A 72,089-nucleotide genomic window follows, 5' to 3' on the forward strand; every position below is an offset into this window, starting at 1 on the left:
TTATCGGTAAACTTAAAATTGTGGAGCATAGAAATCAATGGAATACTTTTAATTGAGACCTTATCATCATCAGCATTAATAACAGGACTTATCACTTTCACCCTGTACTGGCCTCTTTGTTGCGAATCAATTGCCTGAAAAATAATAATAAAAGAAATAAGATGATAAAAATCATAGTTTAGAGATAACTGTTTTGTATTTAAAGCTTTAAGGACGTCCATCGGTAGTTTTACTGTCGCAAATTTAGTTTACCTGGCGATGCAGAGTATTTTCGAAAGTAAAACTATCTATGGACGTCCGCAAAGCTTCAAATACAATACAGTTATCTCTATTTTAATGCAAAACATGTTCATAATTTAATTTCAAGCATTATTTCTGTGTAAAATCTTCATTAAAAAAATTCAGCAAAAAGAACATCTTCTTTGGTCCCTACACTAGGTGACTGACAGAATGTAATAAAATTTTATAAACCGAAGATTTTTAGGTGCAACATGTGGGTTTTTTTGCTTATTGTTGTAGAAATTACATGTCAATACATTCAGCAATTCAAAATGTTGGCTTCCTTAGTTACAGACAAGGAGATAGAGAATTTTACAGAAGGAACAGAGTACAAAGCTAAAGTCCCCTTCAACTTTTTTGGTAGGGGACAAAAAATTAAAAAGTTGAATAATTCAAGCTTTCTAGGATTATACTTTGACTATAATTGCATATCAAATATTCTTAAACTCATTGCCTTTAATATAATTAACATACCAGTTTCATTTGGTGTGCAGTTGTCACATTATTGCCCTCGTTTACATATCTTTTTATAGCCGACTTGATATGGGATGCCTTCCTGTCACATGCGCCCTTCGCCCTTCCCATCCTGAGCCTCACAAAAATTGTAGGATTTTATTTTCTTGCCTAGCTCTTGATGTAAAGTGGCTATGGTCAAGGTACTTTTGTAGCAACCGGCATTATCTGACCATATGTTGACCTTTTTGACAGATGGAATATTTTGAACCACATCGACAAGAATAGCTCCAGTTGTAGCTGCATCTTGAGGGGTTGGTTGTTCAAATATATGCACATGTGTAAGAAATTTCACACTTTCCTCTGATTTTAACATAGTAACAGTAATATGCCAATTAATGACTCTCTTTCCAAACCAATCTGTCTGGCCCTCTCTAAATTTTTGCGGTAAAAATTTCATGGCCCAGTCAGCTACCATGAAAGCCTCATTTTCCCCAAGACAGTTCACAACAGCTTGTCTTGCCTTTTCTTGATTTTTTGATCGAAGGATATGACTTTTCCTTTCATAAATATCAGCTATTGCTTTTCCCACCTACAACAAAAACAAATTTTGAACTTTTGAACATTCTCACAATTATATCTAGAATTTAAACTAGAGGCTCTAAAGAGCCTGTGTCGCTCACTTTGTTCTATGTGCAAGTAGCATATTAAGCAAAGGACACATAATATAGAGGAGATTAGAATTCATGATAAAATGTTATTTTGATAATGATAATAACAAAAAACTGTGAAATTTTCTTAGGATTACCAATTCAGGGGCAGCAACTCAACAACTGGTTGCCTGATTTGTCTTAAAATTTCAGGGCAGTTAGATCTTTGCTTAATGAATAATTTTACTAATATCAAATCTGCTCTAAATGCCTAAATCTCAGATATACTAGCCAAAAACTGCATTTTACACCTATGTACTTTTTTTAGCCGTGCCAGCCATCTTGGTTGGTGGGCTGGGTCATCGGACACATTTTTCAAACTAGATACCCAATGATGATCGTGACCAAGTGTGGTTTAATTTGGCTCAGTAGTTTCGGAGAAGATTTTTGTAAAAGTTTGCGGACGCCAAATAATGGGGCCAGGTGATCTAAAAACCAGAGAAATGTGTGATGTAGGTCAAATTTACATTTTTTGGAAGGATGCTCTCAGACTCTCGATGCTGTTTTTCCTATACCTATACCAAGTCGCATACATGTAACTGTTGTTCATTTAGTACTTGAGAAAAGAACTTGGATATATCTACACTGAAACCAAAAACTATGAGGAATGAAGTTTGATAAGATGTTGTCTCTATTCAGAATGCAAATCACATCTGTATTAGTCACACAGTACCTTATTAATGAAGTAGGACATAACATTTTACCAGAATTTAAATATACCTTAAAGAGCACAGCTTCAGGATTATCTCAGTGTCTTTCAATTGCACTCTTTGAAATAAAAGATAATGTTTCATCAACAAAACTACACTGTTGGCATTCATCAGTATGTGAATGGTCATCACATTTTTGGCAGAAGGGTCCTTTTTCTTCACTCAAAGCATACGAACAACAGTGGTCTGCTATGGATGATGATGTATTTACATGTAGCTGGAAATAAAAAACATAGTTTATTCAATCTTTGGAGTGGCTTCTGAAAAGATATATATATATATATATATATATATATATATATATATATATATATATATATATATATATATATATATATAAAGAATAATGGTTGCTTTGAAGGTCACATTTCTATATACCCCTAAAAACTTTGTTTTGAGGGAGGGGAGATAACAAAAGTACTGTATCAGACCTTTGTTGGCACTTTTTTTTAGAAACATGTGATACCAGAATCCCAAATTAAAAAAATAACCAAAGTAATATGCCTATAAAATATGTAAACATTTGATAAGGCTCTATTAATAACCCAAAGTAGACACAAAACCTGGCATAAATTTTATGGATGGATAACAGACCCATAACTTTATAACAAAGTACAACCACAAAATATTTTGAAGTCGTATGAAAAAGGGAATATAAAAACTTAAATAAAAACCTTATAATCTGTTTTTAAGTAATGCTTTGCTACCACCAAATTATCCAGTGTTTTCTTCTTTTCATCCAAGGTTAAATCTAACTGTTCTACAGTTTCTGTCAGATCTGTAAATGCTCGACTTCCCTCAGAAATATAGTAGTCAAGACCCTCCATAGACTGTCTGACTGAAGCACTGCAGTCGGTCAAAATCTTGTACACAGTACTTGTTCCTGCAAAGGGAATTAAAATTGTTTAAGAAGGAAGGTCTCTTGGCCAAAAAAGAACACCAATCTTTTACAATATTTCACATGAAGTGTATGTATGTAATGAACATGAACATGAAATGAAGCCTGCTTTGTACTAGTCGGACACGCTGAACCCGATCTTTAACTTTCTACCACGCAAGGTAACAGTCCACAGGAAGACATGCCACCCCAAGGCGAGCATGCTACCACCAGACCATCAGGGCGGTTAAAAATAAAATGTTTGTGGACTTTATATTTTAAGGTAATGAAATTGGATTAGCCAGAAACCTCAAATTGTGTTAACAAAATGTCTGCATTACCAGCAAACATACTTAATTCATAAAATTCAAACTGTATAAACAAAATTGTATTCCATATGAAATAAATACATAAAGGCTGAATGTTTTCATCCTCACATAGCTGTGTATACTGCCTGATGATTGTTGCAGGGGCAATACTTCTGATTACATTTGGTGTTTGAATGAGTTCACCAGTTGAAAGCTGTAATGTTTTTTCTCCAATTGGTAAATCTTTGATCAAGTGGTTTGAAGTAATGAAGTCTAAAAAATGGTCAAGCTGTCCATCATTGATTTTTGAACGAGGAATTTTTGATGTTTGTGCAGGAACATCTAAACCAATACGTTGTGCATGCTTCTTAGCAGAATAAAACTTGTAGTGTGATAATCCTGGTATACTGGCACTGACTTCTGCAAAACTGTAATCATTTGTTGCCATTGATAATAACTGTCTCCTCAATGTTGAGGTGTTTGCAACCATGTATGAGCTGACAATAGCATCCAACAAAGAGCCTGTGGTTTTATTTTGTCATTTTCTTGCTCTCCAAATAGAGACTTTTTGATGAACTCAGAATCATCAGGACAAATAGTGTTCAGTAGAGCAGTTATACAAGTATTTGCTTTTGGTAAATATCTTCTTTTTGTTCTCTCACTTGACTTCTCTAAAGATTCAGTTAGACACTTTACAGAGCTTATGTCACATGTTTCCAAGAATTTATTGAATTTTCCAAGTCTATCAATTCTGATAACAGATGCTTCTGTACCCTGACTATCAGTTTCAGAATAACTGGTTGTTTCCTGACTTGATGATATAGAAGCATGTACAGCAAACTGAAAATAAATGTTATTTAAAAAAATATAAATAAAAATTCACAAATTTTATTAATACTGACAAAATAATTTTAATGCTATATTTATTTAATGGGATTTGAAAAACCACTGCTTAAATAACAAATGCATGTTTTTCTCACTATTAAGCTTGTATATAAATTTGAAGTCAATTAATTTACAAATAAAAAAGCTAGAATGTTTACAAATGAAATGCATTAAAAAAAAAACAATCAAGGGTCAATAACTCCTATAAAATAGGAATTTTCCCAAATTTGAACCTGGCCAAAAGATTTGTAGACACTCTAGACAATTATTAGAGTGATCTCAAATGGACGAAATCATTAAACATGTAGTTAGTACATTGAAAGTTCTTGAAATCTTTTAGTCTTTAGCCATGACGACGAGGAGATGCTTCATCTTGTTGTATGGGGCTACGATACGGTCTGTGGCCTTGTAACGTAGCAAAAAATAGTCAGAGTAACATTCAACATATAGACAAATTTTTATATAAACCTATTCAATGGAATCGATTCAAACATCATTTATCAAAAACAATGATGTCAATCCATTAACCTAGACCCAACCAGCGTAAGGCTGTGATTGGGCATACTTTATCGTATCTAGCTTTAATACTGCAAATTTTGATAGAAATGAAATTTTCAATGATACTTACACAATAACCACTAGCAAGTCGATGAGGTCTGAGATTGTACTGTTCTTCATATTGATAGCTACATGTATCACCAAGGTTGTCACTGTTCATCAAACACTGCATAAAAAAAATGTTTACTTATATCAGATGATAACTAATTCTTTAAAAACATAAACCACAGTAAGCTTATCCATTAACAGGCTATCAGGACTCCCTGTTAATTTTACGTTTGTTTTTGTTCATCATATGTCATGTATGTTTTCAACCCTTATAGGAAAATTCAAAAAAAATATTTTGATGAATTTATTTGTACTGAAAAAATGGGACAACACAATTTGCATAATGATATATACAGTATATATATGACTAGAGGTTTTAAAGTACTGAATGAACCCACATATATTCAAGTATAATAATGTTTAAAATTCTGCACTTACTTATTGTACAAATATTGATTGTAATTTGTACACACATAAATTTGAAGTATCATCATTTTTTTTCTCTCAATATATATTAAAAATGCTGAAATATACTGAATGTTAATAGAAACACAACGCTTACATGTACATGTATTTTGCATTGAATAAAAATTCACTGTCAGATCTTCTAACTAAATTTGTCTGTATCTGTAATTTTGCTCACTGACAGTTCAAAATTGATAGAAAAACTAACCAAACCAAATTTTTGTTTAACTTTAATTTAATATTTAATTAATATTTTAATATTTTTTAATAAAAATAAATTGGGAGAATCATTATAAATTCTTTTGGTATTCAGACTTTCAATACCAGAGAAAACTATTTTAATATATTATGATGTTTGATTTACTCCTTTATATGCCAGTAAGACTGATAAAATAAAACCCATTATCAGATAGAGATACCATACATGTACATTGACTCTGAATAAAATAATAACATGTACTAGCATTATAACTTACCTTTTTATTTGCAAAATTTTCAGCCAGGCTACAGGAAGTTGATTGCCCACAATAAAGGGTATTTCTGCATCTTGGACATATTGCTGAAACAAAGAATTAGATACATTTTTAGTATATGCAAATACATTTGTACTGTTAAAATAACTATCCTTCTCTTACATTCAAAACAATTTATTTCCAACTCAATTACCATCTTACTTTTCATGCTTTTGTTTATAATGCTTAAATTTTGTAATATCAAATAATTTATGCAAATTTGAAATAGAATATCCAGGAATAATAGAAATCACTAGCATTCATTGTTTCCAAAATATATTGTAGTTTCTGCTTTTAAAATGAAGGTAAAATATAATGCTCATTTTTTTTTGGGGGGGGGGGATTCTTTTTGATATGAATATTTAAATTATTTTATCAGTAAAGATAAAAAAAAGAATAGATGCATGTAACAACTCTTAACATTATTCATACCTTGATTGTTTTGTTTTATATGTCAGTTTCATTGATGATGATTTTTATGTACATGTACATAAGTTTTTTAATATAAATAAAAACTGGTTCAAACAAAAAAATGTCCTATCACCTTGTACATTGTATATACATGTAGGAAGTAGCCCGCCCCTCCCCCTTCTTAATACATAGCTGTGATTCTGTAATGCCCATTTGCCGAACATTTTCTGTTTTAAAAAACATGGGCATTTCTATACATATTGTAGTAAGGGACGACATCAAAAGATCGATGTAGGATAAAAAAAAAACTTAAATCAAATACATTTGAAGTTTGGGGGTCGATGGTGGGAGGTTAAACTTCTGCAAGTTTTGTATATCTAAAATCGATTTTTACATAGATATCCCTATTGTTCAATCAATTTTTCCCACATTAAGTTAAGAGGGAAAAAGGGGGGGGGGGTCAGTGAAAAAACTATGTGAACTAAGTTTTTTATCCTTCATTGTCCCCAAGTTGGTTACTAAATATAGATAACAAATTATGTGATACTCAGTTATAAAAAAAATCATTTTAATTATTTTACTTACGAGTTCCAACTGGAACTATGATTCCTGTTCTAGCATGAATCTCTTTCATTTTTCCAAAGATACATTTCTGTCTGCCTTTACCCCATACCATCCTCCATATATTTTATTGTCCTTTTGTGAGACGAAATTATATCAGGTATCCCACATATCTTTGATTTACAGCCTGTTTTGTTTTTATTCAAAAACCTGTGAAAATGTTCACTGCACACTTGACACTTCTATGTTAGATCACTTGGCAGTAGACCAGCCTCAGATAGAATAATAGACTGCAATTCTGATGACAAAGAAGTCAGTGGGGAATTTTCACCTATGCATTCACATATCTGTGAGCTTTTAAAGCTTTAGAAGGACATGATTATTTACAGGCCATACTGTTTTAACACCCTGACTGTTGATCACTGATATCGTCTGACAAGTTTCTCCCATTTGTGTGTACTTCATGTGTACACCATGTGTGCTTTTATATCAGAAGAGTTCTATCATGGGAGATAACTCTATATTCTCAATAATGAATAATGAAGATTTTCTTAATACTTTTTTAATGACATGCATGAATATCCCATTCAATTTACAAGTTTATTTGGTTTTTTATATAATATAGATTATATTGAGGTCAGATAATACTTTGAAATCAGTGTGGAAAGGAATGAAAACATCTACAGATTTTAAGGATCTATAGATCCACTAAATTCTTTAAAAAGTAGAAAACCTTGATAAATCTGCATATTGGCTGATTAAAACTTTTGAAAACATTAAAATAAGCTTGGAGAAAACTTTTCATGACATTAAGCAGTCTACAAACAAAAATTTAACAAAATTCTAATTACCTGTATTTTTACCTGAAAAGTCATGTTTCCATGGCAACAACAGGGTGACACATTATGATTATGGAGTGACAAATATTTTTTTTTTTGAAAATTGAGACATAAAATGTATTGAGGTCAAAGGAGTAGGGGCAATAAGGCCCTTATTTGGCCCAAAAATTACTGCAAATTTAAAAGTTATCATACATACTTTTAAATTACTGAAAAGTATCTCAGGTAGAAGGTAATCGGAAAAACAAAATAATTTTGGACATTGAACAAGTTACCATGGCAACAAATCATGCCTTAATTTGCATATTTTGTAAAATTGTGTGATTTTCCATGTTTTTCATCAAATTTTCAAGTATATTTTCGATTGGAAAAGTATGTGCGCACCGAGGAAACAACTTTATATTTGGTGAGATTTTGTCAATAGTAATAATAAAGCTTCAGTTAAATTATTTTGTTGTTTCTTGGCTGCGCACGATGTTTCCACAACAGAAATAAAGATAGAAAACTGCATAAATTCTGAATTTTCATCGTTTTTGTGAAAACAGTACATATTATGACGTAATTGTGACGTCATCACATAAGAATCTTAATTTTTTTCATTTATATTTCTTGACCCTATGCATTTGCAAAGATTATGTGCCAATTTGAAAAAGTTATCAAACATTTTATTTTCTTGGGCCAAAACCAGGCCTTAATGCCCCTACTCCTTTGGTGAAATTCTGTATCATGTGATGGCCAGCTCATTTGTATATTTGCAGAGAATTGATATTAATATGTTTGGTTAATGAGTAATACAATGTATCACTTTACACGTAATTCTAAATTTAAGATGGACAAAAACTCCCATTTATTGTATGCGCACCATTTCAACCAAAATATACAAGTCATGTCGCAACTAACAATTTAGGAAAAATTATTTGTCAATATGTCATACGGTATTTGAAAAGAATTGCAAATAAACCAAAATAAAAAATTATGACCTTGACCTTTGACCTTGACCTCATTTTCTTTTTTTTGGACCAAGGACCCTAGGTCTCTATCACTTATTGTTTACCAGTTGGAAATACATATCACTTGAATCAAATGAAAAAGGGGGAATAACTCTCATATGGAGTCTCCGTACAGCCAACCTAATCCTGAAGATGTAACGAGCAATTTGGTAAAATGAATTTGTTGTAATGTTTTACGGTTGTTAAGGAGTAGTGGCCACAAGAAAAACAGTGTTTGGGGAGATAACTCTAAAAACGTAAAGTATTTGGTTACGCAGTTGTCAGTTTTTGAAGCGTATAAACTATACGATATCATCTTCCAAAAATCTAAGCGACAACTTATGAAACAACCATACTTCGCAAGAAAAAAATTTGGCGGAAGAAAAAAAAATAATAATTAAAAACCAATTGTTCAGAGAACAATTGAAGGTCTTTCCACTAGTAAAGATCTATTTTGATATTGAAATATGAAAAATCAGTTTAAAATGTTAGTTCCTATGGCTTTATGATGTATTTATATGAATTTAAAGCAAAGGTCAAAATCTAGAACGTCCTTTTAACCTATGACCTTGACCTCAATTTCAAGGTCACAAACCAAGGACCTTAAATCATAAGACCCAAGGTCTTTAATATGTTTGGTTAATGAGTAATACCACTTTACGCGTAATTCTAAATGTAAGACGGACAAAAACTCCCATTTATTGTATGCGCACCCTTTCAACCAAAATATACAAGTAAGGACATGTCACAACTAACAATTTAGGAAAAAATATTTGTCGAGATGTCATACGGTATTTGAAAATAAGTGAAAATAAGCCAAAATCAAATTTTAGAATATGACCTTGACCTTTGACCTTGACCTTATTTTCATTTTTTTGGACCAAGGATCTCAAATCAAGAGACCCTAGGTCTCTATCACTTATGGTTTACCAGTTAGAAACGCATATCACCTATATCACATACATAAGGGGGAATAACTCTCATATGGAGTCTCTGGATAGCTTCAGTCAAAATTAAAATCCTAATCCTGAAGATGTAACGAGCAATTTGGTAAAATAATTTTGTCGTAATCTTTTACGGTTGCGAAGGAGTAGTGGCCACAAGAAAAACAGTGATTGGGGAGATAACTCTTACAACGTAAAGTATTTTGTTACGCAGTTGTAAATTTTTAAAGCATATAAACTATACGATATCATATTCCAAATATCTAAGCGACAACTTATTAAACAACAATACTACGCAAGAAAAAAATTAGGTGGAAGAAAAAAAAAAATAATAATAATAATAATAATAATTAAAAACCAATTGTTCAGAGAACAATTGAAGGTCTTTCCACTAGTAAAGAGCTATTTTGATATTGAAATATGAAAAATCAGTTTAAAATGTTAGTTCCTATGGCTTTATGATGTATTTATATGAATTTAAAGCAAAGGTCAAAATCTAGAACGTCCTTTTAACCTATGACCTTGACCTCAATTTCAAGGTCACAAACCAAGGACCTTAAATCATAAGACCCAAGGTCTTTAATATGTTTGGTTAATGAGTAATACCACTTTACGCGTAATTCTAAATGTAAGATGGACAAAAACTCCCATTTATTGTATGCGCACTCTTTCAACCAAAATATACAAGTAAGGACATGTCGCAACTAACAATTTAGGAAAAAATATTTGTCGATATGTCATACGGTATTTGAAAATAAGTGAAAATAAGCCAAAATCAAATTTTAGAATATGACCTTGACCTTTGACCTTGACCTTATTTTCATTTTTTTCGACCAAGGACCTCAAATCTGAAGACCCTAGGTCTCTATCACTTATGGTTTACCAGTTAGAAATGCATAATACTTATATCATTTACATAAGGGGAAATAACTCTCATATGGAGTCTCTGGAAAGCTTTGGTCCAAATAAATTGCCTAATCCTGAAGATGTAACGAGCAATTTGGTAAAATAAATTTGTCGTAATCTTTACGGTTGCGAAGGAGTAGTGGCCACAAGAAAAACAGTGTTTGGAGAGATAACTCTTACAACGTAAAGTATTTTGTTACGCGGTTGAAAATTTTTAAAGCGTAATAACTATACGACATCATATTCCAAATATCTAAGCGACATCTTTTGAAACATCAACAATACGCAAGAAAAAATTTAGGCGGAAGAAAAAAAAAAAATAATAATAATAATAATCAGAACAAAAGCAATAGGTCTTTCCACGGAAAGGTGGAAAGACCTAATAATCAGAACAAAACCTATAGGTCTTTCCACGGAAAGGTGGAAAGACCTAATTAAAAACCAATTGTTCAGAGAACAATTGAAGGTCTTTCCACTAGTAAAGATCTATTTTGATATGGAAATATGAAAAATCAGTTTAAAATGTTAATTCGTGGGTATCAATTTTCGTGGTTTGACCAATATTTACATGTTCGTGGGTTTTTAAATTCGTGGATTTTAGTTTTCTAAAAAAAAAAATGAAAAATTGAAGCCTTTAGCATGTTTAGAAACGAGGGTTACAAATAGTCTAGATTGAAGGAAATTGCAAAGTAAACATTGACCCGTGTAAATCGTAGTGATAACACTAATTAACCCATGATAAAGTGATCAACAGATTAAAGACCATCAAAGGTGTTAATTAGACCATTAACATGTCACCTAAAGAAAACAGTAACATAAACAAATGCTATGAATTGCCAAATAATTCTTAGCAAAATCAAGACCAGCATAATTTTTTTATTTCTTATATGTACGAGAACTATGAGGATATAAAATGAACACCTAATCATACTAGCATATCAATACCGGAAATCTGACTTTCATTGATCAAAAACAAAAGTTGTACATTTTAGGTTATTATAGATTAGATGGGTATAATCCTGCATGCGGTTGTAGTTCTGTGACTGCTATTAAAGTATTCTCAGAGTTGGTGCTATTCAATATCTTCTCTTAGACTAGATCATACATGTCATATCAGTAGTCAAACCTACCGATTGGGATCTTTCCAGGTCTTGATTTAGACAATGGTTATTTTATTTCGTTGGACACTTAAATTCGTGGATAAAGTCATCCACGAAAACCACGAAAATTGGTACCCCACGAATAAAAGTACTTTCACAGTATATGTTTAATTAGGTTCTAGCCTTTCAACAATTTACTTTAAGTAACACTCATTTTATTATTGCATTATTACTTTCAGCTAGATCAACCAGAAAGTCATTGCACCCTATTGTTGATTTAGTTTCTTTGGGGAATGAAACTGTGAGACAACTTACATATATAGTGTAAATGTAGCTTCAATATGAACCAATTGATACATTGCTTGATTTGTTTACAAAATTTAGTTTTCAATAGATATATTTGAGTAAATGCAGGACCAACTGATGTATTAAAGAAAAAATACTTAAGGTAACTATGGTGATATTAAATATATGATCAGATTGAGTGATTTAACTACATGGTTTAGGCTATAAAATGAGAATATAAAAAAAGGAGATGTGGTATGATTACCAATGATAAAACTCTTCCATCAAGAGACCAAATGACAGAAATTAACAACTGTAGCCTATAGTAGGTCACCATACAGCCTTAAACAATGCGTACAACCTAAACCACACAAAGAGCTATAAAAGATCCTGGAATGAATTTAAATGTAAAATAATTGAAACAAGAACACTAAAGGTCTTATTTATGTACTAATATGTGACAATTCCAACAACAACCAGTAAATATAGGCTCCTGACTTGGGACAGGCACGTACATACAGAATGTGACGGTATTGAACATGTTAGCTGGCATCCAACCCTCCCCTAACCTGGAACAATGGTGTTTCAGTACAAAAAAAGGAAGTAATAACTATAAAAATTAGTTGAAAATTATTTAAAGTCATAAGAAACGAGTGACCGGTGTAAAAAATGTTCTTCGAATTCTTGAACCAATGCATACATACATCATAAACTTAGTCTTCTCTGCACGTATTTATCATTTTTTTTCGTGTAAATTTCGTATAATCGTCAATTTCTTTTTCAATCGGTCAGTTTTGTTGTGGTAATTAAAGTTCGTGTGTTGAAGCCGAAGTCTAATGATTGTCACCTGTTTGTCAACAATCGACAAACAATCAACAAAAAAAAACAAGGAAATTGAGCACGTGTTTAACATGTAAATTCAGATAATAGTTTATTTTAAGGACATCAATGCGTATTGTGATCACCGGATTTTTACGAAATTGGTCGCTGAGGTCACTTTGTATACGGAAAATATGTCGGGGGAATTGTTTTCTGGAAGAAAGCAATTAGAATAAAATAAACTTCTTTTCAATATGAATAAATAAAAGAATTTTCTTTAGAAAAAAGTATATGTAGATAAGTTTTAAATGAAAACTATCCATTGAGTTATAAAAACACATATGCATTTTTTTTTTATTTGAGGTTTCTTATGACTTTAGGAATATCCTTGTTATAACTATTGACATAATCTCACTAAATATAAAGTTGTCTCTTAGATGCACACATACTTTGCCAATCTCAAATGCAAATCAAATCGTGACAAAAAACAAGGAAAATCAAGAAATTTTAGAAACTTTGTCAAAGTTTATTGCTACTCGTTAAATCTTAAAAAAAAAACATTATTTTCTGAAGATGGTGTAAATTAGCCTAGTTTGGACAAATTTTAAAAAATAGAAGATAACTGTTAAAGAAGTAGGTCCAGTAAGACCCCTCTTTGGCCCCAAAATATGGTAGTTATACAAAATTGTTAACATGTAAACTTTAAGCAATTTATTGGTAAGTAAAATGCTTCTGCTACATAAATATTGGCTGTTTTTGACAATATAATGCACATATTTCGCGGGTACTAGCATCATAAAGTCATGCTCAATTACTGAAATCTTCACAATTTAAGCATTGTAGTTAAATTTCAGACGGTTTCAACTTAAATGAAAGTGGCCGCATTCGTGTTCATTCCTAATATTGTAATGTAAGTTGTATTTGATGATATTACATAACATATATATAAAGGTTGTGGATGAACACGCATGCGACCACTTTCATTGTTGACAAAAACCATCTGAAAAGTGACATTTTTTTTTGGTATATTTGATAGATTTTTCATATTTTAGGTTGAACCGGAGTGTTTTATGATTAAATCAGTTAAAATCTTTCACATAAACCAATCGAGTCAACTGAATTAGACACTTAAGTGTTTAAAAAGTGTTCAAAATCTTTCGTTAGATAAACCTGAATTTTGAAGCCAAAATCGGCCCTAACTGGACCTACTCCTTTGCATTTATAAGTGGATAGACAAAAAATGTTCATGTACATGCATACTATACATCCCTTATCTCTTGAACATTAAAACTAGAAGTTACGAAGTTTAAAAAAAATGTGTTATTATATTTTCAGATCACAATTATGGCAATTTCAACCAGGATGACTGACAGGCAAAAATCAGAACATAATCTGACATGCGGAAAAATGTATATCAGATTTAAAGATCTATCAGCCCTGAAATTTTCAGACGATTTAGAATATTCGTTATTTGATTGCTCCCCCTGAATTTGTAATTTAAAGGTCATCTTGCAGTTCTTAATTACTATCTTGAATATCATAATAGATAGAGATAAACTGTAAAAATCAATAACGTTTAGCAAAGCAAAACCGACAAGTAATTCATCATGACTAAAATCCTATATTGTCAGCTTCTTGGAGCTACTGGCTTTCGAGTCATGTTTTTCATTTTTTGGGGGGAAACAAAAAGGGGGGGGGGGTAGGTTGGTTAAATTCGATATTTTAAAAAATATCCTACTTTTAATTTTATTACTTTGCCAATTAAACAAAAATCACCATAAGGGTATTGTATACTGTTTATTATAATTTTAATCTTATCATATTTGATTTCAAAAATCACAGTAGAGCCAGGTATACGAGACTTGCCCTTAAGAGCCTCGTGTTGTATCATGCTGTAGATATTGACTTAATATTTATTTTAATACACCATGCCATGATACAGATAGCATTTTGTTCCAGTATAATTAAATTTTAACCAGTTGGGGATTATGTATTGCAATGCATAATGCTTTACTCCCAGAATGCTTGTTTTGATGGCAATTTATTATTATTATTTTAAAAAATAAGTAAACAATTGTGTAGAAGAAAGTAATATTTAAATTAAACATTTCTTTCTGCATCACAAACTCAACCATGCAGGCGAAATATAAATTGTGCATATGATTTTTTTTTAAGGAAGACATGTATCATTAAAGTTAAGACTTAAAAATTACATTTAAAGTTATCATGTTTAGTAACATGAGCGTTTTGCATACATGAGTTAAAGGAGATGTGGATAATATATCAATGGGACAGAAGTCCATAAATAAGTTTGTGTTCAGTTGGTTATATTTGTATATTTAACAATGTAATTTTTCATGGTTCAAGTCGTTCAGTTATTCAGTGAGCATACTTCCAACAATATTCCATCATTGCTAGAGCAGTATAACCCATATGTAACACAAAACACAGCCACTTAAGAATAAAAATTCAGCAGTCATAAATCTAAAAAAAAAAAATCCTCATTGTATGTAATAGTCAGAATGAAGCTTCAAATTACACGAACTACACTAATTAATAGATAACATTTCATAACAGCAACTATATTTGTGTATTGAATGTAATGAATGAAAACTCGTTATAAGCAATTATACAATAGTTTACCTGCAAAATTGAATATAGAAAATACATTCCCTTTAGCACTATAAATAAACAAAAATTGCTATCCGCTTGATTGAGAAATTAAAATCAATGACGTAGAATCCCCTTCCAAGTTCATAGATATAACTTTAATCTAACATTTAGATTACAAAATGTAAAACATACGTATTCCCGTAAACACGTGCACATAGAATGAATTAATGATACGACATAAATTAATTGTTATCGTGTTTTGTCTGATTAATATATATTTGTTTTGTTCAACGAAATCAATCAATCAATCAAACTTCTCAATAATCAATTAATCAATCAACCAGAGAGCAAACAAACGAACCAATGGATCAGTCTGTGTTATACGAGGTTCTATATATATTTTTTTATTTCGCTTGTTTCAAGAGACCCTAGATCAAATGTGTTTAATTCGGATATCAGACAGTCGAACAACCAACCAACCAATCAATCAATCAATTAAACTATCGATTAATCAATTGATTAGTCATGTTTCGGAGGGGAACAATCGTTCACAATTATTTGTAACAAATAAGTGTGAACATATTTTATTATTTACATGCAATTTAAGTAATGTACACAAATTCGCATTCATACATTAATACAACTGAATGATTAATAGGATCCGGATGCAAGCTGACAGAGATTCCATATGGTATTGCGATATTTTTTTATAATGAACGCACGAACCAATAGTGATTTAAGAGTATTGAATGTATATGCGCTTAGCAGTATCAAACAATGCATTTAAAATTAAGTACACAAAATATGGTTGATTAGCTATCTTTCAGAAAATAGCATTGAAACTTGTCGTAACGAATTTAGTATACGTTTCCTAAACGAAAGTTGAAAGAAGACTTTCTTTTTGAATTCATGTTTAAAGTTGGATTCATAGACCCCATACATAGCCCTCACTACACGGGATGAAAATTCCCGACTCTCTGAAATGAGGTTTCTCAAATTCCGAGTAGCTGTTTGATGTTTTTGTATATCGTGTTAGCTGAGAAATATTATATATTCTTTGATTATAACGTAACGATATCCACATCAAATCCTGAAAGGGCACCGTAGAATTGGGAACAGTTTTTCGATCCTTGAATGTAGATGACATGGTTGTGCAGATCGTACACAAATCAAAGCTATCCATATAACTCCATTATTGTAATGTTTCCCAAAAAATATGTTAAAAAAATGACACATGCGTTCTAACATTATATCTAAAAATATTGATGCTGACCCAGTCCTGGTAAACAAAATAAAAATCAAAACAATTTTGTGCGTTTATACAAAACTACATGAAATCCAGATATGCATAAATATGTTGAAACTTTTGAAGCTTTATTCTGAAAAAGGACCAAAAAATAGCAAAATTAAACTGTTGTAAGTCCGAACCCTGTAATTAAGAAGCGTTCCCTTGTTGCTATCTATTGTTACGGCAAGAAGCACCTTTCAATTGTAGCCAACAAAAATCACAAATCAATAATAAAATTTAACAAGATTTTTTATACACAAGTTTACAAGAATCACAATCTAGTATGATATTGTTTGTAGAACAAAAAATGCGAATATTAAATGTCTATCGATGTCTAAGATTAACTTTAGTGTCTCTATAAAAATAGTTGTCACGGAAATCTCTAGAACAATGTAGAAAGGAAAGCCTTAGAAAACAGTAGAACGAAAGTTTCTAGAACAATGCAAGAAGTTTGAATGACACATTTTTTATTATGATCATTATTGAATCGTTTTGTAAGTCAAATTAAAAGTTCCAGTCTAGTGCTCCAGTGGTGTATAAACTGCGCAGTTATAAGATTATTTTGTAAACACCTATCAGGCCACACAAAACAAACAAGATACCAATATAAATCAATATAATATTTACAATATCATAACATTATCATATGTGTTTATCCTTTTTATGTTCATAGATTTCCTTCCTTTGAATTGTTTGATATGTCTTCATGTTGATGTATATTAAAGCGGTGGCATGAATCAGATGTAGATACTAAATAGTTCCAAAGATATTCTAGATTACATACACTCCAAGACTCTCTCATCTTGCAATAGCATTAAAACAATTGAATTTTCTACACTTTACACAATTATCCCTCATTCCCAACTAAACGACAAATTGGCAAGACAAGACAAGACAAGACATTTATTCCAACTAAGACACACGTATAGTGCTAAAAGAGGATAACAATTATACATTAATAATTTCATAATATACTTAAACACTTACAAGCAAGACACACAATAAATAAGTGATAGCATGCCATATAGCAGAGATGGTATTACATTGATTCATTCAAAAGAATGGCGAACGTAAATACAAGTATCTTGAACATGTTATATATTTAACCATAATTTCTAAACACTATGCGATACCGTACTTTAAAGTTTTCAAAGCAGTAGGTATATTTTCTTTTCTAAGTTAAAAAAATAAGATATTATTTCGAAATGTTTAATTTTTACAAGAAATGAAATAACATTGAGTAGTTTTATACAAATGATCACATTCAATTTGGCACATTGCGTTGGGTTTAATATTTATGTTATACAGATCCATGTTAAGGACAATGCATTTTTTTCAGGAGTTTTGTTTAGTCTGCCATAAAAATGTTATTCATTAAAAATGAAAACAACACGTTGAAAATGTCATGCGTCTAAAGCGCTTATCTCGATTTACGTTTATCAAGAACTCCCAATGTCTAATATCTGAGAGCCAAGAAACGAAGCAGTTAACCGATCAAAATAGCAAAATCTGTCAAGGTCAACTTAATCTGGGAAGTTGAAACCTTAGTTTATAAAATATTTCAAAATGTATACCCAGCCAATTTTAGAAAGGTATGTTATAAGTAATGTCAGTACCGAAGTTCTTAGTAATGAGATAGTAGTACTGCTGGGACCTGATAGTCCATCAGCAGAGGTATCGGCTCAGTGCTTTTAGAAAATGAAAACAACACGTTATAAATTTCATACGTCCGAAGTGCTCTTCTAAATTTACCTTCATCCTGAATATCTAAAGCCAAATATCGTAAAGCCAGGGATGTATAGAACCGAAACAGTTAAAAGCTGTTCAGCAAAAACAGGACATACAATAGCCAATTCCAAATCAATACCATAGATTAGCCACAGAACTCAATTATTATATGGAAATAATTGTGCCCCTCTTCATGTCAATATGTTTCTTTATTATATGAAGCTGACTTCATACAGGAACTTCTTAGGAAGTAAGCTTGAATTACATCCAGAAATTGACAATAAGAGTCGGTTGAAAACAAAACTTTACGACAAAAGATATGATGCCAGCTTCCCAATTGTGAATTTGTCATTTCTATGTAGCATCATTCGATCAGCGCCTGTAAACGGAGTATATATCTGCCGATTAATACGATATTCCCGGGTTTGTATTTCCTATCATGATTTCAGTGATAGAGGATTGCTGCTCACAAGGAAGCTATTAAACCAAGAGTTCCAAATGGTGAAGTTGAAATCCTCTCTTCGTAAATTTTACGGACGGCATCACGAATTGGTTGACCGTTATGGAATACATTTTTAACCGTTTCACAGATGATATTGGATATGTTCCTTACGTCATAACTGCAATGTCCTTCCCTTTTCACGAATGTGACCTACCGAATTATACTATTTAACAGGTTTGTAATAACATAAGCCACACGACGGGTGCCACATGAGGGTCAGGGTCTGCTTATGCTTCCGGAGCACCTGAGATCACCCTCAGTTTTTGGTAGGGTTTGTGTTGCTCAGTATTTAGATTTCTATGTTGTGTCTTCTGTACTATTATTTGTATGTTTGTCCTTTTATTTTTAGCCATGATGATATCAGTTTATTTATGAGTTTGGCTGTCCCTCTGGTATCTTCCGTTCCTCTGTAATAACTTTTTAAATACATAAATTTAATGCAAAGTTTTAACAAAATATTGTAGTTGCATGTATGTGCCTGTTAACTCTGTATTCACAATGTTCGACTGTTTTTTAATCGGTTTTATTGAAATCTGAGCCAAATCGCAATTAAAAAGATAATTGTTTATACGGTCTATTTTCTTATAAACTTTTGTAATACTGCAGACATAAATAAGGCATATATAACGTATACACATTGCCTGCTGGAATCATCAAGTTGCTTGTTTTGGTATAATGAACTAGTTGCCGGTGATAACACTATCTGGTATTTAGAGCTTGTGATCAATTTTGACATCATTGGATATTTCTTTAAGTAGGACAATGCATTTTCCCGCAAATTATCTTCTCCACGTTTTGCTTCCACTACAGTAATATTTTCAGTATTTGAAGGTATTTTTTTTGGCAGCAAATATTTTGCTTCTTCCTCATTTGTTTCTGCTGATACGCATACCATTAACATGACTCTCTTGTTCTTGTCATCAGTTGAATCGATATATGGGTCATCTCCATTTGACATTTCAATATCTATTTTTTTCCTGTTAAACCACAGATTCATAATATTAAATCGTGTGTATTCGAAGAATATTTGGGTTTTTACTTTTTGCATGATATTTTCCTCTCCTACCAATAAATATTTGTCCGCTATGGGCATAAGCGTTTTCTAAAACAATAAAATATTTTTATCGGTAAGCTCAAAGTTTCATTCAGATACGAGTACTAAATACATGGAATCACAGCAAAATACAAATTTTATATGTTTAAAATAATTAATCAAATCATGTTGTAATAAGGGAATAAGATTAATATACCACCCTTAAAATAAGCTTTAACCTGAATGTGATTGTCAATGTAATAATATGTTGTAGGATTTTGAATCTGTTAAGAGCAACTATCTATTAAGCGATATTTTGAAAGAAGTGTATGTTTTGCACGGCATCGTGTGCATTCTTGTTATTTGTCAAAGTAAAAAGAAAGTAATTGTTCAGAATAAATTGCATACAATTATATCTGTATTACCAGGAATCCTTGCCTTTAGAAAAACACGCGTCCATAAAATCTTAATATCAAATGAAAAAAACGAGTCGCGTCAATGTTCCCTGGAATAGTTTCATCTTAAATTCTGTCGAAGAATGCAGTTTTATAACGTACATGTAGTTAGTAATATAAGAAAAGGCAAGACATAACGAAATCCTTAAAATGTCTGTGCTTATTTCAGTTTGAATTGATTTATCAAGTTCAACATTACTAACTGCACGACATCATTCATCAAGTCGAATGTTAATATTTTATTTTCTTCAAATTCACATGGTTTAGGTTTTTGGTATACGGATAAAGATACAATCTTAATATATGGAGATTTCGTTTATAATGTAGTCGTGTCTCAAGAAAATACTTAAACACATCAAATGTTTGTAATGTGTTTACGTTTTAATATTGAAATGCTACAAAAATATTTCTGAATCCTGGTGATTTGCTATGTAGTGAAACCCTTTATGGTTATCAAAAAAAACCTTTGAATATAAACAATAATTGTATGAATGTCCTTCTGTAGCAAAATTGCTCTTTTTCTTGCTTAGTTTTTAATAGAAATGTATAGCGTTAACTGCAACATTTTCACGTCAATCATTGTCAATTTCACGTACAAAGGTAGAGCTAAGTGAACTTGACAGAAAAGTGGGTTGGATTTTAGTAACAATCAATTAACTATTACAATTGAACAATAAGAGGAAAACAGTAGTTATCATTAAAAGATTTTCGACATTTAAAGAGACTTTAAAATACTGCAGTTTCTTTTTTTTTTTGTTTTATTTTCTTCTGCTTACAGCCCTTGAAGCCAATTTTTTTTTGAAATAGAAGGAGTATGGAGAAAACCTTGTTTTTACAAAATTCAAAACAATACCAGGCAATCAAAGCTATATCCTTTTTTTCTAACTAGTACCCTGCCCTTTGCAAATCCTTGCTAAAACACTGACTAACACGATGCCTTTTTTGGTACTTCTCCATCTTGAGGTCAACATGAGTTCATGCCTTCACAACATTATCATATAAGTTGTGTGGCCTCGGGTGCAGCTTATGGTGCCAATCTCGTGTTCGTTAAAAAGTACTGTTTTTATCTTTATGGCGTAAATGTTGCTTGGTAAATGAAGACAAACTGTTAACATTATTAGTTATCTTGGTGTAATCAGGGGTGTACAGAATTTTACACCGTTGTTGAAAATTCATACACCCTGAGGCGCAGTCGAATGGGTGTATGAATTTTCAACAACGGTGTAAAATTCCGTACACCCCTGATTACACCAAGATAACGAATTTATTTCTTATGAACAATACCTTTACTCATTTTGAAACCAGGACGTAAAATTGTAAAAATGGTAATGAAAAATTTCCAGCGTAATATTATTTCAATGTCCATGTTGCTGCATATTGTCAAACACTTTTTTACTTTATTTTTGGAAAAATTTAGAAAATTTTTGTGTTCTTTTGAGTTTACAAAAAAAAAAAAAAAAAAAAATTTTTTAGTATTTTCTTTTTATTATTTTTTTTCTAATTTTTTTTTCTTTATTTTGTGAAAATTTTATTTTTTAATCTTTTTTTGGCAAAATTTCATTTTTCTTTTAAATTTTGGCAAAATTTTATTTATCCCCGGGTGAACAAGGGTGGGGTGTTATTTACACCGGGGTAGTCAACCAATCAGATTGAAGTATTTTTGCTGCATAAGAAATAATAATATGTATTTGACACTTTAAGCATTTTCATTGAAGAACCAATTTTTCTCATTGTATAATTATGAAATTCTGTACCAATCAAAAACCTTGTTTTTTTCGTTTCCAAACACACATTATTTTCAACATCGATGAATCAACCGGTTGGATTATATAAAATAATTGTATAAGTTGAGTAATGCTTTTAATTGTCGGCTTTATCGTAGGTGTAGCTAGGTTTACGATATATTGTGGCAATAAGATTTCAAAATTTCAAAACCTATCGTTCAGCAATATTTGTTAATGGTAATCATTTATCAATTAATTAATCAAGTACGTATGTAGTTAATGGTATATATTTAATCAGATTTTGTATGAACGTTTTGTTTAAGTTATTCATGCTGAGTAAAACAACAACTACCTCATAACTTTTAGACCAGATCAAACCAGGTACGCTGACTATTAGGTTAAAAGCCACACCTCTATCTACCCACGTACGAACTGCAGCTACAAAACATAAAATGAAGCAAACCTTTAATATTTGATATTTCTTCCGGCTATATTCACCAATATATAGTATGTTCAAGTATGTAAACCATACACAAAATCGGTCTGATATTGCGTTTATTTGATTTTTTTCATGACATGTGTTGTCCTGTGAATGTCTTTACCGTAGTCAATGTTTTAGAATGTTTAGTTTGTATGTCAGTTTTAAATAATTGACTTTTGTATTAAAAGAAATCATATACTTAGATAATACATGACTGTTTAAAATATATGAAATACGTGAGCATTTATATTCACATTTCTACTATATTTATTTATATTTATATATTTGTTTAAATATTATTTGTCATTTTTTTTTGGTCGTTTCGAAAAGTTATTTGTGTTGTATTTTGAACTCTCTACCAATAAACTTGTTTGCATGCAATCGTTTAAAAATTGAGATTTTTATCCAGCACAATCATAGGTTTTGACGTTGTTCACACATTTTCGTTTTGGCTTGTATTATATTTGCCTTCGGGTTTATAAGATTAATGCATCCTATTTAGACTCTAAAAAATTCAATAGTCTATCCTATAAGCCGTTAATTCGATTCAATATGCTTTACCTTATACTATAAGGTAAAGCATATTGAATCGAATTAACATTAAGAGCCATTAATTGTCGAAATCAGGATATGGTGAATTAATTTTTGCACATTTTGTTTGCGATATATAGTTTCATCTAGCAAGTTTATTGTTTGCTGTTTGATCTTTAATTAATTATTAAGATCCATTTTGTTACATCTGTGATCATGTTATTTGCCAATCGCTAATGGCAGTCAACAAACTCAGAAATATGTCAACCTAAGCCCACCACACTCCCCCTTCCCCGTGTCATTTGTATGATCTTCCATTTTTTTCCATTTAAACATCTAAACGCGCCAAAGCCCATAATCGTTTCCATATCAAGCTTATTTTATTTTCTTTTAATGAACGATCATTCATGTTCATATTATAAATAAGTCTGGTCTTTGGATATTGCTTTTTCGTTAACGTATAATCATTTTACTATTTTATTAAAACACAGAAATTCAGTATCATAGATCTTGTTCAAACTCTTAGTGTAACCTAAGTTGCATTGTGGCGTCCGTTTAGCTTTGTCGAATTTAAATTGTGGATATTTAACCATCTCCCTTTCACACAGGTACAGCTCACCAGTGAAACCAATTTCAAGATTTTGTGGGGCATTTAGACTTGTTCCATCGCCATTTGGTGACGTACATATGTGGTTGAGGGCTCAAATTAATCATTGCATCAATCCTCTATCATTATTACTTAATAAACAAGTCGCCCCTTATTGATGTGCAATTTTTCTGTAAAAACATTTATTTTTCTTCGCATTTTGAGGAATATTCTCAAAAAGAAGTGCAAAGAAAACTGCTCTTTTAAGAGGATTTATGACTTTTTTTCAATAACTGTGCAGTGAGTTTTTGAATATTATTAAACTTATAGTTCTAACTTGTACACTAGTTGCAAATGTAATTTTTAGTGTAGCAGCGCAATCACAAACTTGAAATGTGCTAAAAATCTGAAGTCATTTCTTAAAGATATTATAAGAAAAGAGACAACAACCGCTAAAATATTCTGATTTTTTTTTTTGCAAAGTTGAAATAGATGTAACAAAACATGGTTTCGTAAGTGTTGCGGTATGATAAAGTTGAAAACACTTTTGTTTGAATAAAGGAACATGTATAATTCAATGAAAAAAAAAGACATTTCAAAGAGTGAATTTCTCCGAATTCTGCGTAAAAATCATGCATTTGGCAACAACAAATTATCATCTGAACACATGATTCCAAAAAGAAATCAAACTGGGTGAGAATCTTTATATTATTATTATTTTTTTAAATTTCTTCCGTAGAAGTAGACTTAAGTACTTAAATTTCAATAAATTCACTATAATGCCAGAGGCGCAGGGGTACGCTGATCTATCCCAAGGCGCTAAGATTGAGAGTTTGAATCTCACTGCCGGAGTTGGAAAAATAATTTCCTATATTAAATGTAACTTAACTTAACATTCAATTTCAAAAAGAAAACCTACGAAATTTTGTTAAAAGAATGTATGTGCCAAAATAGCGCCCCTCCCTTTTTTACCCCCGTTACTCCATCGGGCTCGTTCAAGGGTGTCCAAGATGAAGCTACAATGGTAAGTCAATGAATTTTCCCTTGTAAAAACAAAGTTGAGGTTGCTGCTTGATTAAAAACGAATTAGACAAATAACTAGAGTCCAAATTTGAAATCGGTCAAAAAGAGCGTCTAAAATCAGTTATTCTGAATGTTATGGACATCTATATTTCAAGGCCTATAGCACGTTATGCGTCTATTTATATCATTTTGAATATTTATATTGCTTTAACAGACTCGAGGCATTGTGTTTCCACCAAAACCTGACCCTATTAACCCACCAATATGTCTCTGCACGACTTTTTGCCAAAGGATTTTGGTTTTTTTTTTTCGTTTTTTTCTCCAACAGTCACGTGACTTTTGGAAATATACCACGTGACCAAAAAATGACGAATTATCTTCAAACTTAATTTTTTGAAATATTTTACCAATTATCTTTGATTTGAGCCCATCATGGCATGTGTATGACCATTGATGCGAATGCAGTATTCATTTAAACCTCGATAATGTCTTTTCGATAAGTAAAGGTCTACAATGCATGAAAGGGAAAGGGTTAATCAGATACCTCTTGTAGGGAGAATGTCGCTTTCTCTGCAGATAAAAACTTTTCTTTTATGGTGCCATAAGTAGTATTTCGGAAGGCAACATTCATTTGTGTTTCTTGTAGCTGTTTAAATTCTGCAACTTTTATTTTAAACGGCCTCTTTTATATAACGGAAAATTAAATTGTGTCTTATTGAAGTTATAAAAAAAATCGGTCTTAGCTTGCTTTTATCTTTTATTGATTAATATCCTTACTAGTGTAATTGCCGAATAACGGATAAGATCTAGGTCCGATTTTAAACTCCTGTATAATAATAGAACGTATCTACAGTATTTACTGTTAAAATGGTGTCTTTCAAATACTGTCTTCTGTTCGTGTATCTTTAGTGATGCTCCAAACCAAAAAAAAAAATATTTTTGAAAAGCCAGAAACCCAGTTAACGATTAAAAAAGCTTTTATAATATCAGAACTGTTGAAATCAAGGTGAGTCAATTCTGTTGAAGCCCCGCCTTGAACAATTGCAGAGAAGATGTCATCATCGGAGTTTATTAGTACAAAGGTATTTACTAAGTAAATGACTAATTCAACTGCACCAAATTTATTTGTATGTTTACTCTTAACTATGTAACCGGATTCCGATAATCAGTAGTTGTCCTTTGATGATGTCGATCATACTGTTATTGATTTCCAATCGTGTTTTTAATATAGATTTACCTTTTGTTTTCCTGTCTTAATGGTGTAACACTAGTATTCTTATTCATATTTCGCCTTCGGTCTCAAGTAATGAATTAGCTTAACTTCTCTATGAGGGGTGAAGCTTACATATAATATCTCTGTTTAAAGAAACAAACTATACCCATAGCTGGCCAGTGACCTTGACCCTAGTATATAAGCACCTGTTCCATAATAACTTGTCATTATTTTTCTAGAGGGGTGAAGTGAACACTTCACTTGAATTCTTTTTAGTTATTTTATTTTTATCTTAAATTTGGGAGAGAGTTACTAAAGTTACATTAACTTGTCTACGATGTACGACAAGTTCTAATGTTATTTTGTTATTTAGAAATAATACTTCCTCAATTGTCTACGATGTATGACAAGTGTTGATGGAAATGAATTTAAAAATTTCCTGTCTACGATGTATGACAAGTGTTCATGGAAATTAATTAAATATTTTATTGTCTACGATGTATGACAATTTTATATATTCATTAAGTTTTTGCCTTAGTACACTACGATGTACGGCACATTTGTTACTTAATTCATACTCCTGTTTGTTAAACAGGTAGATATTTAAAAGTATTTCTATTCACCTGAAGGTCGTGAGTACTCTTCACAATTTACACGTGTTTTACCTGCACAGGTACACATTTTTGTATTACAATGGCTGAATTTGTTTATGCAAGTGTATTGTTTTTGCAAGATGTTTAGAATGATGTTTTAGAAATTAAAGATGATAAATTTAATAGGAAAACAAGAGGTATTTTGAATAAATCCTCTTCTTAAACAGTTATAAAACCTAGTAGTTTTATAAAAGATCATAATGGCATGGCAATTGGAAATAATTGACAAAGCAACAGAACCTGTAAAAAGTAAGTTTTTAAATCTAGTGCTACTTGTATAGCTTCAAAATCTACTTGATTTGTGAATGTTTCTCACGAAAGTGCTGTTGAGTTTTAAGATAGGCATGTATATTGATACATTGACTCATTATTATTAATGTAGTAAAGAACCTGTATGAATCATGAGGTTTGAGACAGTTTTACTGCCTTCAACTCAAGCAGAGTTTGTAGAGAAACCTGCTGCTATATTTGATTTTTGCCATTAGAGGCTTACTTTAATGAAGATTTAGTTCTATATTTTGATCTGAACTACTGAAATGATACTGTGTATGTACCTCCTTTTGGAGTTTGTGCCATGGCTGATGATAGTCCAGTCGGAGTTGAATTTGATTCATCTTTTGATCCTGCATTAAGGTTTTCAGAAGCCTTTAAGGCTTCTATTAGTGAGATTAATGGTCCATTATCTCATCCTGTTTGTTGAACAGTTTAATCATGATTTTGCTTTGAAAATCCCAAAATTGTAAATATTACTACCATGTCAGCAAATATAAAATCAGGAAAATATAAAGTTCATAGAGGTAATACTATCACACTGAGAACTGTGACAATCCTAGTGTGTCGAGGATAAATAAAAAATCGAAATGGCACTGCCTAGACAGGCCCACTCTGTGGTTTCAAAGATGCAGGAAACCCAGAGATACTTTATTAAGGGGTTGATCATCACCCCTATTGTTGAGTTGGCTATTTCTTGTTGTAAAAATGGGCCATTGGATCTTGATAGTACAAGGATTTTATTGTAAAATTCTATTTGTTTGTTTGACCATGGGTTTCTGGTTAGACCCATAGGAGATGCTCAGAAATATTTAGATGATAAAACTTATTTGTAATTCTGTTGTGATAGTTGCTTTATCACGTTTCTAGTTATGATTGCATGAAGCAAACTTAGTGTTTATACAAAGATTCTGAAGCAAATTCTAGATTCCTTGGAAGAGGTTCCAGGTCTAGCAATTAATTTACTCCCAGCTGTTATGGGAAAGGCAATATCAGTTTTTTAACTGCAGAGGCTCTGTTGGTCAACAGGGCGACTATACTAGTAGGCAATTCCCTTCATTGAGAGGGAGAGGGTTTCAAAAAGGGAACAGGGAATCTCGAAGAGGTCACATTTCTCAACCAGTTGCTATATATACAGTATAGATAACTTAAATATTATGATTTGGAAAATGTTACTAATGATCTATTGATATTAGATTTAATAAGAAATGGTTATAAAATTATTTTTAATGATGTACCACAAGGTTCATCATTTTTGAATTAAATACATTTCACCTTTCATAAGGATGAATTAATTTCAGAAGTCCAAAAATTGATAGCTAAGGGAGCTATTTAAGAGGTTGATCGATCAATGGAAAATCAGTTTATTTCCTATATTTTCTTAGTTCCTAAGAAAGATTGGTCTTCAAGGCCTGTATCTATTTGATAAATTCAAACATACTTAGCTTGTTGCTAATCAGCATTTGGAGCAGGACCATTTATCTTTTGTTTAGAATTAAATTTTTAGGATAAATATCTATATATATATATAGAGAGAGCTAACATCTATAGATCACACAGATGCATATTTAAGTTTCATTTATGATTATATCACATTTTCCTGATTCATGTGGAAAAGACATTGATATGATATTTATGTTTTTGTTTTGGATTGGCTTCTGTATCAAGAGTTTTTACTAAGGTTTTAAAACCTGTCTATGTATTTATGAAATAATGTCACTTGAAGTATATACATGCTATAGTTTATACATTGATGATTCTTTTATTATGGATCAGAGTTTAGATGATTGTATTGTGAATACAGAAGAAGTGGTGCAAATGCTTGATAAGCTGTGCTTCGGAAGAAATTTTGAGAAGTTGGTACTCATTTCTTGGAAGCACATTGTTTTCCTTTGTCTCATTATTGATACTGAGCTATTTAAGTTTTTTCTGACAGATGAGAAATGGTAATATTATCTCCCTTGGGAAATTCTTCTTAAATAGAATTGTGTAACTGTATTATAGATGATTTACATCATATATTGGTTTTGTGACGAATGCTTTTAATGCAGTATCTGTGGGAATGTTACATTGCAGAAACATGGCGAGAAATAATGTTGAAACACTGTAGAGTTGTTACAGTATTTATTTTCATCAATACATGTAGGTGAATTTTTTTTTTTAACATTTTAAAATCAGAAATTAGAAATTTGATTTATAGACCCATCCAAATAAGTTTTTGGATTGGACCAGATTCCTCATAAGAAGGATTTGGGATCCAAATTTGAAGAAAATGTTTCTGTTGGTAGATGGAGCGTCTTTAAGAGTATGCGCTCATTTCATATAGATTTCATAGTATTGTTGGCTATATTTTTCTTTTGGAGAAAAAAGTTTTAGTCACAGAGAGTTATTATACAATCAGAAAATACATTTTCAGTAGCTTTTATTATGCAATAGGAGGTAAAACCTCGTTGTCACTTAACATGCTTACTACAAATATTTCATTATTTGGGCTTGGTGTTCAAGAAAGAACATTTTTATCACAGCTCTTTATATTCCTGGTAAGAAAATTTTGATGCTTATCATATGGTTAAAAAATTTACAGATTCAAAAGGATGGCAATTGAAAGAAGATATATTTGTTTTGTTGTTATCACGTTTTCATTTTCAAATCTGTAGAGAATTACTTCGTTGTCTTTTGACCAACAAGCTCCTTTCAGAGATGTTTGTATTTTTCATGGTCAGAATTAAGACCTTATATTTTCCCATCTTTTTCATTGTTGGGGATAATTATAAAGAAAATTATTAGTGATAAAGTTCAGAAGGCTCTTTTGATTATCCTTTTTGGCCTGCTCAGAGTTGGTTTTCTTTGCTAAGACCAATTTTAATTTATTTGCCAGTTAAACTGCTAAGCATAAAAATTAGTAACAATGTTGCATACTGAAGATAATGTCTTTCTGTCAGGAAGAGACTTAATTCAACTGTATATTGTAAAAAATATAAGTGAAACAACACCTGAAGGGTTGATTGTGCAGTAGGGTAAAAACGTGTGTATTATACTCAGAAATCACTTTAATATAAACAGGAGATTTCAGAATTATTTGTAAAATATATTTACACTTCATCTTGGAGACCATGCATCTATAATCAAGCATTATCAATATTTTTTGAGAAATTTCATTATTTGGTGTGTTCAAAGAGAACCAATTCCTTATCACCATCTAAAAAGGATGTTATTGATTATTGAATTTTTTGTAAAACACAAGCTTTTCATATTCAGCATGTTTAATGTGAATTTTCCTTGTTCTATGTTGAAACAGACTTTATCCTTTAAGAAATAGATGTAACTTAATTTGTTTGTTTACTACATGTATTTGTGGAAGGTTGCTTAAACCTGAATCTGCAATTGAAGAGTTAGATACTCTTTCACTTGGGAGATGAATTTAGTGCTATCTTTTTTAAGTTCTTAATATTCATTGGAGAATTTAACATTGAAGACTGTCTTTTATACTTGTGTCTTTATTTGCCTTGACTACAGCTGCCTTAAAGTACTATCTTTATCAGCTGTAGATTTACATTCTATGTTTCTTCATTCAGAGACATGGCACTTTATTTTTTCATATACATGAGTTTTTGAATAATACTAGATCTGTTAGTTAGTTTACCTAACGAGGTGATCAAAGGTTTTGATAAACCAAAACTTTGTGTTGTTAAGACAATGATTTATCATGTTTTGTGTACAAAATAGGTGAGAGAATTCATCTAAGTCTTTTCGTAAAGTTTAGATAGTTAGAGAGAGTTCTAATTTTATCCGAGGTTTTAAGGTTAACTCATTTAGAGGAACCTCTTCATAGGTGCATTTAGCTTCAGAATGTTCTATTAAGGACATTATGGCAACAGTTTTGTCTGGACATATGATCAAACCTTTTACAAGTTCTATAACAGGAAAGTGAATAATATCAGTACTAAAACGCTTTTCTTCAGTTGTAGTTACTGTGATTGTGATTTTTATCCTTTATTAAATGTTGGCATTTATATAAAAATTGTTTTTAGTTTGTGTCTACACTTTAAACAAGCTAATTCATTACTTGAGACCGAAGGCGAAATATGAATAAGAATGTTCCTTCATCCAAGCATATCTTGGATGTGCAGGATGAAGGTCATTCTTAGAATATGAGCCTGAGGCTCGAAAGTAATTAATTCCCACCCTAGGGATTATCAGTCAGACCCACCCTTTTCCACTGGGTTTTATATTTGGTCGACACAAACTTGCTTTAAATTATGACAAGTTATTATGGAACAGGTGCTTATATACTAGGGTCAAGGTCACTGGCCAGCTATGGGTATAGTTTGTTTCTTTAAACAGAGATATTATATGTAAGCTTCACCCCTCATAGAGAAGTTAAGCTAATTCATTACTTTCGAGCCTCAGGCTCATATTCTAAGAATGACCTTCATCCTGCACATCCAAGATATGCTTGGATGAAGGAACATTTTTATAGCTTTAATGGAACACGGTCTAGGAATACCAATAATTGGGGTCAATTTAAGCGAGACAATTTAATCAATTGATAGAAAATCTATACGTTCGTGTACATTTACTCAACCTGTACATGGCTTAAAAACTTGATTAAATCTAACAAACTGACAGATGTTTGGAGAAACTTAAATGAAAGTAAACAGCAATCTACATGGAGAAGAAAAGATAGATCACACGTTAGTAGGATTGGCATGAATTTATGGGGTCAGATTTTGTAGAATTTTGTAAAATCAAACCGGATGTTATTCGGTCTACTGACCACCAAAGTGTATTTCTAAAATTCAAGCCCGGGGTATCAGAAAGGGGCAATATGTATTTGAAAATAAAAAAATCAGTGTTACAGGATTAAGATCACCAAGAACTGGTGAATACTTTGATAGATAAATGTAGTTTCGAAAAGGAAAAAAATGTAGATTAATATGGGAAAGTTTTAAAATCGCGTTCAGGAAAGTAACCACAAATCATTGCAAATTATTGTAAAAGTAAAGCAAAAATAACCAAGGGGCGGAAATATACTTTGAACAAAAACCTGAAACGAAAAAAAATAAATAAGGAACGAGACAAATAAAGATGACAATAAAACAGGAATAGAAATTAATGGTATTGAATAAGAGCTTATTAATATATATATGAAGGAAAATCTAAAGGAGCTCAATTGAGATCTAGAGAAAATGGGTAAAATTTGATAACTCTTACTTCATTGGGTTAGAAAAAAAAACAAGTAAAAAAAATCCGCTAATGGGAGATAATGGGAAAATAATTTTTGATTAAGAGAGACTTTGAAACAAAACAAAAGATTATTATGAAAACTTGTATAATAAAACAAGTTATAATAAAGATTGAACAGAAGAATACATCAGCGATACAACATAAGAAAATCTTAAACTAATATTCGATAGGAAAAGTACAGTGGAGGAATGCACACATCATGCACATAGTATCTTTAAAATAAAATTAAATAAATCTCCAGGTCTTGGTGGACTTACAGTAGAATTTTAGGAATTATCATATTCACAACGTACTAGTATATTAACTTTTATATTTAAAAAAGGGGATCCTATAATTTTGGAAAATTATCGCCCAATCTCTTCTTAATATCGAATCTGTATTATCTATATCGCCATGATCACGGAAATATTATATTGAGCTTATTTTTCAATGATCATACCAAACAGGAACGTATAACAAAGACATTCATTCAAAAATATTTTTAAAAACTCGATTTAGAGCAGTCTTTGTTATAAGTCAACTTAGCGGTGTGCAGATTAGCCAAAATTAAATTGGTCTGGTTCGATAAGAGTTGTTAACATCTCTTTTTCAGGAGACTTAAGAACAGTCCTAGGACCAAGTTGACTAGATTGTGGACCTTTGACTGGTCAGATCAGTCCAAAGGTCTCTCACAGGTTTTCTTTGACCAGTCAAGATGACCTGATGTACAGGTTAAGGAACTTTTTAGGAAGAAAGATAAGAAGTTGCCAATATCTTTTAACTTATAAAGATGATGTTCTCTCACTAAATAATTCAAAATTTGGTAACTATGTTGAACGCATCTATCCCAGCGAACTAGACAAGAAGGATACAACAAATACAAGTAAATCGGCCTCATATCTTGAGTTACATCTAGAAATTGACAATGAGGGTCGGTTAAAAACAGAACTTTACGACAAAAGAGGCGATTTCAGCTTTCCAATTGTGAACTTTCCATTTCTAAGTAGCAAAATAAAGGATATATATCTCCAATTAATACGATATTCCCGTGTTTGTATTTCCTATCATGATTTGTTGCAGTTGAAATCATTCCTTCGGAAATTTTACGGACGCCATCACGAGTTGGTAAACCGTTATGAAATAACCGTTTCACAGATGATATCGGACATGTTCTTTACGTCGTAACTATAACCCCTACTTTTTCATGAATGTGACCTACCGAATTAGACAATTTTCTGGGTTTGTTATAACATAAGCAACATGGCAGATGCCTAATGGGGAGCAGGATCTGCTAACCCTTCCGGAGCACCTGGGATCACCCCTAGTTTTAGGCGGGGTTCGTGTTGTTTATTCTTTAGTTTTCTAGTTGTGTCGTGTGTGTTATTGTTTGTCTGTTTGTCTTTATCATTTTTAGCCATGGTGTTGTCGGTTTGTTTTCAATCTATGAGTTTGACTTTCTCTCTGGTATCTTTCGTCCCTCTTTAAGGATTGTATCTATCTGTATGCAAAATATTGATAGTAACTGATTTTTGATTTTATACATTTATTTACAGTATTGTGATCAAAAGATGTTTTTTTAAATCAATAAATATTTTAAGTCGAACTCTTTCTTTGAAATAAAATGGCATTATAGGTAATTTCGGATTTTGTAGATGGATTAAAATATGGTGGATGGTGTAATGTGTAAGGTGTTACTTCTATGGTGTTATGGCACTGGGTGTATGGTGTAATAGAGAATAGTGCTTTGTGTTGGTTATAAGTTTATAATATCCAAGTACTGTATCGATTGGCAAACTCCAAAGCTTAAACTAATAACACGAATTGAAAACAACTGTCATTTTCCTGAAATTGGTACAGCTATCATTGTGTAAAAATGGTATGATTGCCAATGAGACAGGTCTTCACAAAAGATCAAACGACACAGACACCAACATCTATAAATCACCGTGCAGCTTTAATCAATGAGCAAAGCCAATACGACTTAGTCAGTTATAAAACCCGCCGAATGTTTAACAATTAACAAGCTAGTTGCCAATCATCTACAGTACACAATCGAGATAATTTTAAATAATGTATGGTCTTACCTATTAAGCTTTTGTTATATCTGTGATTGTGTCGAACTTTGGCCTTAGCTACTCGAAACAAACATGCCATGTTTAAACTGAAATATATGACATAGATCGATAATATAATTTCAGCCTACATTTTACAGTAATAAATACACAAAGTTTAAATGATCACTTACAGTTGTACGATTCAATTTTCATAACAAGTTGGAGATACATTGTTCTACAAGTACTAGAATCAATAAAACAAATCTAAGTATTATTAAAAAAAAAACCTATTACACCAGGGCTTTTGTTATCACCAACTAGTCAAAACATTTACTAAATTTCGGTACGAGGACATCATTCTTAAATATAAATCAACATGCAGATATCTTATACATTCAGTTATTTCACATCAAACCATTTATGTTAATATTCTGTTCACCTCAAAAGTCAACAAAACCTTGAAACCGACTTATTACGAAGGTATGTGGTTCAGAAAGAGGGACGAAAAATACCAAAGGGACTGTCAAACTCATAAATCTAAAACAAACTGACAACGCCATTGCTAAAAATGAAAAAGACAAACAGAATACGGTAGTACACATGACACAACATAGAAAACTAAAGAATAAACAACACGAACCCCACCAAAAACTAGAGGTGATCTCAGGTGCTCCGGAAGAGTAAGCAGAATCCTGCTCCACATGTGGCACCCGTCGTGTTGCTTATGTGATTACAAATCCGGTAAATAGTCTAATTCGGTAGGTCACATTCATGAAAGGGAAGGGGATTGTAGTTACGACGTAAGGAACATATCCGATATGAAACTGTTATCAGGACAAGCAAAGATGGCATATGTTGGCTTTAATATTGATTCACTTTAATTTATAGTCTTTACATTGGAAATACACACATTTATTTTAAAACCAGTTGTTGTCATGATACGGGTTACGTTATTATCATTTTTGTTAGGATAATAGGATACTTCACCCCTAACGGTTATTCATATGATAAAGACATACTCTTTCCATCAGGTTAATTGAGGTCTCAGAAGCATTGTTGTGCCTGATCAAACTGGGTCAAGCGGGACGGCTACAGTGCCGGCGATTAGGTGTCAGGATATCTCAGTAGCATGGGTTCGAATCCCGGCGAGGGAAGAACAAAACATTTGCGAAAGCAGATCTAACATTGTTGGGTTGATGTTTAGACAAGTTGTATATACATAGTATACATAGCCATGTATCACCACCAAGATACAGTCACAGAAAATAATTATAATTATATATATATGTATACAACTCGTCTAAACGACCACCTGGGCTTCAAAATAAAGCTGTCGGTGGCCGTGTGATACCTTTCCTTTCCTTTAATGACAATTGAACATAAATTAGCAAAAAATATGAAGCCCAGGTGGTCATGTGGTCTAGCGAGACAGCTACAGTGCAGGCGATTTGGTGTCACGATGTCTCAGTAGCATGGGTTCGAATCCCGGCGAGGGGAGAACAAAAAAAAAATAGCGAAAGTAAAATTTACAGATCTAACATTGTTGGGTTGATGTTTAGACGAGTTGTATATATATATATATATATATATATAGGTGGGATCAAACCCTATTTCATTGTTCCCTCCGTCTACTCATACTCATTAGAGAACACTGTATTGAACATCTTAAAAATTTAACACTTCAATTTGACTCCTTATCTCACGCTTGAAAAAAAGATCTAACAGCAAGCGAATTCGAGAACATCCAAGAGCGCCTGAGAAATATAACCAACACTAAGACCGCGACTCTCTGCTCCAGACAAAATTGCAAATTTCAACGGGATGGTACTTCTTTCCCATCCATTAGTACAAAAGAAAAAAATAATAATAAAACCAAAAACAGACATTTCAGACGTAGACCTTAAGTCCTCAGCAATAAGATCAATACCGTTGTTTTTCTAGCTTTAATTTATTACCAATTTCATGTGGTTACTTCTTGTATTCATAGTAAACAAAGTTGTGTGCACTCGATTATGCTTTCAAGCAACCGTTGCAAGTAACCATTGGAAAAAAGGTTTATAGTTAAGAGTTATTTCCTCCTGAAACTACATAGACCAAAAGAAGCTAAAAAACAAAACAAATTTAAAACCTATATAACTTTTGTTTGCAATAACTTTATATCAATATAAAATGTTTAAGTTTTGTATTTATCTGTAAGTTTTTATAAAACCTAAACAAGCAATATTTTTATTTAAAAATTAACAATATAAATTGACCTTAATTACAAAAGAATAATGACAAAATAAATAAAAAGCCAACACTTTCTGTGGCCAGTTTACGGAATAAAATAAAAATTGAACAGACATAGATAAACTTGTGATATGACATGAACACATCAAACATAGTCCCTGTAACATAAAAAAAACTGTTCTATATAGATACAAGGAGATGTGGTATACGTGCCAATGAAACAAATCTCCATCACAGTCGCAATTTGTAAAAGAAAACCATTCAAAGTCAAAGTACGGCTGATTATCTTGAAATCTTTGATAGACACATAATAACTTCATGAGCGAAAGTGATCAGCAATCCTAACTCATCCGTGGACTTGTTTTTGTAGTAATAGCTGTAAATTTGTAGCAACTTTGAATAGCAGATTGATAAAAAAAATACAGGATCTGCAGTGAAATATGTCGAAAATAGATAGCGTTGTCAGTTGTTCACGTTTGAAAGTTATTGCCTGTTAAGGCTCTTTTAATTGTACGGCAAACTATGGAAGATTGAGAGAAATTAGAAAAGGAAAGTTATCAACAAAAAACAGATTTTAGTCATGAATAGAATTGTTGTTTTTCGAGCCTCTGGTTACTTTTTATTTCGACAATCTGATAGCAAAGATATAATGTGACTTTAAATAATTTAATATGCATAGAGCTATAACTTATATCGTATTCACTTGGCATCCTTCCTTTCTATAAAATAGTGTTTACACTCGAACAAGAAATTTAAAAAAAAATCACTATTGCAATATTATTTTAGAAACATGTCCTTTTTAAAAACAACAGTTCATATATCTATTTCACAGTAAGCAGAGTGAGAAAAATATGCAAACCTAGAGTTAAAGTATTCTAGTTAAGATCGATATATAAACCTGAACAAATTACCTTAGAAACTTTTATCAACCGACGAAAATGGTCCTTAATTTTGAGTCCAGATATGAGTTGTAAATGGTGCTAAAGACATTGTATAGAAATATAGTTTTTTCCCGTAAAACAGTATCAAGTGTTAGAAGATAAAATTGAGAAAGGAAATGGTGAATATGTCAAAGCGACAACCACCCGACCATAGAGCAAACAACAGCCGAAGGCAACCAATGGGTCTTCAATGTAGCGAGAATTCCCGCACCCGTAGGTGTCCTTCAGCTGGCCCCTAAAATATGCATAATAGTACAGTGATAATGGACGTCATACTAAACTCCGAATTATACACAAGAAACTAAAATTTAAAATCATACAAGACTAACAAAGGCCAGAGGCTCCTGACTTGGGACAGGCGCAAAATTGCGGCGGGGTTAAACATGTTTATGAGATCTCAACCCTCCCCCTATACCTCTAGCCAATGTAGAAAAGTAAAACAATAACAATACGCACATTAAAATTCAGTTCAAGAGAAGTCCGAGTCTGATGTCAAAAGATGTAACAAAAGAAAATAAATGAAATGACAATAATACATAAATAACAACAGACTACTAGCAGTTAACTGACATGCCAGCTCCAGACCTCAATTAAACTGATTGAAAGATTATGTCTTCATCATATGAATATCAGGTACAATCCCTCCCGTTAGGGGTTTAGTATCATACTATCATAAAATATATGAGAAGAACATAACCCGTGTCATGCCAACAACTGTTTTTTTTAGAAATAAATGTGTTTAGTTCCGATGCAAAGACCCTATCAGTGAATCAATGTTAAAGCCAAAATATGCAATCTTTAATGACCTGACAACAGTATCGTAACTATATCCCCTTTTAATAAGTCTATTTAAAGGTTTTGTTAGTTTCTGAGGAGAATACTGACATTTTTGTGCTTTATAAAGAATATTTCCATAAAATTTTGGATGTGAAATACCTGAACGTATAAGATGTCTGCATGTTGAGTTATATTTACGAATTATTTCCTTATACCGGTGATAAAATTTAGTAAATGTTTTGACCAGTTTGTGATATCGAAAACCCTGGTGTAATAATTTTTCAGTAATACATAAATTTCTCTCGCTAAAATCTAATACATTGTTACATACACGAGCGAATCGTACAAGTTGAGATATATAAACACCATAAGATGGTGACAAGGGAACGTCACCATCTAAAAATGGATAATTAACAATAGGAAATGAAAAATCATCTCTTTTATCATAAATTTTTGTATTAAGCTTCCCGTTTATGATATAGATATCAAGATCGAGGAAAGGGCAGTGGTCATTGTTATCATTAGCTTTATTTAAAGTAAGTTCTACAGGATAAATTTCTTTAGTATACATACTGAAGTCGTCATTATTTAGAGCCAATATATCATCCAAATATCTAAAAGTATTGTTAAATTTTTGTATCAAATGTTGTTTTGATGGGTCTTTGCTAATTTTAGTCATAAATTGTAACTCATAACAATACAAAAACAGGTCCGCAATAAGTGGTGCACAGTTAGTCCCCATTGGAATTCCAATAACTTGACGATATACGGAATCTCCAAAGCGAACAAAAATGTTATCAAGTAAAAATTCAAGTGCATAAATAGTATCAAAGCATGTCCAATTGACATAGTTCTTTTGTTTATTGCTACTAAAAAATGATCTAAAAGAGTTTGAACATATGTACTCGCATTCCGACTTTTTAAATGCCCAGTTAATTAGGGATGTGAATTTTTTCTTAATAAGAATATGAGGCAAAGTGGTATATAGGGTAGAAAAATCAAAACTTTGAACAGATTCAAAATCACCAATATATGCATGCAATTTATCAAGTACTTCCAACGAGTTTTTGACACTCCAAAAGTAATTAATTCCACTATTTTCAAAGGCCTTATTTGAACAATTTATTATCAGGTTTTTTATTGTACCAAGTGTACTAGTATATACATATTGCATTAGTCCAAATATAGCGTCAAATTATTGCCGTAACCTGTGGATAAAATACGCTGGGATGGAGACTTTTTTTTAGCATTGCTGTGTGATAAAAGGATTAATGGGCAGATATTCAATTTAGTTAGCATTATCCCTCGTAGATTATATAAACCAGTCAACTCACAAGCTCTGTAATTCAGTGGTAGTCGATTGTTTCTGCGTTACATATTTGTTTTTCGTCATATTGTTTTTTAACATAAATCAAACCGACAGTTTTCTCGTTTGAACTGTTTTGCATCTGTCATTTCGTGCCCTTTTATAGCGGACAATGCGGAATAGGTTTTGCTTATCGTTTTAGGCGGTTTGGTGATCTATAGTTGTTAATCTCTATGTGTGTCATTTGGTCTCTTGTGGACTGTTTTCTTATTGGAAATCCTACCATATCTTTCTTTTTATTTTGGTTTTTCATCGACAAAAGAATAAGGAAAACTTATTTTCTAATATATTTTCATTTTACCTTTTAAGAATGTATTTCTAGAAAAAAAAAAGTTGTTGATGAAAAAATATGAGAAGAAAGCCCTTTTAAATTTCTCACGCCATTTAAATATCGAAGGTCTAATCATTAAAAAAAAAGAATTCTGATGTAACGATCGAAATAGATTATTTAATGATAATATCAAATTTCAAAATCATTCAAGAACTAATTATAGTATGAAATGAAATTAACACAATTTCGACACGTTAAAGATTGTAAGCAACACCAATAACACGTGTTTTAGAAATAGGTTGATATATATTATTTTGATTGTTCAATATTCGCATTATCAACCTTTTTCTGTCTATAAGTAACCGAAACAGACACATTACCTATAACACACAGAAACGCAAATCTATATTTAGAATATTAGGGTCCTGTCAACTCAGTTCGTTTAAGGTCTGTTCGATTCATGGTATTGTGCACAACTGAACAATTTCATTAAAATTATATCAACAAAGAGATATAGAAACGTTGAAATCGTTCTCAAATAAAACGCTAAGCTATGTTTTTTTGCTGACATTCATTTCAATTCTTTTAATTTTATCAGCATGAATAAAGTGATCTCGTACATAAAATGATTTCTCCGAAACGGCACCAACCGTTGAGTTACGTACCAACCGTACCTGTTACGTAGGAAATCGGGAAACCTCTAATTGATACGATATTCGCGTGCTTGCATTGCCTAACATGATTTTCTTGAAAGAGGGTTGCTGCTCACAAGGAAGCTATTAAACCAAGAGTTCCAAATGGTGAAGTTGAAATCATCCATTCGTAAATTTTACGGACGCCATCACGAGTTGGTTGACCGTTATGGAATAACCGTTTCTCAAATGATGTCGGATATACTCCTTACGTCGTAACTACAATCCTCTTTCCTTTTATGAATGTGACCTACCAAATTAGACTATTCACCGGATTTGTTATCACATAAGTCACACGACAGGTGCCACATGTGGAGCAGAATCTGCTTACCTTTCCGGAGCACCTGAGATCACTCCTAGCTTTTTGTGGGGTTCGTGTTGCTTATTTTTCAGTTTTCTATGTTATGTCATGTGTTCTATTGTTTGTCTGTTTGTCCTCCTTCATTTTTAGCCAGGTCGATTTGTTTTCGATTTTGAGTTTTTTGAGGTTTTGACTGTTCCTTTGGTATCTTTCGTCCCTATTTTTTAAAACCGTGGTCAGTGGATTCTTACAAAATAATACACTATAGGCACAAAAAACTTACGTCAGAGTAATGAGTCAAATATATCATGTCTGACCTGTTTCTCTATGGCAGCAAAGTGTAAAGGTATCAAATTTATTTAGGCCAGATTAAATTACTTGTTCGCTGGCTCACTCCTAAAAAATCAGTTTTAAAATAAGAGCAGAAAATGCTCCTCTTGATCTCATCAATGTTTCTCGCTTTTTTTCAACCCGCCCCCTCTAGTATAACTGTTAAATTCATTTACATGATGATGTCTTGTGACTCTATCGGAAACAATGTAACGTGTTAGGCCACATCAAAATGTACTGTTTGTTTTCCGTTACATACAAAAACATTTATCAGGTAGGTATGTCGGATCTTTTTTTTTTTTCATTTTAGTTACTTATATTCTTAGTTCTCTTCAATTACTATCATATATTTAAGGTAGGAATTGGTTATCATCAGATATCTCATAAATGGAACAGATCTCTATTCTAAACTTGTATAGTTAATTACTCTGTGACATGCTCAGCTTCCTTCATAGAATGAATTATAAAACAAATCGCGTTTCATCTCTTTTGTGTCACGCTCCTCCCTTCATCTCATTGAAAATATTAAGATATAAGATCCTCATGCTGAAAACAGAAATATTCTGAATTGCCATTTGGCAGTACAATACGTCTTTCCACCATGAGGTTAGAGGGAAACTGTTGATCATTTGGCCATGGGCAACTTGAGATAAAAGACTACACCATTGTGTTCATTTATTTACCACTTGTTACCAAATTAATAACTTAATTAATAGACACAGTGTGGGTAGTTATAAATTGGTACATTCTCTAATTCATATGAAAAAAGGCAAACTGAGGATGAATTTCGAAAAACATGTTTTCGCAAAGATATATATGTATAATGCATTCTATTTTTTTTTTTTTTTAGCAGGTTTGTAATTTTTCTCATTATTGGTTTTTGTGAATTTAACTAGTGGTTGATATTAAAATAATTACCCAACCCTATAACTCATAGCTATATGCATGCTTATACATGCAGGTATCTAAATATTTATGACAAGATCTCAATATTAAGCTTTTCGTGCAGTTTATGTAGTTGTGTAGTAGGCAGATGTTTTAAAACGTCTTTAGGATCTAGAGTTTTAACACTTTACATGCTTTATTGGGTATGCATATGAAACTAATTGCAGATTGACTTGAAATATCCATCGTAAAAGATTGTACGAAACAGTCATACATATATGTATTAGGTGGATAAACACGCTCTAATCAGTCAGTCACTGAAGTTTTAGGGTCCATTGAACATTTTGGGTAGTTAAGGTTATTTTCCGATTTCTTCCCAATTTAAACAGATAAGGTCAAATTTGTGATGGTAAGTCGGGACGAAAATTCCTGTTTTCTTTAGCTTTTTTCTCGTTATATTGCATAAGATAATCTCGACGACGGTTGCAAGATCGAGATAAACTTATCTATGTACACAATTAAAACATTATAATTAGGGCATTGGGCAGATTGAAGGCGGTGTAACCACGATTTCATTGAAGCAGGGTTGAAAATTCAGCTAATTGAAGAACAAAACTTCGCTGACGAATATATTTTAAAATATAATACAATTATGTATATTGTGTATTTGTTAGATAAGGGTTATTGCATATAGGTAGAAGTGGTATAAGTGCCAGTGAGACAACTCTCCAAGTAACAATTTATAAAAGTAAACAATTAAAGGTCAAGGTACGGCCTTCAACAAGGAGCCCTAGCTCACACCGAACAGCAAGCTTAAAGAGCCCCAACATTTACTAGTGTAAAACCATTCAAACGAGAAAAACCAACGGTCTAATCTATATAAAAACGAGAAACATTTACGAACAATAAAAAAAAACAACGACTGAATATCAGATTCCTCACTCAGGAGAGGTGCAAATAATTGCAGGGTGATTAAACGTTCAAATAGTACCAAAGCTTCTCCCTTTTCTGAAACAATAGTATAACATCACAACATAGAAAGATACGCTATAAATATCCCTGCTTTCTATGTTGATTTGATATTGTTCTACTAACATCAAGAGCAGAGCTGTAATTAAGCTAGTCCGATGACAACACCGACCAATCTAAATGTATAGTGATGAGGTAAAAGGTGTTCAAGTAATGACGGCATACATTTGTTTGTGTATCAAATTCATTATGATGAAAGTTATGGCCTTTTTCTTCTGTGATTGAAGCAACATCTGAATTACGAACACCTCCAGCTTTTCTAGGGAGTAGCGTACAGAGATTATGAAATCAGTTCAGGATGAATTCATTCATTATGAAATAAAAAGCTATTCGTGAATGAAGGCATATTCATGGTATGTATGCAAATTGAACAACAATATTTTTACTCTAAACGATTTTGAACATATACTGTACAGAGTGTAAAAAATGCACATTGGTAACACAGATGGTATGATGATAAACCTTACATATATGAAATATGATACAAACAAATCAGTGTTTGTAACCAAGCAGAATGAAACATCTCGATTCAAAGGAATGTGCAATGAACATAACCGTAATTACCACGTTTAATATAAGTAATATCTACCTTACCTTTTAATACATTAACTTAATCAGTCAGCAAGATAAACGCTATAACTGTTTAAACTGTGTTTTATATAGTTTTCAGAATCTATTTTTAATCTATGTGACCATAAACTAGTTCTTTACCTAGAATTGTTTGTCGTTACCTACATTATGTGTGTTTCGTTGTAAAAATCAGTTGCTTGCAGTTGTCTTTGTTTAACCAACGCATATTTGCATTTATACAGTGACATGCTTTATTGAATTTGTATATTTTATACGATTTCTTTAGTGTTTTTATTCACCCCGCATACATTTTTCATTAGAACATATCAGTGCAACAATAAAACATGATACAGCATGAAAAATACTTATCTAAATAATGTGCCATCACTATTCTTTAGACATTTAAAATCTTTAAATTTTAGGAAATATGTTTCTTGAAACTACGACTGTTGAGAAGAACACGTCTTGAGAACTGACTACAAATACTGAGAAATTAAAACATGATTTTTTTTCTCCGTAGAGCACACGACCGAGTTATTTCTTCTGAAGCATTGATTACATTCAAGTCAAAAGTTATACCATGATAATCTAAAGTCAAGTGCAATAGGTCAAAGGACACACAAAAGAAAAACATATGTCATAGGGCTTCAAATAAAGGTTTGACAAAGACATAATTATCCTCCACTACTTAACCAATTTTATAGTAATATGGTAACTTTGATCTAAACAGGTCTTAAAGGATTTAATATTTGTTCAATATCTGAATTATTATTCTGACTTCCGGTAAAACAAGTTATTTTTTTAGACAATTCTAGCGAAGTGGTAAAAGATTTCTGCATAATATGTTTAGATTGTTAACAATCTGAGGCGATGGAAGAACAAACAATTTGCGAAAGCAAATTTACAAATCTAACATTGTTGGGTTGATGTTTAGACGAGTTGTATATACAGAATGTACACAGCCATGTTTCACTATCACTGCTGGTAATCCGATGGATTAATTTGTTGTAGAGTTGTCACTGGTTCAGACGTACTTATAAATATAATTATTTATGTGACTGTATCTTACATTAATTTGTAGGATCCTTTACTATTGATAATTTACAGATCTGTAAAAATAATATCTTTATGCCTATATATATCATGTACTGTAGTACGACGCTATATTAAAACTGATATAGGAAGGTAACACCCGTCCACCGAAAGCTTTATTTTAATGAAGCCAAAGTGGTCATGTGGTCTAGCGCACCGGTTACAGTGCAGGCGATTTGGTGTCACGATATCTCAGTAGCATGGGTTCGAATCCCGGCGAGGGAAGAACCAAAAAATTGCGAAAGCAAATTTACCGATCTAACATTGTTGGGTTGATGTTTAGACGCGTTGTATATACATAATGTACACAGTCATGTATCATCATCACTGCTGGTGATTCAATGGATAAATATGTTGTAGAGTTGTCACTGGCTCAGACGTACTTACATATGAATATTTCTTTGACTGTATCTTACATTAATTTGTAGGATATGTAACTATGTTAATTTAGCAGATCTGTAAAGATAACATCTGTATGCCTTATGTATCATTTACTGTAGCACGACGCAGTACAACTGACGTGGAAAGGTAACACCCGGTCACCGAAATCTTCATTTTATGTAGCCCTGGTGCTCGTGTGGTCAAGCGTTATACAGAATCATTTATTAAAAAATCTAATTCTCAAAAAAAGTTTGAAAAGCATCATTATCTAGCGCTTTCTATCTTGGGACTTTTCAAGACCTATGACGTCGTTACTTCGTTGAAACATATTATCATTATGATGCAACGCCAATGTGCATTTTACTGATGTTATTCCTCTGTTGGTACCGTATATTTGAAGAACCGGGAAAATCTGATTTTCGTTCCCAGAAAAATATGTTAATGTGATTTCAACGGAATGTGTCTGTACTCGGGTTGTCGTTGCTATAAGTACATTTATAGTTATAGTTACATGGTGGGTTAGTAACCTAATACGCTACATATGGGGTAAGTAAATTTCATATGGGGATTCAACGTTTGTAAGTGATCTAATAAATTTCATATGGAATTTACTGACCTCATACATATCGTAATAGGTTACTTACACACCGTATAACGAATATATCTTACCGAATATCTTAACATGTGGTATTTAGACAAACGACTTTTCAGAGTGATTAAGTCTTCAATACTTAGTTTTAACATGTTGAAGAACCTACTTCAACTTGTCTTTACAAAAACAAATGCCAACGATAACAACGTGTTAGCTTTTAATTTGATTTTGAATGTATTTCAAATGTTCATTATTTGTTTGTTTGTCTGTTTTAACATTTCAGATTTTATTTGTGTTTTAAAAGGGAAGTAAATCCTTACTAACCCCATACCGTTTTGTTTCGAACACCATATATCTTATATATACAGTCACCAAAGTGTAGCAACCAATCATATCCCGATAAATGTATGGGAGGTAAGATCAATATATATATATATATATATATATATATATATATATATATATATATATATATATATATATATAAATACATTTGATCTACAAAATAATGTAAATATAATGTCTGGATATTAGTCGTCTACGATCTTTCTTGCGACGGCGCTTTGTCTTTACGAGCAACGATACTGAATAAAAGAATTATATAAACGTCTGAAAGTGTACAAAACAACACCAAAAATTAAAAAAAAAACATTATCTAAAAAAATTATGAATTTTGATGTAAAATAAATCATATCAAACTATTATGATTTGTATACATACATAGATATTGTAAAATGTGGTATAAGTGCTAATTAGACAATTTTCCATCTAAGTCAAAATTTGTAAGCACACTAAACAGCTAGCTATAAAAGGTTCCGTAAATGATCAGTGCAAAACCATTTAAAAGGAAAACCCAACGTTATAATCTATATATTTAACGAGACTCGAGAAAACTTGTGAACCACATTAACAAACGAAAGCCACTGAACATCTATTCCAGATACTTACCATAGGTACCAATCGTTACCCTTACCTGCAACAATAGTGTGACTAAACAACAGAGACAGAAAAACATTAAGATAGCAATTGAAATTGCTCAACCCAATCAAAAATCATATTATTACAACCAAGTCCTGTAAAATGAAAATAGTAGTGTTGTAACGTATACAATGATTGAAAACTGAAATATTGTTTCACAAGATTAATATTTGTTGATGTTCAAAGTACGAGACCAAAGTGAAAATGTGTAGTCATATCAGACACTTGGCTGGTATATTCTAACAATAGAGAGACAAGATATTAACTAAGTAAGTAAAAATTAATTTACAAAGAAGTATTACAAAGTGTATCAACAGGTCAAATTAACACGAAAGTACGGATTGAGAGTACTCGCAGCTATTGAAAAATAATTGAAAGCCAGAATAATTAATAATAAAACAATCATACATCAGTCAATAAAATCCTCTAAAACACATTGCAAAGATTTATTATTTTAACGTCATGGACACCGTAAGCTTTCTTGATGTGATTCCTAAGTGGCTAAGTGGTCTAGCATGTTATATGCAGTGCAAACCGATTTTGTCTCAGTAGCATTTGTTCGAATCCTGGCGAGGGAAAGATACACAGTTTGCGTAAGCAAATTTACAGATATAACACTGTTGGGCTGATTTTTAGATGAATCATATATACATATATTTAAAACCAGTAAATCATAGCCGGGACGTTTTTTATGTTGTAATTCGGTTGTTTCAATCTAAGAACACCCTACAGACAAAATATCAGAATTTATTGACTTTCATCTGAAACCACATGTAGAACATTTACTATCCTATATACGAGACACAACACACTATCTTACAACTAACATCCCCCATGACGATGGTATTGACTTTCCCAATTTTAATTGAACAGCAATTTGGTAAAAAATGGGACGGTCTTATGCCAATATGTTTATGGGGTAATTAGAAAAAATCTCAATTCCTATCTTTATCAACCTCTCTCTTGACATGAAGTGGGATAATACTGAACAAACACAAAATTTGTTCTTTAAACATGCAAACGATGATCATCCCACAATAACATTTACTTATTAAATATCTGACTTTGACTGTATAATCACATTTCCTGACACTGCAACGCAAGCACACTTTAAGGATGGAATTATATTTACAGATCTGTATTGCAAGCCCACAGACACACATCAATATCATTCTCCTTTGGATTGTCATCCTAAACATTGCATCAAGAGCATTCCCTACAGCAAAGCCATACAAATACAATGGGTTTGCTCCACCATTAATACCACAAAAATGCAACTACAAGAACTTCACAATCACCTAAATAATTGGGAATACAAAAAAAAAGACATTTCTAAAGGGTTCTCTCGTGCTAATAACAATAGCCAAGATGATCTTTTACAATATAGAAACAAAAAAGGTCAACAAGATGGTGCCTTTTGTGTTGACTTACCATCCCAAATTTGACAACTTATCACACTGTATACGCGAAAACTGAAAAGAAATGGAAAAACATCCTAGACTATCCAATATCTTTCTTGAGCAACCTATACTTATGGTGGCCGGTTAAGGCCATTTCGCGTTTTCGCGTTTTCGCGTTTTCGCCCATCATATTATATAGGGCGAAAACGCGAAAACGCGAAATCGCGAAGTCGAAAACGCGAAAACGCGAAGTCGAAAACGCGAAAACGCGAAAACGCGAAGTCGAAAACGCGAAATCGGAAAGAAAAAATATTTCGCGTTTTCGCGTTTTCGACTTCGCGTTTTCGCGTTTTCGACTTCGCGTTTTCGCGTTTTCGCGTTTTCGACTTCGCGTTTTCGCGTTTTCGACTTCGCGATTTCGCGTTTTCGCGTTTTCGCCCTATATAATATGATGGGCGAAAACGCGAAAACGCGAAAACGCGAAATGGCCTTAACCGGCCACCATATATACTGGCTTTCCGTTGGTTTAAAAGTTTTTAAAGACTTGCTGGTGAGAGCAAATTTTCCTCTAACACAATCTCTTCGTCTATGGGCTATTGCAAGGGTTGCCGAAACAAACAATGTCTGTCTTGCAACCACATACTGTACCTAGACTTAACAGTCACTACACTGATACAGCATACACCATAGTATAGTATTTTGCTATGTTAATTGCAAGGCTGGAAATTATTTGTATTTTCGGCACGGTAAATGTGGTAAACAGTATGTTGGCGAGTCAGAACAGCCATTTCACAAACTTATGAGCGGCCATTGTAGCAACTGCGATTGCAAGCCAAACTTCCCTCTCATTAAACATTGAAAATTCCCTGGAAACACTATTGCAGATCTCAGTCGAGTGATCATTACAATCATAGACAACACTACTAATTAGTAATAAAACGAATGTGCTCCACAAAGAATACTACGAAAGGCGATAACAAGACTACAATACTCACTGAGGAAAGATTTTGGATAAGAATATTAAAACTATTGGCACCAAATAGAATAAATGAAAAGATGAAGTTATATTTCGCGTAGTGCTTTAAACTCGGGTTATATAACTTGTTTTTAATCTATTTACCTTTGTCCCATCTAAAAGTTTGTAACTATACTACTTTAAGGTAGCACAATACAAAGATTTTTCATCCCCAATCAGACATCTTTAAACTGATGTAATTCCACTCATCTTTCTTTAAATTTTATAAATGAGGTACCAAAAGAAAGAAGAAGGATTAATCTTTCAAATTGTGATAATTTCATTATGACATAATTATTACATCATTAATTGTTATGTAATTAGTTGCCATATTATGATGTCTATACTTGAATGAATTTAACTTCTTTGTTATTCATAGCACCCCAAAATATTTTATAGATTCTTACACAACACAGTTTGACCTCCAAAACTGTGTCTCAGATTTTTCCTATTGTATTTCATTCCCTCATAAATCTTCAATGAAGTTTGCAACATCAATTCATAAGAGACCACTAAATTCAATTGGGTATAAAATTTGTTCTATAGATGTTGTTGGAAATCTGAGACACAGTTTTAGAGGTCAAGCTGTGTTGTACAAGAATATATAAAATATTTTGGGATGCTATGAAGAACAAAGAAGCTAAATTCATTCAAGTGTGGACATCACAATATAGCAACTAATTACATAATAATTAATTATGTAATAATTATGTCATAATGACATTATCACAATTTGAAAGATTAATCTTTCTTCTTTCTTTTGATACCTCATTTATAAAATATAAAGAAGGATGAAATGAATTGCATCAGTTTAAAGTTGTCTGATTAGGAGTGACAAAATCTTTGTATTGTGCTACCTTAAATTGCTTAATTTTATTCATGTTGAAGGATATACAAGTACGCAGTCACTTCAATTATTTAACCTTTGTCAAAAATATTTTTTATTATTTTAATCATTATTGAAATGCTATTTATTTTTGATGTTTAAATACGCAGCCTCTGTTGTAACTTCTCTGATTTTGTCAAATATGAAATAGTATACCAGTGTAGATCAGTCAGTGCAGATTCACGCTATCTGTGTTGTAACATCTTAACTGTCGTCACCTATGAAATATTATAATTATATCAACTCATGTCACACATTACTATTTTTATTTGAAGCATATTTTTGCTGTCTCTTTTGTGAATAGCTATAACCTACTACAGTAAGTGATTTTTAATTAAATTTTAGAATTGTTTAAGCGACCTCAGTTTTAACTGATTTATTATATATATTTCAATATTGATATAGTTTAATCAGAATAGATGATTCATTTTACATCATAATCATACTGATGAAGATAATCTATTATTCCAAGAATTGATAACTAACCATGTTTCATGTTTAATTTTTTTGTACACTTTGCATGCATATATATAATGTATTTACAGTGTACATCAAATTGAGAATAGAAATGGGGAAAATGTCAAAGAGATAACAACCCAACCAAAGAGCAGACAACATCCGAAGGTCACTAATGGGTCTTCAAAGCAGCGGGAGTATCCTGCACCCGAAGATTGTCCTAAGCTGGCCCATGGATAGAAAAGTGTACTAGTTCAGTAAAAAAAACCGTCGCACTAAACTCCAAAACATAAAAATGAACTAATATTAAATAACAAGACTAATAAAGGCCACAGGCCCCGGACTTGGCACAGGAGAAAAATTGCAGCGGGGTTAAACATGTTATGTAAGATTTCAAACCTCCTCCTATAGCTTTAGCTAATGAAAAAAAAAACTAACATCACAGAAGACACATTAATTGTCGAAATCCGGATATAGTGTAAAAAAACATTAAGCACCGCATGTTCTGGTTGATTGTCTTTGCTGCACGTTTATTGTTTTCTGTTTGGTATTTAATTGATATAAAGATCCAGTGTGTTACATCTTTGTGATCAATTTATTTAGCAATTGTTAGTAGCAGTCAGCAGGGTTTAAGAACATCAGTTGTTCGACCTGTTAGTCAAATTCATTTTGTTAACATATACTTTTTCACTCTTTTTGTCTTTTTGGAAAATGTTTTTATGCTGTATGGAGACACCTGTTTAACGGAATTTGTTTAAATGCACACGTATAAACATTTCAGGTTTTATCCAACGCAATCATAGGTTTGAACGTTGTTTTTAATTTAGACTTGTTTATATTTATTTCGCTTGGGCCTGTATTATATTTTTCCTCCGTTTAAATAATCCGTTCATCCTATATCGACTCTTTAGAACTCAAGAGTCTATCTTTAATTTGGGTAACTTATATGGCCTCTCAAATTCTTTTGTGATCCCTAACATTTAGTTCTGAAGAGACATTAATTGTCCGGATATGGTGTAAACAAACAAACGTTAAGCACATCAGGTTTATGGTTTACCTTCTTTGTCGCAAGTTTATTGTTTTCTGTTTGGTATTAAATTGATATAAGGATCCATTTTTTTACATCTTTTTTTTTTATCCAACGCAATCATAGGTTTCACAAATTTCCGCTTACTTTATTTTTGTATATATTTCGTTGGTTTGAAATAATTACTGTTTTCCCACCAATTATTTTTTTTAACAACGACTGCAATGTTTTTTTTCCGAGGAAACGTTTTTTAATGCAAATGTATGTGTGCTTGTATGTACCTTGTTAACCTGTACGTTATCTTTATTTTACACAACGCAATTACACGTCCTTAAAATCAAAAATTGAACTGTATCTTTAATCTTTCATCATAAACTTCTGAAATGCATTTCGAAATTAATTATAAGTGTTTTACATTTTAACGAGGTCTACGTTTCAGCCGATGCTATTTCTAAGATTAAGGACGATACGTTATTTGACATACTCCTGCTTCATCAATTGTTTAATCAGACATTTATGACGTTTTACAAAGTCTGAGTCGCAGCTGCAAGCTCTTGTAAACCGAATAAGATAGGAAATATCTAACCGATTTGCAGGTGAAGTTGGTATATTGCTTCTTAGATGGAGGAAAATGATAGCTTACAAATAAAATCTTTCAGTTTGTAATTAATTCTTGCACTAAGATGACCTTATTCAAATTTAATGTATAAGTCTAAATATGAGATGGAGGAAGCCGTGTCTGTTTTTTTTTTTCTTTTTTTCTTTTTTTATATTTCGGGGAATATACTAATGAAATATAATTAAAAAAAGTTTGATTTTTTTAATGGACAATATATATTTTCACAAAAATACTGCACACCGAGAAAAAAAAAACATGTAGCGTGTTGTACCATTTTGTTCTCTATTAACATATTAGGCCGTATGTATCCCAAAGTTATAAATTATAAGGTATGCCTCCATTTTGTTTTGTGAAAAACATTGCAGATTGTTTCTTTTAGATGGGTTTTGATGTATATGGGAAATTGTGTATACGGGGCAAAACAATCAAAAGTTTTTATAAAACTAAATTCTGCCACGGTTAGAGAATAAAGTGATTCAAATATTTAATTCACACATATTAGAGAAATCTGAATTCAGACTCGTTATGAATATAAATCATTAAGCTCTTTAAATGGTATTATCATGTAGGGGGTTGGATAGAAATTGCAGGAGGATTTCCTTTACACAAATGTCAAAAATCGTATTTCTTAGAAAGGTGAGTCTTGTTTTACAAGCAATTGAAGAACAAAAACTGTCAATATTTCAGTCATGTGGATTACTGTCTTTCTGAAATTGGTCAGCTAAATTGTTTTTCTTTGTTTCATTGAGCGTCTTATACACCAGGTTTGTTGTTCCGAGCAGCCCAGCAGTTGAAACAATGTATGACCATACATGCAGATCTGTCAAAAGCGACAAGCCAGCTTCAGCTGCATAAGACATATTTCTGTTCCCTTCAAAAAGATACAAAAAAGAAGGACATTAAACATAAGTATACAAATGAATATTCAAACACGAATTATTATCGAGTTTTCCTTATTAAAGAATCTCTTTTTATTCATCAATCACTAAACTATTTGTCAACTTTCATTCAACGATCAGTCATCGACTAGTTACATTTAAGTCAGTGGGTTTGAAATCTGTTCATCTGACGGATCACATTTGTGACGAGCCATTGTACCTAAGCTGGCCACAAATATCACCTCAATAATGCAATTCATAACTGATGATATATAAAAAAAAGAGATTAAGAAATATAAAAGAATATTTTATAACAGTATTATTGGTTGTTATTGAATACATTTTAAAAAGTTCTTTTAAAAATAATGAGGAAGAAACATGTTATGTTTCGAAGACGGAAATGTATGCAAATATAACCAGGCTTCATATTGCAAATTATACGAATAGGTCTCAAAACGTTAACATTTCATATCTGATTTTCTGAAGCATTTAGACGTAACATTCAGCATAGGAACTATTTGTGTGTCCCTATATATAATTTGACATTAATAGTTTAATGTCCTGAAATGGTAGCGTTTTTAAAACACAACTCTGACAAGGAATTCATAGTTGTGCATACATCCCTAATGGTTATTTCAATATATTTATCGCGAAAAATTTGTTTTGTTTATGTAAATATTTTATTTATTCGTAGTTAATATTTGCAGTTTTTATATATTTAACACACCCTAATTGATTATACCTTCAGTTAAAATGTTGACATTCAACTTTAGTTTTTCATCTTGTTACCTCAATACTTGATTGATTAATAGATAATGCATTGCTCTACGCCAAGAGTCAACTATTTTATGCATATCTAGGAAGAGAACAATTCACAAAATATACATTAGAAAAGTAATGTAGGAGGGATCAATCGACATTAAGGATAAATAATTAAACTGCTAAAAATAGATCAAATGTATTGACTAGAAAACAAAAACCGGCATACTTTTAAAATTTAATATTGCGTTTTATTCTACAAGATTTGACAGAATGTTTTTACTTTTTTTTCATATTTTAATCTCTTTCAATAATAAATAGAAAGATAACATTGTGATATCGTTAGATAAAGAGACAGACACAAAATGTTAATTTATAAAAATTATTTCACTAGAAATGAGCATGAAAAGCTATGCAATTCCTTTTAGTGTTGATGGTCTAGCATAATATTTGAACGTTTATTCTCATAAGAACATTTGGATGAAGTAATTTTTGTTTGTTGTTCTAAAACAATAACAAATTGTTCTCCTCAATCAAGTATATGAATCAACCTGATGAACTTGTTTAATCAACACTAAATTTTGTTATGAACATTGTATCATCATGATTATTTCAAAATTTTATTTTGAAATCGGGGCGAGCCGACTATTACAATTTCTTATTTTTATTTTGCATAATACAACGCACGCGTTTACATCATTTTTAAATTCTCCTCAAACAATTTTGGAAGGTCATGAACAAAGGGAAAAACTTCTGGAATGAATATGTAATTGACTTTTGTAAAACATTTTTGATGGTACGAATTGAATTTGATTAAAAAAAGCTTTAAAAACCTTGCTTAATAATAAAAATAATCCTGAGTTTGTTTCTGCAATATTAATCGTAGTATATATGCATGTTAATTTTATATTCACGTATTTCAAATTTGCATTTAAGTATTGTTATTCATGGATTGATTCAAAAATAAGATTATAATATTAACGTTTTATAGATGCACATAACACATACACATATGAAAAGAGTTTCCAGTGTTATGTTATAATATAAAATAAATGGTAATCAATTGAAACTGATAGTAGCGTATCATAAACGAAGACTACTAAATACATAGCAGTCCTAGAAATAGTTAATAATAGTTTGTTTATCTGAATAACAATTGCTAAAATATTTTCGAAATTTCTGTTGTTTCTTTTATTGTGGGGAAAACAAGGAGCAAGGAAGAGGTATGATAGATCCAGTGAAGTATTCATTCGACTATAGTTTCATTTCATATCTTTTTTTATTTGAACAATTGTTACTGATCATCCTAAACATATATGGAGCCATTGTGAATTTGTCAATGTTTTAATTTCGGTGTATGGAATATTCCTGATGACTGTTTATCATAGATGTTTAGTTTTTTTTTTCATACCAAAAACAATTCGAGGAAAAAATGTTCATACATAGAACCTATCATTTTACAACACGTAGATAATTGGAAAAGATATTATCACAAAGACCAGATTTTAAAGTTATTATATTTAAATGAATAGTAATGACACATCGAACATATAAAAGGGGGCCGAAAGATACCAAAGGGACCGTCAAACTCATAATTCTAAAATAAACTGACAACGCCATGGCTGAAAATGAAAAAGACAAACAGTAGTACACATGACACAACATAAAAAACTAAAGAAAAAACAAAACTATTTTCCTATGCTTGTAAATCGACTAACATTGTAGACATGTAATTGTATAAACACTTATAACTTTTGAGTAAATGAAAAAAAAAATGCTATTGTTCAGGCAAAAAGAGTAAAGTGATCCACTAAATTCATAGAATCCGTCAACACCCACTACTTTTAGGAGTATTAATAAATATTTGGATAAGTGATGTTATGTCACATTTTAACCCATGTTTATAAATATAATAGTTGATATGTTTGGAAAGCAAAATGTTACATTTCTTTTATAAAGACGAATAGAATAAATATAACTTTACCATTTCGTATGAATCTCACTCCGGTTGATCGAACACATTGAAGACTCATTATTGCTCTCTTTATCTGAAAGAAAATATTGTGAGGTTAAAATGAAATCAAAATCAATGTGTTGGTAAAGCTAAACCAACAAGCGCCCTTCCAAAAATCAATAATAAAACAATTGTTGAAATAACTGAATTGACAAATTTCAGGTTATGTAAGCAAATTATAACCTTTTTCCGACAGAGGAACAACTATATTTTCCTTATCCCTTTTGCAAACCCCTACACTACGATCTTGTTGATTTTGTTTTTCTCGTTAAACATTATTTCTGCTCTAAATATTGATAATGTTTACACAAAACTTTTATGTAAGATTGTATATTTTTTATCCATCCCGCAATCCCTTCTCACCACACTATGATGGGCAGAAATTGTGTTTATTTTAATGTGTGTTAGATGTTCATCTACATTTTTAATATATTGCACATGTCGTTTAAAATATAGACGTTTAAGGTTACAAACATCTTCATCTCAAACTGGTTTTGTTGCACGAGTAACACTTGGCATTTCAAGATTTGTATATGACTTAGTTAACCCTTCTATGTCAAGCTATTGTATTCTGTATTATTGTATTTATTTATTGTCTAATGTTTTTTCATTAATTATTTTATTGTTTCTAAAACGTAAATGTGCATTGAATAGATTGATTATTTTTATATGAACACATGTTATATCCTTTATAAGTAAAACATCGCCATGGTTTTCTCTTCCCATTTATCCATTGCTCAATCATATTTAAAATACACGAGCCTTTCATTTGTTCACACAAGTGAATGTTGAACCTCTACGGATTTGTTTATTTAAATAGGTAAGCGTAAAAAGTAAATATATACAGTATCTTCAGAGACTCATACATTTACACATGTGCCTGAAATGAAACATGACTTGAACTACATGTCTATACTCTCTGGTTATTCAAATATGACCTTGTTATAAAGTATTCTTTGTACAAGATATATATATATATTTAAGCATATATATTTAAGCATATATATTTAAGCATACATAAACACTTACATCAAGTATCAGCGAATATGAAACTAAACGCACTCCTCTTTACTCAGCGATAAATATTTTACGTTTAAATCTACTTCGCATGTTTCGCATTATATATAGAGGGGGATTTTGCGCAGATGTAAATCGAGGGCGGAGTTCCGGCTGCATTTTATCACATGGTTAGTTGAGAGCGAACTCGGTGACGTAATTCTAAATTTACCTTATAAGTGTGTTCTTTAAATAGATTAATAAATATCGCATCTAGTTAACTATGATTATTTTCTTACACAACTCTTTATGAAACAAGGAGGACGTCTAAAATATGTTCAGAAAATCAGAAAGTCGCTTTATCAACGAGAAGTTATTGAGGAAAAAATCAAATCGGTAACATGATGACCGACACGTGTATACTTAAATTATAGATACCAGTATTGACGTGGTGTACGTCAGACACACTTTTTGATGTTGTCGTTTTATGACAAGAATTTCTATAAATATTTTTTTTTCAAATTGATCTTTTTATATCTTTTTTTATGTCTGTCACATTTGTATATATACACATCGACAAAAGTATTGCAACACCTTGATTTTTAAAAACTTGAAAATTCTGCCTCTTATTTTGGATGGAATATGTTAAAATATTTGTAAAATAATATTGAAACATAGTTTATGATATCATTGGCATTTAAAACAACAAAAAATATTTGAAAAAAAAAGATTTATCTAACGACAATTTTAGTAACAAAATGAAAAATGCATTTTACAACTTTTACTGTAGTCGAACTTTACAATATCAGACATTTCAAAATTAATCTTAGGATGATTGTTCACATCATGGTTGATTGTTATACGCCAAAGAATTAGTACTTGTGCGCAGCCTCCGTTCAAACGGATAAGCGCCTCTTAACGTCTTCTGATTCATGCCATAAATCGACTAATTTGTTGCTAAGGTAGCAGCAGCCATTTCTGACGAAGGACTTTGTTTATTTCATGACGTGTTTGAACTGGGATGTCCTTTTGTGCACTTTACGCATAAAAGTGTCCCATATATGCTTGATATGGTTCAAATCCGGGCTACGATTGAGCCAAGGAAGATGAACCGAATTCGATGGAACGCCGGAACTGTCTTATAGTGTAAATATGTTTTCTGTCGCTTTGTCTTTACGTCCTGTCGTTTCTTCTTTATGTTATGTGTAAATGTCTGTATTTCATGACACGGTATCTCTCTGTTATGTCAAATTAGTTATTTGGTTGGTCAAACAGTAGTATGATTTGTCATTGCTAAAGTTTGTTGTGTGCAATAGGCATTACATCATGCTTTTACTACTATATATTCTGTGAATACTTCGAAACTTTATGATCAACCACCTTTACATACTCTCATATTTTATCTATGTTCTGTCTATTCTTTTTTTACGCAAGTCAGTTAAAAATTGCGTCCTGTCTCAAATGTGATTGTTATGCCGAATGTTCTAAAGGTTTTGTTTTGATACACCTTTGTTCTATGTAAACCTCATGATATTATAGTCTTTTGGCGTTATGTTGTGTTAATACATATGTATCTCCAGCGAAAAACACAACACATCATGGTATAGTTCCTATGCGTTTTGCCGAACAATTGATACTCTCTGTAAACATTCATTCCGTCATGTGCAAATGCCTTTTACATTATGTGCAAACAACTTATACGTTTTGTGCAAACCTCGTTTACCTTATGTGCAAACATCATTCCCCTTATGTGCAAAATCGTTTACCCTATGTGCAAACATAGTTTACCTTATGTGCAAACACCTATTGCGTTATGTGCAAATACCTATTAAGTTACGTATAACAAGTACATCATTATGTGCTAAGTCTAACACGTCTTGTACGACAGTCGCATCAAATTTAATAATATTGATAATGTTGCGCACAAAAGTGGATTAAATATTTTATCAAAGTATTTAATTAGTTAAATTTCATATATTTTTCAAAGATTTTAGAAAATATTGGTAAGACAATAACTGGTCTATAGTATGTTTTTTTAATAATGATTCACTCTTTTCATAAAAGGGGATCACTTGGGCTTCTTTAAGATTATCAGGGAAACAATTATTTTCAGTTGACCCATTAAAAAGAGTTGTTAGCTGTGGAACAATATAAGATTTATAATTTTTTACTTTTTTGCTGTAATACCATCAGCTCCTGTAGTCTTCTTGTTTATTTTATTCTAGATTTTATCGACATTTCCATTAGATACTTTCTTAAATTCATAATCAGAATCATGATTTCTGCTACTCAAAATTTCTGTTATACTTGTGTGATTTAAGGGGTCATATTCCACATCTGCTCCAATTTTGTCTGCTACGGTGTAGAAAAAAAATATTAAATCATTTGAAACTTCATTTGGACTGTTTACAATTTTGTCATTTTCGCATAATAAGATTTTTTGAGAAAATGGTTTTACTGTTTCCCCAAAACCTCATGATTTTGACCCACCAGAGCAACGTTCTAAAAAGTATACTTTGATTATTGTTCACTTTATCTTAGTTATTTTTTTTGTTTTCTAATTTTTTCTAATTTTTTGTCACACCGGTTTTAGAATATTGTGAATAAAGCATTTGTTTTGTGTATGTGGCCCCTCTAAATTCTTTATTTATACATGGAAGTGGTTTTCTTCTTTGACACGTAATTTTTATAGGTGCATGTTTTTTAATATGTTTTTAAAAGGTTTTTCATCAATATAATGTATTCTATTCAAAAATGTTTCAATACAATTTTCTGCAATCTTTTTTTTCCTGTTAATCATTTGCATTTGTTTCAATATCAAAAGTTTTGTAACTTCTATAAGTTACGTTCCTGAGTTTTTGTACAGGTAAATTCCCTTTTGTAACTGTAGATATGATATTGTGACAGTCAGTAACACCATTTGGACTTTATTCCTGTTTTACAACACACATTCTTTTTACTTGTAATAATAACATCCACAAGGGAAAGGTCACAACCCTTCTTGAAACATGTTAAACCTTTAACCAGTTGTGACAAATTCACAATATCACATCTATCATGTTAAGTCTGAGATATATCAACATCTTGGTCAACAAAAAAAATATATTTTCATATGACACAAAACATGTATCTAGTGATTTTGTAAACTTTCAATAAGTTATCATTTTTCATGAATAGATGTTTGTATGCTCCCATAATAAGCCATTTGGCCTCATTTACATACATTTCATAAAAACTATTTTCAATTTGATCAGATTCAAAACATTTTTTTCTAATATAGGAAAATTCTGATTTAATCAGGATAAGTAAACCACCTTCTACTGATTTCTTGCATGCCTTTGTAGTTTATAACCGTCAACTTGAAATAAGTTGTATTGGAAGGTATTGTCCAATATCGATTCGGCGATCATCAATAAGTGAACTATATTATCTGTTAAAAGTCATTATACTTTTAAATTTGAAGCTGAAACTTAATGTTTACATATGCCACAATAAAGTTATTTGAATACAGACGTCTGGCCTCTCTCAAGTCTTGGCACAAAAGTTTGTTTATACAGGAAGAGTTTGACGAAAGATTGTCATTAGGTGCGTTTGATTCCTCGTTAAAATCAATTAAATAAGAATCGCTAAAATCTTGAAAGTAACATATTTTGCAGAACCCGCTGTCAGTTTCATTTCCAAGTAGTTCATATTCGTTTAGGGGTAGGTGTATACATTTAAAATGAAACAACATATTAAAATCATCAAACTGGATTGCCCGTTGGTTTTGGTTGACCCTTTTTTCGCAATTTCCACATAGAAATTTTACTGGCCCAGGATTCAAAATCTCCTGATAGTTAGAGCAATCTAATACAAATAATCCATTGAGTATTTACAGTTCATAATTTGTTCTTTATTTTTGTAACACGTATGATGAGTCTGTGTGATGTGTAATCTTGGGTGCAGCAGATTTATTAAAAGTCCTCTATGAAGGTATGTTTGAATCGACCATGTTGAATTTAAAACGAGATCTTCTATTGTATATTCGATGTTGGTGTTTACTGTCTCCATTGGTAATGCCAGTAGACGGTTAAAAATGGTAAAAACTGTAGCAGCTGTTAAAACACCGCCTATACCTGCTCCCATCTTTATGTTTTTGTATTCATTTGTAGATCTAACATTACCTTGTCATCCTCTTATAGTTTTTTGGATATCTCAACTTTTGTATGTAACATCGTATATAATTTTAACGAAAGAAATCTCTGTATATTTCATCAGGAGTTTCGATATCATACACTAGTCAAATGTGTTATTACATTTGATCATCGGTACAAGGACATCATTTGTAAATATAGAAACAACATGCCGACAGCTGATACGTTCAAGTTTAGCAGATCCAATATGTAATTGTTAACTTTATAAAAAGCACAACAACGACGTCATTTACCTCAAACGCTAAAGAAAACTCTTTGCATACTTATTCAGAAAGGTCATATTTACAATACTCTTATCAAGTCTTTTTTCATTGATATTAATTCACTCATAAGGATTTTGCATCGGTAATTAATACATCGTGAGAAGTTTGGCTAGCCATAAAATCAAAGTCAGAAATATAGTAGTTGTAATCAAATAGTCCATGTCTATGTAGGTTGTGTTCGTTTTTGTAGCAGTTCATCGCTTCTATTATGCCATTGTTTCCTTTTATAGTTGTTGTATTCTCTCGGTTTAAGTTTATTGTTCTGATTTGTTACAGTCACTGCATAATCGTTTCTTTTTTATTAATGATCTGCGGCACACTGCTGTTGCTTCTGTTAACAGCATTAAACGTCCACAACATGCACTGTTTATTTAATCTGCAATTCAGATACATATATAAGATCAATAAACTCATCATGGATGCCAAGATTGAAATTTGGTAGTTGCGCCAGACGCAGGTTTCGCCTACAACAGACTCATCAGTAACGCTCGAATCATAAAAAGGTAAAAAAAAAAGAATGATGAACATGTCACTGTGTGTGAGATATTCTGTCAAACATTACATTATGCAACATACATTTGCAACTGGACCTTTTTTAAACGCTAGTGCTAATCATATTTGTTGAAAGGAAAATGTTTTGCCGAACAATATTCATACTAACTGACCTTTTGCTTTTAAAAAAAACGTTACACTTACACTCAAAGTTTCTCCTTTTTAAGAAACTCTGAAGTTTTCAGTTAGCTGTCGACTAATGAATGTCTTCTGTTTTGGTATCATCTTCTCTGTTGTACGATTTTATTCCTAGATACAAAACAAGTTATGATATAAAGTGATGATAATTACAAAAAAAGGACCGACAACGTGAAACAAAGAAATATGCACTCGACGAAATGGCAAGAAATGCAGGTGATGCAAAATTTGTTAACAAATCAATCAGCGATCACAGTGTGACTTACGTTTTACAAAAAAAAAGATTTTTGTTCCCAGATATTTAAACAACAGTGTAATATTTTTCTTAAAAGAAGGAATATAAGCATATTTAAAAATTGCGAAACCTATTTTAGATTTCTTTCTCTGATATATATTACTATTTGCAAAACACAATCCATCCAGATAAACAAAAAATGAAAAATTCCAATGACGAATCCTGAATTTCATCAAAAATTGAGAAATAAATGTATTCTGCCTGCTGTTCTTTGTGAACCAAGGCTACGTGATAAACACCGTATTTTGATCTATAATGGTTTACTTTTGCAAATTGTGACCTGATTGAGAGAGTTGTCTTTTTTGCACCTCTCATACCACATATTCTTATATCAATCTTTTTCAACACGAGCAAACGTTTATCGTTATATATTTTGTCTCTTACAAATGATTTGAATTATTTCTGATAAATATTTACATTTTTTAACCAAGTGAACAAAATGTTATTATCTTTTGCATGCCATTTTAGTATATTTTATGGAAAACAACAATTATTGATGTACAAGCACAGATGGGTGCAGTCCTAACCTGTACAGCAAGTTAACTTGATAACCAGTCATTTGGACTGGTCAAAGTTAACCTGTGACCGGATTTAGGACTGCTCTGACCAGACCTAGGACCAAAATCTAGTTAACTCAAAAAGCGGACTTGGTCCTAGGACTGTTTTTATGTCTGCCAAAAGGTTAACTTCGAAACAGGTCCGCTATTGATATAAGTTAACTTCGAACCAGTCCTGCCGTAAAGTTAACATAAGTTAACTTCGAAACCAGTCCTGCCGTAAAGTTAACATAAGTTAACTTCGAAAACAGTCCTGCCACAAAGTTAACATAAGTTAACTTTTGCTTTGACAAATCCGATCGCAACCAAACCTGTTCCTAAGTTAACTTTTGACTGGTCTGCTCTACATCGATTTTTTTAAAATATTTTTTAATATCTTTCGTTCGTAGTATAAACATAGACAATAAAGTAAAATTAATACTTCCGTTATATAAACAGGATTTAATTCAAATATTTGAAAATAAAGTACGGATTTAAACGTTGCTTGTAACACAAATTTATTTGTGATCTGCCAATCTAAATATTAAATCAAAGCGCGAAAGCGCTGTAAAGGCAGCTAATTACAGGTTGTGTGTATTTCTAGTCCAGTTATATCATTATCTTCCATAGAACAGAGGTGGTTTGTAGTATTTAAGATTTAGAGTTCTCTTGTACCTAGTTCACCTATATCTATAGTCTACTGTTTACAGTATATTTTCTGTACCTCGCCATGAAATGCATTTTTAAGACTTAAGAACTTTTCCTTTTTAATGTAAATAAAACTATTTTTAATTATTGATTATATACACATATTCAATTACTCCTATCCTATGAAAAATAATTCACAAAGATTGACTAGTCTCCGTTCTGTGTGTATTGCTAAAACATCAAGTAACATAATGGTTAACATGGTTAATGTACATAGTAACATGTCAACTCTTTTGAAGACAGAACTTTTTTAAAATTCTCCCTCCAAGCAAAATTATTTTTCAGTATAAACATGATAAAGTTATCTACCTGTATTAATGACCTAGAGACTCTCAAGAGCCTGTGTCGCTCACCTTGGACGGTCTATGTGCATATTGAACAACGGACACATATAAAATGACAAAATTGTGTTTTTGATGATGGGGATGTGTTTGTAGATCTTTCTTTACTGAACATTCTTGGTTCTACAATTATCTCTATCTATAATAAACATGGCCCAGTATTTACAGTTGAAAATATTTTTTAAAAATTAACAAAAAATACAAAAATTTATAAAAATTGTTAAATATTGACTATAAAGGGCAATAACTCTTTAAGGGGTCAACTTAAAATTTTGGTCATATTGACTTATTTGTAGATCTTACTTTGCAGAACATTATTGCTGTTTACAGTTTATCTCTATCTATAATAATATTTAAGATAATAACCAAACTCTGCAAAATTTCCTTCAAATTACTAATTTGGGGGCAGCAATCCATCAACGGGTTGTCAGATTTGTCTGAAAATTCCTGGGCAGATAGATCTTCACTGAAGAGACAATTTCACCCTATGTCAGATTTGCTCTAAATGCTTTGGTTTCAGAGTTATAAGCCAAAATCTACATTTTACTTGTATGTTCCATTTTTGGCCATAGTGGCCATCTCGGTTGGTTGACCGGGTCTAACCACACATTTTTTAAATTAGATACCGCAATGATGATTTTGGCTAAGTTTGGTTAAATTTGGCACAGTAGTTTCAGAGAAGATTTTTTGTAAAAGTTTATGAGATCGCCCCTAGTTTTTGGTGGGGTTCGTGTTGTTTATTCTTTAGTTTTCTATGTTGTGTCGTGTGTACTATTGTTTTTCTGTTTGTCTTTTTTTTATTTTTGGCCATGGCGTTGTCAGTTTGTTTTGGATTTATGAGTTTGACTATCCCTTTGGTATCTTTCGTCCCTCTTTTATGGACGACTAAACCAAGTGATGAGTCAGGTCAGGTGAGCTAAAAAGGAGTTTTTAATCAAGGTAACAATGACATCTGGTGGCCATAAAAGCTGTCTCATTAGCATTTTAACCACTTCCCATATTTGCTTTTAAGACAATAGAAGAAAATTATTCAATGCAAAAACAAAACTTACTTGTAAATATGAAATTCTCTTTACAGTATGAGTTTTTCTCATTGTTGGAGATTGTACAGTAGTACAGTCCTGTAACTGCTTATACCCATTTCTTATCCCCTTTAGTTTGATAAACTCACAGAATATCATATATTTACATTGTGCCACATCTCCTTATTTTTATATGCATTACTATAACATGAACAATTGTAATTCAAATCTATATATCAAAGCAAAATGAATTTCACTACTTTCATTCATGCATCCTTTGGAAAAATATAAGTTCTAAAATGACACAATATATGTTTATTTATATAAAAATAATATTTAGTTTTCGACTCTTAACAGGTATAAACAAGAATGTGTCCCCAGTACACGAATGCCCCACTCGCACTATTATTTTCCATGTTCATTGGACCGTGACATTGGGGTAAAAACTCTAATTTGGCATTAAAATTAAAAAGATCATATCATAGGGAACATGTGTACCAAGTTTGAAGTCGATTGGACTTCAACTTCATCAAAAACTACCTTGACCAAAAACTTTAACCTGAAGAGGGACAGACGGACGGACGAACGGACGAACAGACGAACGGACGCACAGACCAGAAAACATAATGCCCCCCTACTATCGTAGAAGGGGCATTAAAATGCACAGCTGTGTCATGATTTGTGAAATCTGTGCTGAAAACATAGGCATTTATGGTGTTTGAGTAATTCCATCTGTGAAGCTCAACATTAGCTCGTCAGTTGGTGGTGGACAGTTATAAATCTTTCCTGCAGGATGAATGTACATCTGTTCAGGAAAACCAATTTCACAAATCAAAACTTTCCTCTAGATTTCTCCTACAATATTCATCCAGTTTAGTTCTTTTGGTTTAACGGGACACCGTCCTGATTTTTAATTTTGTAAACCATTCAGTCTCTTGCTTACAAATGGTGCATGAAAATAGGATGGGAATGCATGGCAGTAGACAAGTCTCTATAAAGTGGGTATGTGCCCTGAAAAAAGTTTTATAACATTAGCTTTTTTGAAACTTGTGAAAGACTTGTGCAACACACATACCTAAATAACTATAACATAGGTGGAGAGCATCATTCATGTCAATGTTTTGTTCCTGTTTACATTGTCATTGATATTTTTCAAGAAAGCCCGAGGCATAGCTCATGAATTCTTATCATTACAACCGAAATTTACATAATTACTGCTAAAATAATTATCAGTATAATATATCTCTTGTAGAAAAACCATACAATTGTAGTATTAACCAAAAAATGTCAAACAGATGATATTGAATCGTAATCCCAAAAGTTATGACGTCTTGAATTCACCCCCCTTTTTATTCTAAAACGATAATTGCGGTTGCAAACAGACTTTGGTTTACTTGAATGGCGATTATATAAATAACAGTATATATTTCTTAAAGAAAATAAAGTTTTACCATGAATAGTTTCCTGAACGTAGTCGTTTTCCGTAAAATGTGCCTTGCAAACAACAGCTGATTGATATATGTTCTACGATTGCATCGCACATGACAATCTACGTTTGAGCCATGACGTTGATCCAATTTTTCCTTCTTATTAAGTCATTTAGAAATGCAAGTCCTCCTCTTAAATGACACTCAGGTACACACCAACAAGGACTAGGCATCGTTAATTGTGTGATTGTTTTGCAGTGGAAAAACGGAAGTTAAGGACGGAACTGACTGGTCTCGCTAATAAGAGACAAGAAGAATTTTAGAGACAAACAGCGACAAGAAGTTTAATTTAGTGACGAAGCGACAATAACTAACAAGGGACAAGCGAATCGTAATTCTCTCACGAGGCTATTCTCATTTGATGTGAAAGGGTGAAGCTACTTTTATCAAATATGTCCCTATGAAAAAGAAGAATTTCACTGTTAGAAAGGAAATGATATTGCATGGTTTTGATTCAATAAATTCTTTAATAGGAAATTGATTTTTTTTTGTTTTGATGGCCAATTTTTAGCGTGTGCATAAAATATATATTTTTTTATATCTAATAAAAACTAATCCCTTTCTTCTTAATAAAAACATATTTTTTTCTATCAATGTACAGTAATATAAAAAATGTTTTATAACCGCCCCTATAATAAAAAATAATGCATGTTTTTTTAATATCTATGGGGAATAAGTTGTTGCAATGACAATTTTTTTATTTATGTATAGTCGCTATATAGTCTTCTTGACGCTTCTTCTCGATAAATTAATTATATTGGCGCTTCTTATCACTTTTTGACGCTTCTTGTCTTTAATTAGTGGAACCCTATTCAGGAACGATAATTTCATATTTTACATAACTGAGACCGAATTAACTATAAAGTCATACGGCTTCACGTACAGAAATACTTTAAATTGTATATTATGCAATATAATTCACGGTCAGTCGACTTTTAATTATAATATCATGTTATATCAACGAGTGAAATGATTTTAAAATATCTTTAGATCGCAAATAGTACTCGAAATTGAACGGACCTCTTTCCACACGGAATTCGAATAATGATAGTTTGTAATCAGATTGACTGCTTATAATGCAAAAGACACATTAATAAACAGATTTTTAAAACGAACAATACACACTGATCGTTTCTTTATTTCCCAATGTAAATGAAAGGAACAAAAACCAATACATACCACAAAAAGTAGAGGAGAAATTTAAACATTTCCGGATCTATTTCTTGCAAAATGACCCCCAGCAAAGATTTGCGTAAGGTAAGATGAACCTCATGACTTGAAAGTCAGGCCTTAAAGCACTGCCTTTAAAAACGATGTTGGTAACAATGATAACGGGCACTGAATATATGTTCCAATGCCTATCAAATTCAACCATATTTGCAGTTATTTATGTGTATATCTATGAAAGGACGTATTTTAGATCGCAATAAATTATTAAACGTGTTGTTTTATATTTTTAAATGTTAGTTATGTTTTCTTGTTAGTTATATGTCCTTGATCTATGTAGCCACTATCAGCAATATTTTAATTTCAGGATAGAATTTACTATACAAAATGAAAGCATCACTTTAACACATGACTACAAATTTTTTTTAGCATAAATTTACGGTGCCAGCATGTCCTCCTGTTATTCAAAATATTGATACTAACAATATTCTAGTAGTTTTGATACCTCATGCTGACTTGTACAACAAAATTATTTGACCGCATTAACTAAAACTGACCATATATGCACTTTAATTTGTTAATCTATATACCCTTATAGATAATCAGCCATATTTTTTTATGTCAGGATTCGATGTATAATACCATGGACAGCAATATTGCAATACAATAATAACATTTTTTTGTTCGCATAAATTAATGGTGCCAGCAGGTCATCCTTTTTATTCAAAATATTGACACGTATCAAAATTTCAGTAGTTTTGATACCTCTTGCTGACCTGTGCAACAAAATTATTTGACTGCGTTCACCAGAACTGATCACTTGTCCACTTTATTTGTAAATCTATATACCCGCATAGTAAATCAGCAATATTTTTTCAAATTTTTGTTTCGCATAAATTTAGGGTGCCAGCATGTCATCCTTTTATTCAAAATTTTGATACGTAACAAAATTTCAGTAGTTTTGATACCTCATGCTGACTTGTACAACAAAATTATTTGACTGCATTAACTAAAAGTGACCATATGTGCACTTTAATTTGTAAATCTATTTGATTGAATGACGATTCATAATGTCTACTAAAATAAAGAAAAAAAATGAATCTTTAATTAACCGTTATTCTGATATTATTCACATCGTATTCAAAATTGTTGTGTAAGTCATTTACCAGAACTGATTGCAAATTGAAATTAAAGGTTTAATGGTAATTTACGTAAAAATGCAATCAACATTATGTTCTCTTTCCTCTGATAAGCTCTAAATTTTGTGATTGAAATACAGAAATGCTCAGATTCGTATTCAACAAAAAAATAAAAGTTCATGCATACTTAAATGATTTCCATCTTATTCAACTTTACTTATCTAAAGTCATGTATGACTAATGGCGAATGACGTTGCATTATTTCTGATGTGAAATAAGACAAATTTGCATTTTTTTTTTAGAAATGTGAACAAAATTTGAGCACCTTTTCGATTTAAACATGCTAAATGTTATGAAATATTACATTTTGAAGGTTGCTGACAATTTTATGAAATAATTATAGCTTGAATCACTTGCACAATCAGTTTTCTAGACATATCTTAATAGATTTACAAAATTAAAAGCATAACTTTGTTATATACGATCGGGATATATACCTAACTATATTTAAAATTATTCGAAAATTACACATGCCGAACCAACGTTAAACATTTGCGCTGTAAACATCATTGAGTTGAAGGGGAAGTGGACGTACAGCGGACAATATTAGGCTATTTTTTTGTCAAAGCACCAATCTTTAAATTTGAAAATGGTTTACCAAACTTGAGATATGACTGATATTATTCTTTTAAAGGTCTTTTCTGAAACAAAATTTATGTATTTCGCTTTCCCAGAAGCGTTCAAAGGATGGAATATCCAGAAACATACATTTAAACTAATTTGGACAATGAAAACAGACTGCTGAAATAACAATAAATCAAAATTATTTCTATAATGTTTTCAATTGAACTTGGATTTACATAACACTTTACATCTATCTCAATTATACATTGAGATAAGAAAATGCCAGGTTGTTTGGTAGTTAAATTTATTGCGATCAAATGTAAGGATTTAAACAATACATAAAAAAGCTAGAATATTAAGTTCGGACTAAATTCAAACGGTCACCTTTAATTTTGTTTCATAACGTTTCCCCCAAAAAAAACTTTTCATAAATTATAGATTTATCTCGATTATATATTATTCTTACAGAATGCTGAGTTGTTTGGTCTTTTAGTGTATTGCTGTCAAAATTAACGATTTATTTAATAGGTAGAAAAAGCTAGACTTTTCAGTTCAGACAGAATTCAGAAAGTCACTTTTTCATAATTTTTTCAAATCAACTTGAATTTTGGTCTTACGTTACAGCTATCTCAATCAGATATTAATCTTACAGAATGTTAGAGGTTGGTTGATATTGTGGTTTATCCCAATTAAATGCATATGACACGATGTCCCACGTAGATCATTTAAATTATGAATTTGAGAACTTATAAATAACATTTTAAAGATGTTGGCATGTTTCACATAAAACAATTTGCTGAACATAGCTGTAATTCGATTTATGTATATTTTAAACTCCTTGAACATTAATAATGAATTCATAAATATTCAAAAAGGCTGTATGATTGATGTTGATATGATTTTTAAGTATCATCTGATATGAGTTTTAAGTATCATCGTTGTATACATCTACACAAATAAATGAATATGTTTTGATATAATGAAAACATACATTGAATATCAAATTATATTATACACCTTGCGTTTACAATTTCAGACATCATCTTCCTTTTTTTTTACGATCTAACAAAAGGTAGTATTGCCACCAACTGTGGTTTCTTTCCAGCATGATTGTAGTTCAATTCCTCAATTATTCAAATATATAATAGGCTTCCAAAAAACACCGATAGACACTTCTTTTGAACTACTTTATAATTTAAAAATATGTGTGACTCCATTTGTAAATTGATCCATCTGTTAAACAAGATGAAAAATAAAATAATAATAAAATTTGATTAAACTAGTAAAATACCAATTTTTTCTTGGTATCTATCACAAGTTTCGTAAAGAAACTGTGTTGAAGAGATCTCGACCAAACGTCTTAGCAGATTAAAGAAGCCAATATCTAAATCACCTAGTAGCAACAACATATAACATCGCATATACAAATAATCTTAAATCATCTTCAGATATCTCCGACTGAAAGGATTGCAACTTTTTTTTAAGTAAGACTCTACTGAATACTGTGATAAATGATCAGTACCTACATACAAGAATATACAAAACCTTATAACACCATAATTGTCAAACTCCCTTTTGACCTTTTTGACCATCAAGCAAGGAATATTTTGAATGTAAATAACAAACTTACCAATAAGCGTTTGAATTTGATGAAATTCAAACACAATTTAAGCATTTTGCCCCTGATATCATGTTATTATGTTAAAAACAGCCAAATCTTATGTACGTAAAGTAAACTTATTCAATGGTGGTCCACAATTTCGATTAAAATATGGAAATGATTGCATTCTTATTCAACAAAAACAAAATTGTATGTATATATATATATTTTTTTTTAAAGGTCAGCTGAAGGACGCCTCTGGTAGCAGGAATTGATCGCTGCATTGAAGACCTGTTGGTGACCTTCTGCTGTTGTCTGTTCTATGGTCGGGTTGTTGTCTCTTTGACACATTCCTCATTTCCATTCTCAATTGTATACATATCCTTAATCATTTACCTTCTATATTCAAATCGTTCTCATAACAACATATGAATGACACGATGATCCATTTGTTATAACGTAGGCAACATGACGTGTGTCACATATGAAGCAGGATCTGCTTTTTCTTCCAGAGCACCTGAGATCACCCCTAGTTTTTGGTGGAGTTCATGTTGCTTATTCTTTAGTTTTCTATGTTGTGTCATGTGTTTATTTGTGTGTCTGTTTGTCTTTTTCATTTTTAGCTGGACGTTATCAGTTTATTTTTGATTAATGAGTTTGACTGTCTCTCTAGTATCTTTCGTCCCTCTTTTACAGTTATTTACAATAACTTATATGGAAGCGATTATAATGACTAATAGCGAAGAGGTAGTATTTTTTTCTGATTTGAAATAAAAAAAATATTGCACGTTTAAGCAATGTTGCCAAATTTAGCTTGACCCATTTGCACAACCGGTTTTCTAAAATATCTTAATATATTGACATATGCTTCTTTAAATGTTTACAAACAAAATTAAAGGTATCACATATGTATATGTTATATACACTATAGAGATATGCCTAACTGTACTTGAAAAGTTAAGAAAATTTTACTTGCCGAACTAAATTTAAAGTATTTTGTAAAATTACCCTTTTTTCAAAGTACAACTCTTTGAAATTAAAAACTTTTTGCCGAACTCAAAGTTTTCTGACTGACATACTTCTTTTGAAAGTTCGTTTCTGATATAAATATACACAATTCGTGGAAGCTTTCATTATGAGGAATTTCCAAAAACATACATTAAATTAGTGTGCGCATAATAATAATAATAATAATAATAATAATAATAATAATAAATAATACCATAATATTTATATAGATAAAAATAAGGATAATAATAATAAAAATAACAAAAATAATGCTTCTACTACTATTATGCATTGGTCTGTATTGGATATTTTTAGATAACAGGAGACTCCCAAAAGTATGTATTATTTAATAAAGATCTTATAAAGCTGAAACCAAACTATACTGACCGACTTTGAAAACGCAAAACTCGTTTTGGGGATTTTGTTTTTATCAAATCATGTTTGATCCTCATACAACTAATATTCATGCTTATCATACTTCTTTCTCTTTCGA

At 31.6% G+C, this 72,089-nt stretch overlaps 1 protein-coding gene and 2 long non-coding RNA genes across 3 annotated transcripts; all 3 read right to left on the minus strand.

Annotated features, from left to right (window-relative positions):
• Positions 1 to 16,939: 16,939 nt before the first annotated feature.
• On the minus strand, positions 16,940 to 43,492 carry LOC139495605 (uncharacterized). Its single transcript, XM_071283890.1, has 4 exons — positions 43,455 to 43,492; positions 34,070 to 34,146; positions 22,355 to 22,440; positions 16,940 to 19,892 (listed from the first exon to the last, which is right to left on the minus strand). Exons 2-4 carry the CDS (start codon positions 34,137 to 34,139, stop codon positions 19,365 to 19,367), a joined length of 684 nt encoding a protein of 227 aa, XP_071139991.1. The 5' UTR covers positions 34,140 to 34,146; positions 43,455 to 43,492; the 3' UTR covers positions 16,940 to 19,364.
• Positions 43,493 to 52,062: 8,570 nt separating this feature from the next.
• On the minus strand, positions 52,063 to 56,622 carry LOC139495606 (uncharacterized). The gene is made up of 3 exons (XR_011657406.1): positions 56,557 to 56,622; positions 55,498 to 55,561; positions 52,063 to 52,747 (listed from the first exon to the last, which is right to left on the minus strand). It is a non-coding gene; the product is annotated as an uncharacterized lncRNA (long non-coding RNA).
• An 8,249-nt stretch (positions 56,623 to 64,871) lies between these two features.
• On the minus strand, positions 64,872 to 66,093 carry LOC139495623 (uncharacterized). Its single transcript, XR_011657412.1, has 2 exons — positions 66,023 to 66,093; positions 64,872 to 65,582 (listed from the first exon to the last, which is right to left on the minus strand). It is a non-coding gene; the product is annotated as an uncharacterized lncRNA (long non-coding RNA).
• Positions 66,094 to 72,089: the final 5,996 nt, after the last annotated feature.

The sequence above is a fragment of the Mytilus edulis genome, chromosome 11 (genome assembly GCF_963676685.1).
Source record: "Mytilus edulis chromosome 11, xbMytEdul2.2, whole genome shotgun sequence".
Taxonomy (NCBI): domain Eukaryota; kingdom Metazoa; phylum Mollusca; class Bivalvia; order Mytilida; family Mytilidae; genus Mytilus; species Mytilus edulis.

What these genes read in the sequence shown, in the direction of transcription:
- LOC139495605 (XM_071283890.1), bottom strand. Translation starts at nt 34,139, where the DNA reads ATGGCATGTTTGTTTCGAGTAGCTAAGGCCAAAGTTCGACACAATCAC. An exon ending in ATATAACAAAAGCTTAATAG is followed by an intron (nt 22,441 to 34,069) that starts GTAAGACCATAC and finishes TATGTTTTGTAG; the next exon opens with CTGCAGTTCGTACGTGGGTA. An exon ending in TCTGGTCTAAAAGTTATGAG is followed by an intron (nt 19,893 to 22,354) that starts GTAGTTGTTGTT and finishes TTATTGTTTTAG; the next exon opens with AAAACGCTTATGCCCATAGC.